The sequence below is a fragment of the Physcomitrium patens genome, chromosome 18, assembly GCF_059467195.1.
Source record: "Physcomitrium patens ecotype Gransden chromosome 18, ASM5946719v1, whole genome shotgun sequence".
NCBI classification, from domain to species: Eukaryota; Viridiplantae; Streptophyta; class Bryopsida; order Funariales; family Funariaceae; genus Physcomitrium; species Physcomitrium patens.
Window position 1 is genome coordinate 200,975 of NC_143427.1, and position 72,089 is coordinate 273,063.

General features: G+C 35.9%; 3 protein-coding genes across 4 annotated transcripts; 1 reads left to right on the plus strand and 2 right to left on the minus strand.

Moving 5' to 3' along the window:
- Positions 1–3,314: 3,314 nt before the first annotated feature.
- Positions 3,315–5,998, minus strand: LOC149987412 (uncharacterized). 2 transcript variants are annotated; one of them, XM_090244514.1, is made up of 6 exons: positions 5,576–5,998; positions 5,413–5,478; positions 4,682–5,297; positions 4,410–4,444; positions 4,161–4,188; positions 3,315–3,948 (listed from the first exon to the last, which is right to left on the minus strand). In XM_090244514.1, exons 1-6 carry the CDS (start codon positions 5,852–5,854, stop codon positions 3,851–3,853), a joined length of 1,122 nt encoding a protein of 373 aa, XP_090100640.1. In that variant the 5' UTR covers positions 5,855–5,998; the 3' UTR covers positions 3,315–3,850. The 2 variants fall into 2 exon arrangements, with proteins under 2 accessions (XP_090100640.1, XP_090100641.1); XM_090244515.1 differs by lacking the exon at positions 5,413–5,478.
- A 1,392-nt stretch (positions 5,999–7,390) lies between these two features.
- Positions 7,391–11,959, plus strand: LOC149987413 (mitochondrial import receptor subunit TOM40-1-like). Its single transcript, XM_090244516.1, has 11 exons — positions 7,391–7,651; positions 8,231–8,312; positions 8,862–8,961; positions 9,147–9,245; positions 9,577–9,627; positions 9,826–9,891; positions 10,168–10,269; positions 10,487–10,555; positions 10,746–10,829; positions 11,035–11,130; positions 11,385–11,959. The coding sequence occupies exons 1-11, from the start codon at positions 7,537–7,539 to the stop codon at positions 11,439–11,441; spliced, it is 921 nt and encodes a 306-aa protein (XP_090100642.1). The 5' UTR covers positions 7,391–7,536; the 3' UTR covers positions 11,442–11,959.
- A 191-nt stretch (positions 11,960–12,150) lies between these two features.
- On the minus strand, positions 12,151–14,856 carry LOC149987414 (uncharacterized). The gene is made up of 10 exons (XM_090244517.1): positions 14,736–14,856; positions 14,450–14,658; positions 14,275–14,332; positions 14,111–14,170; positions 13,821–13,889; positions 13,411–13,512; positions 13,109–13,186; positions 12,948–12,992; positions 12,632–12,694; positions 12,151–12,494 (listed from the first exon to the last, which is right to left on the minus strand). The coding sequence occupies exons 1-10, from the start codon at positions 14,814–14,816 to the stop codon at positions 12,366–12,368; spliced, it is 894 nt and encodes a 297-aa protein (XP_090100643.1). The 5' UTR covers positions 14,817–14,856; the 3' UTR covers positions 12,151–12,365.
- Between the last annotated feature and the right edge of the window lie 57,233 nt (positions 14,857–72,089).

Genomic DNA, 72,089 nt, shown 5'->3' on the forward strand with positions numbered 1-72,089 from the left:
AAAACTTTTTGATCAATTCAATCAAAAAATTATCTATATAACAATAGATATATAAGAAACATATAACTTAGTATATATCAAAAAAAAGAAATGAATAGAAAACTGTGTTTTGAACTAAGTATAGGCATTTTGAATATAATGTCATTCCCTTTGGAGTCACAAATGTACCAATTATTTTTCAACATCTAATAAATAATGTCTATTCTAAATTTCTTGATGATTTTGTTGTTTGATATCTAAACAACATTTTAATCTACACTAATAATACAGAAGAACATGAGCTTTATGTTTGTTGTATGTTACAAAAATTAAAAAATGTAAGATTATATGCTAAGAAAGAAACATGTATATTTCACACTACTCAAGTTGGCTTCTTAGGATATATCATTTCAAACAATGGCCTTTATGATGGATTCTAAGAAGACTTAGACTATCATGGATTAAAAATAATTCAAAAATAATCAAAGATGCATAATATTTTTTTAAAAATTTCCAATTATTATCAAATCTTTATCAAAACTTTTTTTCAAGTTATGGCGCTTGTTACATATTTGACATGTAAAGACAAACTTAAGTTGAATAAAGAAGTTGAAACACCTTTTGAAGCCTTAAAGACAACATTTATTTTTACACAAATTTTGTATTGTATTGAATTTTTTAAGGTATTTTTTATGGAAAAAAATGTATCAAATTTTGCTATAGATGTAGTGTTGTTACAAACAGAAGCAAATGACAAGCTCTACTTGGTAGTTTTTCATTCTAAGAAATTTTTAGCAACCAAGATTAGCTACAAGATCTACAATATAGAACATCTTGGGATTATAGATTCATTTTAAGAATGTCGCTATTATATAGAAGGCATTTTCATTCCAATCACCATGTGTATAGATCACAAGAATCTTGAGTATTTTAAAATAATATGTATTTTGAATTGTTGCCAAGCCCATTAGAGCATATCTTTATCAAGATTTGATTTCGAGATCACTTATTGACCTAAAAAATCCATAAGGTTTATTAAACATTCTTTTTAAGTGTTTTTATCTTGCATCCAAAAAAGAAGATGTACCTAATGATCAACAAAGAATAATTTTTTTAAAGTCAAAGCATTTTCATCTTCAAGCAATGAAATCAACATTAATCATTGATTTAATTTTGTATAGTAAGTTTAGTCAAATATGTCCTTCGATCTTCTTATTCATGATATTAAAAATAATTCTTTTAAATCTCATGATACTTCTAAATTAGAATTTAAAAATAATATATACTATTTTAAAAGACGATTATATATTCTAAAATATAAAGTAGAATTACATATTCTTTAAGTTGGTCATAATATTTTGGATATAATAAGACTTTCAAGCTAATATCTAAAGATTTTTGGTCGTTCCAAATGTAAAGGATAATCAAAGACTTTGTGCAATCATGTGACGTTTGTTACAGTCAAAAAATTCCTCATCATTGATCTTATGAATTTCTTTATCTATTTTAGAACAACTATGGTCTTTTGTTTCTATAGATTTTATGATGGATCTTCCAGTCTCAAGTTCATATGGTTCTATATTTATAATAATAGATCATTTTATTAAGATAGCATATTTTGTACTATGTAACAAATCTATCATATGTAAATAATAATAATAATAATAATAATTTTTTTTTATTAACAATATCTATTGCTATCATGGATTGTCCAAGGATATTATATTAAATAGGATGACTAAATTAATATCAAGATTTTAGAGAATTCTTTTTAAAATTCTATAGATAGACATAAAGCTATATTTGGCTTTTTAACTTCAAATTGATAAAAAAACAAAGTGTATAAACCAAGTTTTGGAGCAATATTTGAGGTGAACCATCAACAATCAACAAAATAATTAGACAACTCTTTTACCACTGGCAGAGTTTGTTGATAATAATATGATATATTTTTTTTATTCAAAAAACATCTTTTTTTATTAATTATGGTTATCCTCTATGACTTGATGCTTGATATGGTGATATTATAATAAATGATTTATTATATTACAAGTGATTTTGATTTTTGGTTTTGTGAATTTTATTCACCTTTTAAAAATATTAAAATTACAATCATAAATCTCATATTAATATAAAGAGATTCTCTTTTATTTTATTTGCACATCTAGGTTTTGTTCCATGATGATAACTAGCTTGGTATAAAAGACAAAATAACTCATAATAAAAATAAAATCTAATATCAAAAATAAAATCTTATAAATAATTCTTTAATGTATATATTTTTAATTTAAAAATATTATTCAATTTAAAAGTATCAAAAACCATAAAAAAATAAAAACGCCTTCATATAATCTTATAATTCTAAATCCTAAACTTTGATTATTATATCTATAGATTGTATTTCTTGAATATTTTAAACTTAATTTGCATATATTATATTATATTATATTACATAAAAGTTTTTACTTTTAAACCATGAATAAGAATATTTTATTTTAAAATCTAAATTTATTATCAAATTGATTTAGAAGTACTTTGATACTATAGATTTTTTTTTATTTTTTAAGTATTATGATTTGTTTTAGTAATTTTTTATTTTAGATTTTGAATAAAATCATTTTCAGAATTTGACTTATAATTTTGTACATCAATTGATATTATTAATTGTGAATGTAAAAAATAATTGTAATGAAAGAATATAATTTTATTAATATTATAAAATAGATTGAATTAATAATTTAAGTTTTAAGGCTTTTGATTAGATCATTAAAACTTTTGAAGAATTAATTTGCGAGATTAAATCTTTAAAGATTTTATGTAATAGAGAGGTCACTCTCTCTCTCTCTCTCTCTCTCTCTCTTTCTATATATATATATATATATATATACATATATAACTATTTTTTATTTTGGATTTTATATGTATATTATATGTATATATTAGATTATACATCAAGTTTTAGATTATGATAATGTGATTTTAATAAAATATTAATATGATAAATACATTTATATCTTTCTTATTGGTGTATGAACTTATTTGTAAAATATTTAGATTAGTTATTCTACCATATCATATTAAATTTACCCTTTAAAATTTTAAATTACATTTTCAATATTTGATTTCTTACAAAATAGACGACAATTTTCTTGAAACAAAGATCAAATATTTCATATTATTAAACATTTATTGCATTTTATCTATATCTTCTTTTTTCAATAGGAGCAATATTTTAGGTGCATTGTTTTTAAAACATCTTATAAACTCTGTAAAATCTCTAGTGCCCTTCTTTGAGTTGTAGAAGTGTCACTTGTTTGACAAACACTCACATCAAATTAAAAATAGTACTTGATTAATAATCATGATCACATATTTCTACATATTTGTATTACAATCATTGTAAATGTTAAAAAGCAATATTTTCTATTTCTCATTAATGCTTAGGGGTGAAGCCTTCTAATTTGAAATGAATGCCATGATCGTAAATCCGCTTCAGCTGATCCAACTGATTGGTTACATCTTTCAATTTCTTGACGCGCTTCAGCCAATGTCTGCAGCGACTGTGGAAATAGTTGGCTAAAGGATGTCATGTGGCAGATAGCTATGTATGTGAGCTTCCTAGATGTAACTAACATTGTGTCGGGCATCACGCCGAAACCTTGCGCTAATTGTTTCTGGTAATCATTCATTGCTTCCACACTTTTAGCTAGAAAATAATTCCAATGGTTCACTTACATCTAAATCGTTCAGCGAAGGCCAGTTGCCCAAGAACTTTCGAGAAAAATTGGTTTATATCTCCACAGAAACTACTGAAATATGTCGAAAGCCAGGCCGTAATTTCAACCCGTACGGCTATCTTGACAACAAATCCTCATGGACGAAGCGCCAAAAAATCAGCAACAGTTATCAAATCAATGTTTGCGGGGTTATTGATATCCCCAAGTATTCCTTCGACACTCTCCACAAGGGCTGTACCACCCAGGAACATGGATTAGTCATGTAAGACATTCCAAGCAAGAGAAATATGGAAAGAAAGCGGTGCAGGACCATGTTAAGAGTTATGTTGCTCTTTCTGAAATGAAACACGTAGTGCATACAAATTGACCTTGACTCCGAGTTTCTCATTTTTGATGAAATTAGTCTTAAAACATCGTTGAAACTTGTCACTGTCAGAAACTTACATCGGAAGGACGGATCCAGGAGACAACCCTGCATGTCACGTCACCAGGTCAATGTTTTTCGACACAATGCTGCCTAGTGCCACAATACCAGAAAATGAGAATGCTCCAATTCACAGCCATTGTTTACATTCTTCTAGCAGCCTACAAATTCTGTAATAACTCGCAGGTAAATGCGAGACAAGAAAATTTAGTAGCTCTGATTTCCAGCAGCTTCTGTTTAAAAGCAGCAACATAAAATGTAGTATGTACCAAAAGTTCATCTGGGAGGTCGCCAAATTCTGAATCTGTCGAACGACATCAGAAAACAAATTGAACTGCTTTTCAGTTATTGCAAATTTGAGTGACAGCGTATGCAATCATATGTTTCGAAAGTAGGGAACATGATAATGGAAGAAAGAACCAAGGCAAACGTGAATGTACAAAGGGTCAATTAATTTGATCAACTTTTGGTAAAATTACGACAATGATTTGGAGATTCCTTAAAGTGAAACTGGAAGGAGAAATTTGCACAAGTTGCAGACCTTCGGATGCATGCATGTTGAACATATCTGCCGTCGTCCTTATGTCCAAATCGCACTCTGACGACTTGAATGATGGATTCTGAGACCAATTCAAACCATTATTAACCGGGGAAATGGTCGGAATAGAAACCACAACTTCTTCGCTTACACGGCCATCCACAACATCTCCACAGCTAGACTGTTGTCGATCTTCGACTTGGCAAGTTCCTGGGTCTTTGTCGCGCATCTGCCACCGAAGAACGTCGTTCTGATTTTGCGAATATCTAGGTGCTGAGTATAAAGAGCTACTCATGGTTGCTGTTGGTGCGGTTGGACACCGAGTCACAGGAAAAAACTTTGAGGTGGAAGAATTGCAGATTTTGCGTCTCATTTTGAGTCTTGGCGCAACTCTCTGAGTGTTCAAATCGCAGACAGCAGCAGCATTTAGTTCGATTGTGCTTGGCGGTAGAGGTCCACTGTTCACTACAGGAGCTTGTTCAGAGTACTCCCGTAACAAGGAACAGTCATTCTGCCGCTGTTCTTGAGCCACTGTAGGTAGGAGCGCGCGAAGGCCGTGGCAATCGTGTTCAAGATCCAGGGTAGGGAAATTCCAGAGATCTCCGTATGTGGTAGCCGACTGCAGAGAGGGAGAGAGAACATGAGCAGAATTGCCTCCAAAACTTAGTAAGACTCATTAACCGGGAGGAAGATGATTATAAGAGGAATAAAAATAGCTGGTGCAGTGGACGTGCCTGAAGAACAGTGACGCAATCAGTGAGGTGTGATGCAGATTCGAACCGAATTACAAATTTGCGCTTCTGAAGTTGAGAGGGTTGAAGGTTAATACAGTGTCGATGACCAGGAGCTGAGGAAGACATGAAGGATAGGAAAGGGAACTCAGGTAAGAGAACTTACCTGATCGAAACGAATTTGAAAAAAACCGGCGGAGAGGCAGGGAGCTGTGGAAATATTTGTAGAGGAGGGCATGAAGATAGAGAGGCTGTGGAGGGGGAAGTCCAGGGGGCAGCGGAAATTTGGGGAGAGGAATCGGAGGAAAGGGTGAATAAGATGGAGAGAAAGAGGAGCACCGGAGACAAGCCAACACCCAGAGCACGGCACGAAATAAGCGAAGGTGACAATTGTCCAGCAAGGCTGACACAAAGACGACGACGGTGATGCACATGTGGGAGCCATGTCTGCTGCAACAGATGTGATAACAAGTAAAAAGATGGAGTGAAACAATCCAATCTAGCACGAGCCAGCAAGTGGAGCATATAAGTTGGACAACGCAATTTTAATACAAGAAAGAAAGTGGAGTCAAGTTGCTGTAGGATAGAACATAACCCTTCCCCCTCCCACCTTCAATCTCTGGCAGTTAAATCACATCCACTTTCACTCATTTGAAATCCCTTTTCATCACTCCCGCCACTCTGCCTGCTGCATTTCCACGTCGCGGTCCAAACACCAAAACAATCTATTTCTAATCCATTTCATCATCAACACATAACACATTAACACTAAAGTCAAAAGTCTTACAACAGGTTTCAACAGAGACGGTAAAAATCAATCCACACAACAAAAACTTCTTCTCCCAAATTACATTTCTTCTAAAGGAAAAGACAAAAGCCAATGAATTTGAGTAATTTGTTACACAATAAATAAAAAATACTCTTATCACGTGGTAAATACTAACAATATAATTAAATAGCATGATAACATTGCTACATTCACACTATAAAAATACTAATCTCCAAAATTTATTTACTCAATACAACAATCTCAATACTCCAATTTGAGACATTAAAAATAAAGTAAAATAAAAAATAAACAAAATTTAGGAAACTATTCAGGATTTCCACAAATAATTATGTAAACAAATATAAATCTATACGTATATATATATAAGTCTATATGCCTATAATAATAGAGTACACATAGTAAAAAAACAAAACATAAACATGAGTGTAAGTATACATATCAAATAATAATGAGCACTTGCAACTTATGAACATTCTATACCATCACATCTTCTTCTACCAATAAGTTCCATAAAAAGTAATGATGATCCAATTCTTTACAAAACTCTACAGGAAACAAACCTGTAAGATACCAACGCTTTCTTGCTTTGAGGACATCTGATGCAACTAGAAGTTAATTCTCTAGTTGATAAAATAAAAATAAATCTTTGACCAATGAGAGGACTGATTTACGTCCTTTGTTCGTTTCATTCCTTCATCGTGTGTTTTCTTGAATGAAGCACTTCCTTGTAAAGGCTCAAATGAATCCATGAACCCATGAACCGGAGGAACTCTGTAGACTTGCTACTGGTTAGAACATGAAGCAACAAGGTGCGTGGGGCCTAAAAGTAAGTCAGTGACAGGTATGGAGGGGGCAGTGAGTGAGAGAAGGGCGAAGCGAACAGCAGGAGCGGGGGGAGGGCAGAAACCTAGCGATGGCACGGGCACCACCGCGATGTAGAGTGGGAGTGACATGGTGACCCAGCAACAAGAACGAGAATGGGTGACTTGGCCCCCCCGCCGCATCAGGCTCCTCTGTCGCATGCTCGCTCGCTCGCTCCGTCCCTCGCTGCCTCACTGCCTCACTGCCTCACTTGTACGCCCGCTCCCCTCCCCTGCCCCGGAACCCCACACACATTGTCTTCTGTTTGGCACTGCCTTCCTTGCCCTCCTTTTCTTTGACCCTCCCACCTCCGCTGGATCATTCCCTCCTCCTCCGCCCTGCCCCTCTGGGTTTAGGGTTTATCTCTGCGGTGGTCATGTCCTCCTCGCCTCGTTCCACCTGCTGATCGCCCGCTGCGTCCCTCGCCGCTCCCCGCTTCCGACCCCTTCCACCTCCCTCTCGCCCATTCCTCCACCATGGGCGCCGTTTTCGCCAAATCGGATTCCCCCTCCCCTGATCGTTCCCCTTCTCCTGACTGGCTCAATTTGCCCTGCCCCGTCAAATATGATGAAATCCAGCGCGAGAACATTAGTAAGTCTCCTCTTCTCTTTATTCCTCGACCTCTTTCCGTGCCACCTCCGTGTTCATTGCCGCACTCCCTCATGTTAGGTCGTTACGGCCTCTCTCCGTTCCTTCCACCCCCTGGTGCACAGCATTGCTTGGTTTCGTGGTGTTTCCGTGGGGAACGCCCGTCGAAAAGCGGAAATTCACCCTTTCCGTCGCTTGCGGATTTTGTTTTTATTTTCATATTTTATAATTTTTGAGTTTTATGACGCTGTCAAACCTTGCGTGCATGTTCGAGTCCCGGCGAGATTTCGCAACTTCAAGGGGTTTGTTTTTTAATTTGGAAAGAAGAACAAAAAAAGGAAAAAAGAATCCTTAGCTCAGAACCGAATCGCTTGTACTGGCGAGGTAGCTTTAGCTGGAGCTCTAAGGCTGACCGAGGAGCTAGCTGGGCAAATTCCAATAGCCTCACCTATTATCAGATTCTCTTTCTGGGTAGTTTTGCCAGCTTCCGAAGCGTGCATTGCCATGTTTGGTGACAACTTTCGCTCTAGTTCCAAGCATGATTTGTTATATTTGCTAACAGCATCTCTTCTGGATCTCTAGTGTCCCTTAAGCCGGAGCTGTTCGAGGGCCTTCGATTCGACTTCACAAAGCCACTCAATCAACGGTTTTCACTAAGTCACAGGTGAGGAGTCCGGTATCTCTGGGTGGAAAATTTATGTGAGTACATCTTAGCCATGTTGCCGATAATTGCTTGGTAGCGGACGTATGTGTTGCCACCAGCGGCATGTTTAAAAGAAGGTTCAATCTCTCATGCCATGAATTGGTATTCCGTTGGGGTCCGCTGTCTCTGTGAGGTCGGAGTCTGTTATTTCTTGTCCTCAATTTCACAGCGAGGGTCAGCTTTATGTCGTGTCTCTAGCAGCATCGGAGTTTATGGGACCGTTCTCAACGTTGGGCAAACTCAGGAATGTCCGAGATGGGAATGACCTGCGTGTATGCACCAGACTAACCTTTCTGGAAAAAGTGACACAATGAACCTGAATTCGTAGTTGCCAGGACGGCTGATTTGGGTCAGAGCACTCGCTCTAGCTGTTTGATGACGTTGAACTCATCATCCGGATTCCGTCATTCGCTGGATAATGCCGGGGATTGTTGAGAAGCTGAAATGATTTCTGTGGGGCTTCTATTGCGTGTGCAAAGCGTACTTGATCAGCCTTGTTGATTGTTGCAGTTTGTTTATGGGCTCAGTGGAGGTGCCATCCCAAGGGGCGCAGATCATCAAAGTTCCAGCGGCTCATTATGAGTTCGGAGCAAACCTTATCGACCAACGGGTCATACTCTCGCCTTCCCTCTGTTGCTCTCCTCGATGCCTGCAACAACCGATTCACCCTTTCGCACTTGCACTTGCATCGTGGGAATTATGTTCGATGAGATCGGTGGCTTGAAACGTATCCGTCCGTTGTTGAGCACATCCGGTGGCCTGTAGTTGATGGTGTTGAGACTTGTGTGACCTCAGATGATGATGCTTATTGGGCGTATTTTGACGGACGGTCGTATGAGCGCTCGAATCAAGTATGACTTCACCGATAGATTTTCAGTAAAAGTGAACGCGCAGGTAAATGATGAGATGTCTTCGCAACTCGCTAGTTTTTTGACTATTGGCTGGTGCCGCGTTGATAGTAATCAAGTTCGCCCAAGTGTGAATTCTCTGGAATAGGCATTCTCTGGTCTCGTTGTTGGGCACAAAGTTCATGTGGACACTGAGCCAGGGAATTGTAGAAGACGTTAGGGCGGAACTTAATTTTGGATGTGATATTTTGCTGGTACGATACCGACACTGGTGCGTGCGTACAAGTGGCATTTGCGCTAGGAAATACAGTTATGGTGATTCTTCTTCTTGTCACGTGCTGACTCTAACTGCTTGCCTCTTTCCATTGGTGTTACAGCTTACAAATGAACCGCACTTTTCACAAGGAATGTTCCATTTCGACTACAGGGTTGGTTCCATTACCTTGCATCGTTTTGTGCCATGTCGTCGACCTGGTTTCTGGAACTGGAGTTGCGGGAAGCTGGATTGGAGGAGACAGTGAAGTTGCTTTTTGGTCGAGGGGGCCACTGTATCATGTACTGTCCGCATGGTTTCGGCAACTTGCCTTGAGATTAACGGCGTATTTGCGCTTGAATGATATGTGCAGGGGAAAGATTATCAGACTCAATTACAGCTAGGCAACAATGCTTTTTACGGGTTCAATTATATTCAGGTTCAGTGCCCGGAGTTTGTCTGTTGACCTTGGTTGCTTTCTGCTTGGAACACGTGAGAATCATGTTTGGGTTGAGATTTCATGGTGTTGGGAGGTACAAATGTATAGGATGTGCCGAGCAGCTCTAGGCATGATGCTCATAACGCCTCCGGGTTGGACAGTTGCACCTCATATGTGACCTATTTGATCAGTGTTTATGCCAGCGTTAGTTGCACTCTTGGCAAGGCACGAGATTTTATCCCTGTGCTCATAGAATATGGCGTGGTTGGGAAGCAGAGTGTAACGCCAACAGTGGCTCTGGGAGGTGAAGTGTTTTGGTTGGGCCATCAGCGGAAGTCGGGCATTGGATTTGCTGGCCGATACAACACAGACAAAGTGGTATGGATAACCGTCCTTAACTTCGGGTGCTGCTGTTAGGAACCGTTAGAGCTCTTTTTAACGGCAGTGGTCATTTCTGCTTGGTGCCAGCTTCAGTAGCAAATTCTGGCGAGTAGCATCCTAAGTTGTCCACTTAGAATGTCTGCTTTAAATGGTTCTGTGTGGTCATGGTCCGCTGGCCCAGGAGGTCGATCACTAAGAGTGTCTGTTTGTCCAGGTGGCAACGGGGCAATTTGCAAGCACTGGCATCGTTTCGTTGACCTATGTTCAACGAGTGTCAGACAAGGTACTTTTGATTTCTCGCTCAGTACTATGCCGGCTTTGCAAAATGACATGGTCAAGCCCACATGGAAATTGGGTTATGGTGTGAGGTGCTTGTTCTTGTCAGTTCATCCTCGTTTGGCCATTTTGCATGTTTCCATGTGTCAGAACTATCGGTGGGTAGTCCATAAAGTAACGCTGTTCTGACGCTTCAGGTATCTTTGGCATCGGATTTCTTGTATAACTGGAATTCAAAGGAGGCAACCACTAGTGTTGGATACGACTACCTCCTTCGTCAGGTGAGACGCTTTTAAACATATGCGTCCATGGTATGGGCTGTATCGTTCAGACGGTGTATGGAAAGCAGAAGCAGAGTGTGGCACCCAGTTGCTGTTGATCTTCTGTGGCCAGTTTGCGTGTGTTTTAGCGTTAGCTTATAACTAGCCGAATATGACTTGGACATTCTCGACCTTGTGCTTCATGTATTTTTGGGTGATTTTGCAGTGCCGTTTGAGGGGAAGGTTGGACACAAATGGTTGTATCGCAGCTTATCTTGAGGAGAGACTTAACCTTGGTGTCAATTTCTTGCTTTCTGCGGAGGTTAGTGTTCCAGCCTCTTTTGGGCGACCGTTGGACGATTTGTCCCGGCAGCAGTCGGGTTTTGAAGATGTTTATAGATATCCCAAAGAGCAGTTTGTGTGTTGTACTGGGTCTTGTGTTGGGTTAGTAATGAGTGGCAGCGTGTATTTGCACATGACTTGCATCGATAGTATCACGGATGAGACCTGCACAAGAAACCCTTTCTGTTTTCTGATGGAGGAGGAATACTGACTGTCCCTGGTTTGTGATGCCAGATCGATCACTGGAAAAAGGACTACAAGTTTGGGTTCGGCATGACTGTGGGCGAATAAGACTATGATGTAGGGTTAGGAAGGCACTGAGGTTATGATCATTGTTTGAACCCATATGCATCTCTTCGGGAAGTGAAGTGAAAGTATTGAACTGTCATTTCTGTCGCCTTGCTCTAATTTTCAGAGTGAGCGATGGCAATTTTATTGATTGGTCCTCCTCCTCTGGGGATGGTGCCCACTTTTACACCATCAAAGCTGATCCTAATTTGCTGTTGCAATGTCGAAAGGTGCTGGAAACACCCCTTTGGACTCTGAACTGATTGACGAGGAACAGTGAATGTTATTGTAAGGAGATTGAACTGCTTCTGCTTCTTGTTCTCGAGTATATGACTTCATCAGGGTAGAAGCGACACAATTGGGTTGCACCTCCACGGTATTTTTTCACTTGGCTAGGAGGTTTGTGCAACTTACTTGGTTGGGCATGTTAGCGGTAGGTTAATAGTGAACACTACATAGATTATCGTAGGAGTTGGGAGCTGAAGTTTTTATAATTTGAAGTTGGACGTTATAATCTGCAAGTTTCGTTTTGTTTCCGGTTGTTATGTTTTTTGTTTGTATGGACATGTACGATATAATGATTATTGTCTTGTTATTGTTCAGAGATTAGCGTGTTGTATTTTTTTGTAGTTGTAGTGGAATGTGGGGTTGGACCGCAACTTCCATTACTGTTGATTAGTTGGATGACATTTGGAACGTCTGCGTGCCTCTCTTTTACAACAGTTTGAAGCAGTTTTATTTCTCTGGGAAATTTAGAATCTACTTGTGGCACTGAACTGCACTGCTCATGGTCTGACCTTTTATGAACTGAATTTTGCCTACATTGTCCTTTCTATTAATGTTGTCTGCCTTGTCTAGTCCTCATCGGTTCAACCTGAAGTCTGGCATTAGCATCTCTAGAACGAATTGTTTAGTATTGCAGATCAATTAGGGGTTACTGTCACGTGCAAATCGCACACGATATTTGTAGACTGTCACAGGTTTGTCCATTGCCATAATGTCGGTCAAATCCATGCCCTCCTTTGGCAGTGGAAACATTGCTATTCTTTGAATTGCCTGTAGCCGGTCAACCATCAGACGAAATGAGTATCCAGTAGACGTCATGCACTGCAAAATGATTCAATACTTGCGCAATACAGTCACTTCAAGATTATCCCCTTGTTAAGAACTAACATGGTAAAGGATTCACAGACCTCGATTTCATTCGGAGGATTTTCTGTCGGATCCCAGCGATATCGTGTTAAATTCTGGCTAGCCTGCAAACCGAAGTAATAGATTCTGTTAGCATAAAGAAAACAGTGGCACGTGATTTTTCAGAACGACTGTCGGACAGGTGACACCATATTTAGGTTGAACCAAAGAAAGAAAACAAAGAATTCGATATTCATCGAGATCATCGCCAGTAGCAAGAAGAGGAAAGCAACCAAATAGGGAACGTATACAGTGCTGCAAGAGCGTTAAACTAGCTGGTGATGTGTAGTTTTAGCTAAATACACTTTATGATGATACCTTGACTGAAGGTGGTCCATCTTTCATTGCGCTATTATCAAAAACCTGTTTGCCATCACATGTCATGAGCATGCCATATAAATAAATATTAATGACAGATGTCTTAAAAAATATAGTATCCATTCCTCTCTTGTTTAAACTTTCACATCGGCGAGGTATACCTGCTTCGAGAACTCGGACGTGTCAAATTGACCTGGCCCTGTGACTTCTGCAGACCGCTTGGTGACAAGGTTCTCCACCTGCAATTTAACAGTGGAACAACTTGGTGAACTCTTTAATAGATAACTACAAGAAACAGTTGCATGTCCACAAGTCACTACGTAAAGTCAGTGAGCTTGTCCACTTCAAAGGGATTTGAAGTTTTAATGCTACAAACTGTGTGTTGAGAGCTCGGAACAAACGCATTTACAACGGTCCACTTTACACACAAATGGTTTGTAACATATCAAAATACGCATCTTACCTTCACTCCACCACGAATCATGAGGGACAACCGGTTAGGCTTTTCCGGATCCCATGAGGATCCCTTTATTACATCCTTCCCCATTGTAGACTCCACGAGAGACTGGCCGCATGAGGATAAGAGCATGCTTAGTCAGTCACCAATCTCCACAACACCAAAGTAAATTCAGTTAGATTTACATCACCAAGACAATTGGGATCAAAATTACGTAGCAATATTCGGGCATACTAGGAGGCGAAACACATTAAAACAAAGCTCTGGCATTTACATTAAAAAAAAAGTAACGAAGTGCCTTAATCCAGTGTGAATGCATGCTTCTTGATGACCGACTGAACCTCATTCGTTCCACTAAAAAGATGTTTATGACGTGTGGAAACGTCAATCCAGGAGCAAGAAGACAGAAGACTCACGGAAGTAGTAAAGTTCCTATCACCAATAACATTTCCTTGAAACACAACAAAGCGGGCCTTGTACTCCACCTGGTGATCTCCATTCCAGAACACCCCACGATCAAAAACGTTTTACATTCAGTAGTGCCCAAGTTTTACACAATACTAAGTAGGAATGTAAGTTGACAAGTTCAGAAATACCGATTTTGAAGTGGTTACAATAAGTTAACAAAAAGCACTCTAAAAACAATCATCACAATTCATAATGATGAATGCAAACATCTCGCACTTCAGAAAACAAGCCATAATACCGTGTAACCTAGTTGCTTGCGCGAGTACTCCAAGCTCTTCCGATCTGCTTTGTCTTCACCCTACACAACTCTAGTTTGCCATCTTGTCAGAGTAAAGCCGTGGAGGATACAATTCGAAATGGAACGTTGACCTCCAAATGAAAGATATGTGAGAAAGAAGGTACCTGGGGTGTTTCAACAGCAATAAGTGTAGAAAAACAATTCCAAGTTCCCTCGAAGAAACTGTAAAGCGTAGCAACCAGAGTGAAATTCAGCATAGCGCCAGCAGAGTAAGAGTTTGCAAAAGAGTTGAGAAGAGAACACACAAGGTGGGAGGGAAAGGACTTGAGGCAGGTATACCTGGGGTAGTATATATCAGCATCGCCGATACCTAGGGAGCGCAGGAAGGAATTGGGCGGAGCTGGGAAAATGGGCTGAGGGGAAGCGTGAGAAGATGGAGCAGGGAATATGATGGAAATGGCGAGCGGTGGAAATCCGAGAAGAAATTGGCGGCGTGCCACAATGGAAGCCCATGGATGAGGAGAATGACGAAGAGGAAGATCTGCAATCTACCCCACGACGATAAGCAAGAAGAACGCGATGCAGAATAGAGAAGGGAGTAGGGAACTCTGGGGCAGGGACATACCTGGGGCTGCAAGGGGAAGGCAGGTAGGAAGCAGGAGTGCAGGGCAGCAGTAGAAGCGTATGCCATAGCGGAGGCGATCATTGGGAGTGTTGGGGATGTGCGAGAAAGGTGCAGAGGGGGGGCTGCAATTGGGATTCACTCCAACAACAGTATGTTAGCGGTAGGTTAATAGAGAACACTATGTAGATTTCAGATTTTTAATTTAAACCATCTTGTGATTTATATATATATATATATATATATATATATAGTTAACTTTACTATAGTATTTAAAAGCATCCAATTAATCTATAAACCTTGCAAGGTCTTTAAGTATTGCTTCATTTTTACATAATAGCTTCCAAAGTAGTAAAATTTTATTTTATTAAAGTTTTAAAATTTTCCCTAAAACATCCTAAAAACTTCTAAATTATTTTAAAATAATTTCTTAATAAATTCTGAAAATTTTAATAATTTTTCTAAAATGCTAATATCAATTTGAACCTATATTTTTATATCTTAGTAAATTCTTATAGTAATAAAATAAATTTCAATCAAATATTTTTTTAAATTTTTGATATAAATAAGTAAAAGAACATGAATTTCTTTCTCATGCTTCTTTTAACTATTAAGTATCATTTATAAGATTTATTTATTATAAGTAAAATAAGTAGCTAAAATGCCATTATAGATATTTATCTTAATAATTAAATATTGTTAATTAATAATAAGTAAAATTACTAAATTAATTGAAATAATTACTTTTAAGAATTACTAAGATTCTATTCTTATAACTCTTCTTTTAATAAGACTTATAAATTTTAAATACTTATAAATACTAATAAATTATCAAATAATGAAAAATTACTAATTTTAATATTTTTATAAATAAATGATTTAAAATTATGTTTTCAATTAATCCTCTAATTAAAATTTACTATTCGGATTCACATAACTTAATCTTAACAATAAAATTGAACTCAAATTTTGATACTCACATAAAAGCCACAACTACTAAAAGACAAAAGATAATTATAAAAGAGCTATAGTGATTAAACAAATAATCCTTATGTAAAAAAATAAAAGAAATATCATACAATTCTTAAGATGTGAGAATTTAGATGTTCATGTACTTGTATGCTATCTTGCCTCAACTCTTCTTTGAATCTTTGATTCTCTTCTTTGCTCTTTCAAAGTTAATCTCAAGCATTTTCAAATTCTCTTTGAATTTGCCTAGTTTCTATCTTTTATTTTTTTAATGTAGCCTTTAATGTTGTTATCTTAACTTATATATTGTGGAGATTGTGGCTTGTAAATCATCAAATTGATCCCCTTGTAGTTTTAAAATAAAAATTATACTTATAATGTAAAAAATTATAATTTTTAGGTGAAGTTTGTAAGAATTGTTTTAGATAAATAGATAAGTAGTATTAATTGTAAGAATATAAATCCTTGTAGGAATTCTTTTACAAATTCTAGAACAATTATATTTTTGTAGTGTATTTTATAATTTTATAGTTTATTATTTCATTCCTATAAATATAGCTAAATAAAAATTAAAACTTTTAAGTAGTGGTATTATTTATTTAGTGAGATTCTTAATAAAAAGTAGAATAATTAGAAAGGAGATTAAAATAAAAAAATAATAAAAGATTATAACCAAACTAAGGATATCTACCAATTGCACCATTTAGATAGTTCAAAATACCACTTTTGCATCAAGTTATCAAGGAATGTGATCCTCATATGTAGATGTAAGTATATTTGGGCGGGAAAGCTTCATTTATATCTAACAACCACAAGAAGATATTCTTGAAGACATGATAATATTAAAAGAGTAGTAACAAAGAACATAAAAATCCACTAGAATGAAGTTAAGCTCATGTATAGCTAAACAGGAGAATGAAAGATAAAGGTTGTTGGATAATATTCCTAAATTTTTTAGGTTCCAAGCGGCCATTGGATGTAGTTTAAATGTGTTGCGGCTTGACTATTTTTTATCAATCTTGCTTGCTTGTGTTTGGTATGGCCATGACAAATTACAATGTCACAGTCCATAGTTGATGCTCTTTGTGGTGCAATTGTTATTATAGTATTGGTTTATTTCTTCTATCCTTGCAATTTTGCAGTTGGACAACAATCTATGGTTTAGGATCTTGAGCTGGATTTATAGTTGGTGTCATAGACATACTCATGTAAGCTAGTAATTACAAATATAAGTAGGTAAAAGAAAGTTAATTCTATAGTATTTAATATAGAAGCTTCCTAAAAGCTTCATAGACGCTGCTTTAACTTCATAGGTGTCTTTAATTGACTTTTTGGATTAGAAACGTGGTCAACAAGTTGGCCATGTACCACACATGTTGTTAGCTTGAAGATCAAGCTAAATATGTGGCCCACACATAGAAAAACTTGCCTTGTAAGTCAAGGTATGTGTCCTACAAAGTCAACACATATTGGAGGCCCTATAGAACGTCGCCACGTTGTCGTATTAGGTGCTTTCCTACTCAAGAATGCATCAAGCGTCTGGCTGTAGGAGTTAGTATGAAGATTCACTAATATTCGAGCAATCTATTGATTTTTGACTATTGGAATATAAACGATTACAAGAATATACTGTAAATCTATACGGATGTCCTTCGACTGCTTGCCGAAATTTTTTTTGTTCCAGCCGGTAGATCTCTAGACATTACAGAGAACCCCGAATAATCCAATCTGCTAATCTCCGATACCGCTTTATACTCATGACCTTGTATCCACTGACTCTCTTGTTAGATTAATCCAAAAATTTTCATTCACTCCGCATACTCAATCCTATAAACACCCTTTTAATTCTTCAAGCACAGACGTAACTTCGATTTCACAAAACAATCAAGAATAATCACATCCACTTCATTAAAACCCCGATTCACTAGTACAACACATCGACCTTTCAGCATTGATCACCATAAGTCCCTTTTCTGACCCCTATCCAAAAATCTTCAATCCTCCCTTTTTCTTAACCTCCTTAAATCCCAAATCTCTGAACCCTCTCCTCTCTCCTCTTGCTCGAGATAGCATGTCTGCTACTAAATTGTTCTTCCTAGTAACATACTTAATTTCTGGATTTAGTGACTTAATATAAGCAATCTATCTCAACAATGCAATATCTGGCATTGAACAGTTAGTAATCATTCCGAGCAATGGTAAGCAATCTGTTTCAATTACTACTACTGCCCCAATCAAATAGTCCTTTTCAGCTTTCATAGCCGAAACAACTTCCCAAAGTTCTCTTTTGACTTGCGAATATGCACGCTGATGAATACTTAAAACTTTAGCTCCAAATCGAACTGCAAATCTATTCCCATTTGAGTCATCTTGACCCACAGTCCATCCAATGGCAATTGGACTAGCATCCACAGTAAGAATCACTGGTGTATTGCATTTATAATCAACCTTCCTGAATATTGGAGGTGACATCAATAATTTCTTCAATCTTTGCATTGCCTGAATATGCCTTTCTTCCCATTTAAATCGATAGCCGTTGCGTAACAGTTCATATAATGGATCTGCTATGTGAGCATAATGAGAGATCCAGATTCGATAAAATACACATGCACCCAAAAACCTGCAAACCTTTGTTAAAGAATCACAATTCTCTTTCATTCTTCCAATTGCATCAACTTTAGTCGGATCTGGTTTTCTTCTGTAAGATCCACATAAATGTCCAACAATCACAACCTCTTGTACTCCAAATACGGACTTCATACCCGATAATATAAGATGAACTTCTCTAAGCTGAGTTAAAATCTTTTCACAATCTTGTATATGATCAACAACATATTTGCGACACCCCCTCTTATCTAAAGTTTCATCCTTGTCTCCTTCTCTACACCCTTTTCTAGGAACATCATCCAGAAAAGGCATAGTCTTCTCCGGAATAAAATCTCTCAATACCTTATTCATCCCATTCATCATATACGCAATTGAGTTGGTCGCGCCTTGAGGAAGAGTGCACATTCTAACCAATCCAAGTGGTATCTTTATCATCATCATATCTCTACTTCCGTCGATAAGTTGAAATTGATCATAACCTGAATACAAGTCATCCATTGAATAGATCGCCCTTCCTACAAACGCCTCAGCGAATTCATCCACAATAAGTCCAATTCCTACATTCCTAACAGTTACTACATTCACTGGTTGCATATCTTGAATAAAACGTAGTGACCCATTCTTCTTAGGTACCGTAAACCATCGACTAGAATATAGCACAAATGAGGGTTCCAACATTTTCATCTTCATCTTTTCTTTTAATACTTCCACCAATTTAGGTAAATGTACCCTCGGTACTCGAATCGGTCTTAGATTCCAAGGTACATGCGATACAGTGAAGATAACTATAGGTGTTATAATATTTGGATCCACACACTCAATTTCATAAGATTCGAAGGCAAACGATCTACCTTGTTTAGCCAACATCTTTTTGAAGCAAGTAATTTCCTCCGACAATAAAGAACCATCAGAACCAATCTTCAATTCTTCAAAAGTCTCTTCAGTAAACTGATGTCCAATACTCATTGGATCTCTTAAACTTACTTCTTTTGATGCTTCTCCCATTTGTTCCTTAGAATCTTCTCGTAATGGTCCGGCAATAGGCTTTACCTTCTTATCTGCCGTTTTATATCTCGTCTCTACTATGACTTCTGGTGCTTGAAAAGATTCAAGTATGGTATAAACCTCTCTTGAATGAATCTCAACAATCTTATCATTATCTCCTAACCCAATACATGTAATCAATTCCAATGAATCTTCCAGTCCGTTTTTTTCATAAACACCTAAAATCCTCTCATCATCTTACAATGTACCTAACTTGCGTAATTCTCTTTCAATATTATATAATCTTTTTCTTTCTTTTCTTTTAAAATCATCAATTTTCTTATATATAATATTTCCATTCTCCAAAATACCAATAAAACTCGCATCAAAGGCACCTTCATCTCACGAGAGTACCTCCTCTTTTATACCTCCATAACCTCGCTTTATAATCGCACGTTCCTAAAATCCTTAAATCCTTCAACAATCTTTGGCAATGGTTTCTCCCTCAATCTATCTCGATTCCGTTCATGGTTAGGAGGTACTGTTAGAAATTGTACAACTTTCCTCCCATCTTCGCTCCGTACCCTTGCATAAGCAGAACCATCGTCAAGTACTTTTGTTTCCATCCGTGTTGCCATGATATAAGGTTGTCCTAAAATCAACGGATAAGACGTTGTATCTTGAACGAAGAAATGTTGCTCCGTCGCAACATCCCCAATCCGAATTTTGACATCTGGACAAGCTCCATATAATTTGCCCCGTGTGTTATTAGCTGCTCGTATTGCCCATCCATGTTCCATATCAATTGGCCATTTTTGCTTCTTATAAAGATCTTTAGACATGAGATTTATTTCAGAACCATGGTCGACCAAAGCAACTATTGGTTCATCTATATCTTCTACCTTCACCAATACCTCAATAGTTGCCCTTGCCCAATGCTTTCGAGTATAATGGCTCAAAGTTTCCATTTCCTTGTCACTAGAATCTTCGAAACGTACTCGCTGATTATACCCATTCTTTTCATTTGTTGGTTGCTTGTAACCAATATCAACCTCTTCTTCATCTCTACATATTCTTGCATCAATAGCATGACTCATTCCAGTTTCACCTATTAATTGCCTCTTTCACTTAATGCTGTCAATGATAACATCATGAAACTCCTTCTTTGCAATTCCCAAGACTTCTTTTAATGTGAATTCCACCTTAGCATTTAATATACGTTCTTCCAACACCCCTTTCAAATTTGTTGCCGCTTCAATGTCAAAAAGTAGCTTATAGGCAATTGATTTGCCCTTATCTTTTGTCTCCTTTGTTTTTTCTCCCAATGATACTGAGGTATCCTTTACAGGCAATTCTTGTGAAGCTGCCTCCCGAGCCTTGTCTCCTCGAGTTTGCCTCTTAAAAGAATTTCCATCTCTAGTATCATCAAAATTTCCTCGTCTTTTTTCTTCCATCAAAGCTTCATGTTGGCTCTTAGCAATATATGCATGAACTGAAAGAGACTCAATAGGATCCTCCCAACCTGTTCTACCTCGTATTGTAGCTGCAGTTCTCAATAACGCTTCTCGAGGTAATTTCCCTTCTTGCATTGTAGAAACGGCAGAAGCCCAAAACTCACTAGTTTTCGTACTTCCACCAATTTCATCATCTACTCTAGCACCATAACTTGCACTTTCTCGTGCTACTGTTTCATGCTCTTTTAAGTAATCTTGAACCAATGCTCTCATTCTTCCCTTGCTAAAATTGGTTTGAAGAAGATCCTCTCTATTTTTCAATGCTATCTTCCCATCTTTCTAGCAAATAATTCCCTGCCGTATCATATTATTAAATTTATTGCAATCTTTCCTAGTGTGTGAAGCATCATCACACCAAATGCATCTTTGTACATATCCTTGTTTTGAAACATTCTTCGAATTATTTATAGAAGTATTCTCTTCAAGTCTTGCCAATTTGATTTGAAGATCTCGCATTCCTCGTATAATTTCTTCCATACCCATATCTGCTTTCTTTGACAAGGATGTCGAAGGTTGAACTATAGGCATTGTTGGTGGTGTTGTACGTACTGGAGCTTTGGGTGCTTGTACTGTTTTCGGAATATTGCTCCTATCCTTACTCCTTTCTCTTTTTGTAAGCAACCCCACCGCATTTTCAACGTTCTTCCACTTTGTTGTCAATCCTTCATCTTCTTCTTTGTCTTCAAGAAGGAGTTCTAATTTCCCTTGCAATTCTCCATCAGCAGCTTGAAGAAATAGATCAACTTTGTTCGGCTCCAATGTCAATTTTTCTACCTTCGATAATTGAGAGTACTGCCTCTCAAATTCCCTTAGTAGCTCTGTTGCTTGCAAATTCTTATTAGGCCGTTCAATCCATCCCAGAAACAGCTTCTTAGTAATGCGATCAACATCTTCTAAGAAATATTCGTCTTTCAATGCATGTGAAGAATCCTCCCATGAATTTCCATAACGATCCGTAATCGATGTAATGTTGTCTCTTATCTCTGGTATCGTGGCAAGTCCAAATAGTGCAACCATTTTCTTCTCAGAAACCCGATTTAATTCCATTTCACGAACATAACATCTTAAATACCTTGAAATATTCCTCCCATCAAATTGATCAATTTTATTGACCACTGCTTGCAATGCTTTGGTTGCCAAAGCTTCCTTTCGATCATTGCTTTGCTATTGCTGCATTGACAATGAGAAGGCTTGAAACAAACTAGCGATAGACAGATCCATGTTCATACCTTGTCCTTTAGAAGATTCCCCACCAGAAACTCCTCCCAAAAATCCTTCAAAATTTTTATTTTCATTTTCCATAAAAATAAAGATAAAATCAACCGAAATCCAATACCTTCCACCTCAAGCTTTCACGTCGGCTTCACCACTTTTTGTCGTATTACATGCTTTCCAGCTCGAGAACGCACCGGACATCTGGCTGTAGAAGGTAGTATGGAGATTCACCGATAGTCAAGCAGTCTATCAGTTTTGACTGCTGGAGTATAATCGATTGCAACAATGTATTGTAAATCTATATGGGTGCTCTTCAACTGCTTGTCGAAGTCCTTTTTGCCCCAACCGGTAGGTCTCTAGATGTTACAGAGAACCCCGAACAACCCAAACTGTTAATCTTCAATACTGCTTTGTACTTACGATCTTGTATCCACTGACTGTCTTGTTAGATTAATCCAATAAATTTCATTCACTCCGCATACTCAATCCTATAGACACCCTTTTAATCCTTCAATCACAGACGTAACTCGATTTCACAAAACAGTCAAGAGTATTCAAACCCACTTCATTGAAAATCCCGATTCACCATTACAATACTGACTTCTGCAGCGATTGCCTTAGTCTTCCCAAAACTCTACGAAGAAGAAAAATCCAAATTCTATGTCTTTCCTTCCTCGACCCGAAGCATGAAGCTCCTCTCTCTAATCCCCCCTGATCTTCAAAAACCTCCAATGAAACCGAACTAATAACCTTGTAAAAACTTGAAAATCCCCCTGATCTTCAAAAACCTCTAATAAAACCAAACTAGTAACCTTGCAAAAACTTGAAAACCCCCCTGATCTTCAAAAACCTCCAATGAAACCGAACTAGTAACCTTGTAAAAACTTGAAAACCCCGCTGATCTTCAAAAACCTCCAATGAAACTGAACTAGTAACCTTGCAAAAACTTGAAAATCCCCCCTCTTCCCAATTCCCCTTCAAACGTATTCTTCCCCTAACCTTATTTTCTTGAATTCCTTCAATCTTCCGTCTTGGATCTGAAATTGGCTCACGTCATCAAGGCCTTCTCCTCCATTTTTACCTTTAAGAGGTCCATTTGCCGCAAACAACGTTCCCTGGATGTTCCCGTAATTAGGTCTGCATTGGGTTGCCCAACCAATTTAGGTCTCATATTGGATAAGAGGACCCAGATTGGATTCTCGAAATTGGATCCAATTGGCTCTTCGAACCCATCGTGTGAATTGGTCCTTCTCTTCCTGCTGACTCCTATTATTGGAATTGAATGGAGTATTTCAGTATGCCCCAGCTGACTGTAACGGACTGACTGAACCTGGCCACTCAGTATTTGTACAGGAGTTGGTCGTTGCTCCCAATATTCGAGGTAACTGAATATTAATAAAATTCCCCTTTCTTTTTATTTTCACTGTATACTCGTGTTACAACATGACAACGGTTCCTACTGTGGCTGAGCATCCTCGTTTTCTTGAACAAATACTCCGCTAGTCTTGACTATGCCTCGATTTTGCTTTTTGGGGCAGTTTCTAACTTTGTGGCCTTCTCCACTGCAATACAAGCATAAATTATCCTCCATACATCACTTTTTTTCTTCTATAGTAAGAGATTTGATACGTACCGCATCAATTTGCATGTCTTCCACCTCTGAATACAAATTCATACCGCTTGTCCACATAGTTGGAGCATGACGAATTGTATGTTATCTTGAGCGTTGGTCTTGGCGATGTTGGAATAGGCGATTATCACACTTCACAGCTTGATTAATGGTTTCATTGAGCGTTCATGGATCAGAAAGAGTTAACTGCAAATCCTTAACATCATCTCTTAAATCCCAATAGAATTGACTCATCAACGCTTCTTCATCCCAATTGATGTTGCATACTAATTGCCTGAAATCCGAAGCATAGACTGATGTAGAATGCATCCCTTGTCGTAGCGACCGGATCTTTGTTGTAGCCCATCGAACCTTATCGTGTTCACCAAATGCTTCTGCAAATGCTTCCAAAAAGGTTTCAAAGTTGTTTAATATGGATGATTGTTTCTCAAACAAAGGAGCAAACCATGATAGAGCTTGTCCCGTAAGTAAGGTTCCAACAAGCCCAACACGTGACTCCTCCGTTGGATATCGTTCGGGCTGTAAAACTGTTATCAACCTGATTTGATTGACGAATCCTCGAAACTTGGAACGTGTTCCATCAAACTTATCTGGAAGGCTAACTCGAGGCTCCTTATGTTGTAGAACTAGTGGTTTTTGTCGAACCTGAGATAAAGTTGTTTCTCCAAGTGCCAAAATTTGAGGCTGGTGTAGTTTAGATTGTGCTATCCCAGATACTCCATCATTATGAAGCCTTGCCACCACTCCTTCAATCTCTGCAGTTCTTTGTGATAACGTAGCGAGGGCATTCATAATAGCATCTAACTTAGACTCCGAACTTTCTATCATACTAATGTCTTGACCTCTGGCCATTCTAAAAGAAGGACAAAAATGACCCTATAAGAGGCAATATTGGTTTATAGGAGGGTAATCCATAACCTATAAAACGCCTTAAGAATTTCAAGAAGAGGGGTAATCCACTCTCTCCAAGAAGAATAAGACTCCAATATTGTAACAGAAGAAGTATCAGTTTAGAGGAGGGTAATCCGCAACCTCTAAAAAATGCTAGTATACCTTCAAGTAGAGGGGTAATCCACACTCTACTTAAAAAGAATTAGCTCTGATATTTCAAGTTAGTGTAGTCTTGACAAACTGTCACGGACACAAAATACAGACTTGAAATCTAACAAGAAGTTCAAGAAGAAGTGGCACAACTAGATTAAACAGATGAGTATAAGAACAACACCAGAAAGATGAGCTAGAACTCCAAGAGATGTGTTGTCGAGACTGAAGAACTCTTCAGCCTCGATCCCTATATATACTCCTACTTAGGAAGCTTCTCGAGCTACTTCTATTAACTAGGAAGCTTCTAGAAGGTTCCAGAGGCTTCCTTTCTAGAAGGTTCTAGAAACTTCTCGAGCTACTTCTATTAATTAGGAAGCTTCTAGAAAGTTCCAGGGGATTCCTTTCTAGAAGCTTCTAGAAACTTCTTTTCTAGAAGGTTCTAGAGACTTCCTTTCTAGAAGTTTCTAGAAACTTCTCTCTAAAAGGTTCCAGAGGCTTCTCTTCTAGATGGTTCCAGAGGCTTGTTTTCTAGAAGGTTCTAGAAACTTCTCTCTAGAAAGTTCTAAGGAATATGTCCCTAATAGCATGTGAAAAAACCTCCCATGAATTCCCATAACAATCCATAATCAATGTAATATAGTCTCTTATCTTCGGTATTGTCGCAAGTCCAAATAATTCAACTATTTTCTTCTCAAAAACTCGATTTAATTCCATTTCACGAACATAATATCTTAAATACCTTGAAATATTCCTTCCATCAAATTGATCAATTTTATTGACCAGTGCTTACAATGCTTTGGTTGCCAAAGCTTCCTTTCGATCATTGCTTTGTTGTTGCTGCATTGATAATGAGAAGGCTTGAAACATACTAGCAATAGACGGATCCATGTACATATCTTGTCGTTTAGAAGAACCCCCACCAGAAACTCCTTTCAAAGATTCGTCAAAATTTTTATTTTTGTTCTTCATAAAAATAAAAATAAAATCAAACAAAATCCAATACCTTCCACCTCAAGCTTTCACATCGAGTTCACCACTTATGTTGTATTACGTGCTTTCCTGCTCGAGAATGTACTGGGCATTTGGCTGTAGGAGGTAATATGGAGATTCGCTAATATTCAAGCAGTCTATCAGTTTTTGACTATTGGAATATAAATGATTACAAGAATATATCATAAATCTATACGAATGTCCTTCGATTGCTTACCGAAATCCTTTTTGCCCCAGTCGGTAGGTCTCTAGACGTTACAAAGAACCTCGAACAATCCAACCTGCTAATCTCCGATACCGCTTTATATTCACGACCTTGTATCCATTGACTGTCTTGTTAGATTAACCCAAAAATTTTCATTCACTCCGCATACTCAATCCTATAGACACCCTTTTAATTCTTCAATCACAAACGTAACTTTGATTTCACAAAACAGTCAAGAGTAATCACATCTACTTCATTAAAACCCCAATTCACGTGTACAACACATCGACCTTTGAGCATTGATTGCTAGAAGTTCCTTTTCTGATCCCTACTCAAAAACCTTGTATCCACCCTTTTTCTTAACCTCCCTAATTCCCGAAACTCTAAATCCTCTCCTCCACCCTAACCATTTCTGAATGTTTTTTTTTTTTTTTTTTCTTCTTTCAAACCCTAGCCTTTGAATTTCTTCAATCTTTCGTCTTGGATCCGGAATTGGCTCAGCTGTCAGAGCTTCCTCTTCCATTTTTTGCCTTTTAAAAGGTTCTTTTTTCAGAAACAACGTTCCTTGAAACAGCACAGAGAACAGGACAGCCTGAAACGGAATCGAAACCCCTGTAATCGGGACCACATTGAGTCGCCTGACCAAATCAGGTCTCATATTGGCTAAGAGGCCCGTAATAAGACCTAGATGTTCCCGTAATTGGATCAAATTGGTCCTTCGCGTCAGGCTCGCTCAGTCATCGATTTAGTCCTTTTGATTCTGTTGACTCCCACTATTGGACTCGAACGGAGCATTTCGTTACTGATAAGTATGCCCTGACCGACTGTGACGGGATGTCTGAATTGGCCCCTGAATATTGGTACGGAAATCGGTCGTTGCTCCCAATATTCGAGGTAACTGAACATTAATAAAAGTCCCTTTTCTTTATATTTTCACGGTATACTCATGTTACAATACGACAACGTAGCCCCTAGTTAGATAGTATATATAGAAATAAGAGTGAAGCCTTCTTCATTCTTGTCAACTCCTTTCTTGCTTCCAGTTTAGTTTTCTAGGGTCTCTAGTTTTCTTGTCTTTTGGCAATAGCCATTCCAATTTCTCTTTCAATATACATACTTATTTATTTATATTTTGTTACCTTTCTTTGACTGAAGGCTCACTTGTCTGAATTATTTTTTCATCGAGTTCTTGTCTTTGACAGATTGACAAGAGTACACCTACAATATTAGAGCTTTGTCTAATCTTGATTAAGAATGGATTACCCCTTTTTTTTTATAAGATATAAGCATATTAGAAGTTACGGATTACCCTCTTCTAAACTGATATTGTCCTTAGTATTTTCTTTGTTCTCAAGTCCTCTCTTCTATTTGTCTTGAGCGATATTAGACACCTTCTCTTTTCTAAGTGTTATCATGGTAGAACTTGTTGAAATAAAGAATGCAATGGCACAAATACAAGAGCAATTGAGGGAATTAATGCTTGCAATGCATCAACTCAATTTATCACCACAAGGAGCAACAAGATTGGCAAGAAGTGAAGATATAGAAATGGTTGGAGCTGCTTCAACATCTGTACCAAATCATATCTTTTTTCCAAGGGTAGAACGCCCTTTCAGTGTTAGAGAACCAAGAATTGCCCTACCCGAGAAGTTTCATGGCACTAGATCTAAGTTTTGAGGATTTATCAATCAAGTGCAACTTGTGCATGAACTTCAATCTCAAAGCTATCCAACTCCAGGATTGCAAGTTAGATTCATTGATACGCTTCTTTCAAGTTTAGCACTATCGTGGTTTTCATCTTTTCTTGAACAACGAGATCCAATATTGAATAATCTAGAGGCTTTTCTGGCAGAGTTTCGATCCATATATGGAAAACATGATGCAATTCGTGTTGCAACCAATAAGATCCATATTTTACGTTAAGGCAATCGATCAGTAACATTGTATGCTTCACAATTTTGACAACTTGCAACTAATATCAAGTGGGATGATGTTGCACTTATTAGCCAATTTTTCTATGGATTACAATATGAGGTAAAAAAATTAATGCTCAACTTACCTGATCCTCAAACATTGAGTCAAGCAATTGACTTTGCTGTGAAGTGCGACAATCGTCTTTTTGAATTCCGATCTGAGAATCGTACAAGTGGACCTCAACATTACTATAATTCAATGGCAATACCAACATCTCTTCAATACATACATTCGGAAGTAGAAGATATGCAAATTGATGTAGTACGTTTCAAACCTCTTACTGAGTAAGAAAAAACTCGTCGTCGTCAAGAAGGATTATGTTTATATTGTGGAGAACCAAAGCACACTGCTCAACATTGCCCAAAGAAATGACGCAATCACAAAATGAAGAGTATGGCTGTGAAAGAAGATAATATATCGAAAAACAAATTTATCTAGCTACAATAGGAACCGTGCGGCTAGAACCTTGCACAACATCTAGTAAAGGTCCTATTCTCTCTTTAGATCCCTCTCCTTGTTTTACATTAAATGTTATTTTAGGACCTAAACATTACAAAGTCTCTGCCTTGTTAGATTTAGGAGCCTCAGCGTGTTTTTTAGATGAAGAATTTACTAAAAGACATAGCATATCTTTAGTAAAGAAAACTAAACCTGTTCATGTAGAAATCATAGATGGTCGTCTATTGTCTTCTGGAGATATCACTCACAAAACCCTTCCTATAGAATTAATAATCAATGGTCATAATAGTTTTGTAGTATTTAATATCATTAGATCTCCTTCTAATCCAGTCATTTTAGGTTTATTGTGGTTAGAAAAATACAACCTTCAAATAGATTGGATTTCCCGAACTCTTACTTTCTCTAAAAATATAACTAATAGTGTAGTTAATCAAGTAGAGAGTCATAATTCCAGTTCAATTAAATCCATATTTATAGGTGCAAAAGCTTTCTTGCATACTGCTATGAAAGAATCACCATATATTATTTATGCCACACCTGTTCCTATTGATGAAAAGACTTCAAGTGGCATTCCAAGCCAATATCAAGAATTTTAAGATATATTTGAAAAAAAGAATGCGGATACACTCCCAAAACATTGTCCCTATGATTGTTCAATTGACCTTCAAAAAGGAGCACAACTGCCATTCAGACGAATCTACAGTTTATCACAAAATGAGTTGACAGAACTCAAGGAGTATATCGAAGAAAATCTAGCCAAGAATTTTATACGCTATTCTAAATCTCCGACAAGAGCTCCAATTCTATTTGTGAAGAAAAAAGATGGATCATTACGGATGTGTGTTGTTTATCAAGGACTCAACAAGATCACCAACAAGAACAGGTATCCACTACCTTTAATATCTGGACTTCTTCATCAGCTGAATCAAGCTAAGATCTATACAAAAATAGAGCTTCAGGGAGCATACAATCTAGTATGCATCAAAGAAGGAGATGAATGGAAGACTGCATTTCGAACTAGGTATGGATATTTTGAATACAACATCATACCTTTTAGACTTACAAATGCACCAATAGCTTTTCAACATCTAATGAATGATGTTTTTCAAGAGTTTTTGGACGATTTTATGGTCTGTTATCTAGACGATATCTTGATCTATTCTAAGAATCCAGAAGAACATGAACTTCATGTTCATTGTGTATTATAAAAATTAAGAGATGCAGGACTCTATACCAAGATAGAAAAGTGTGTATTCCATACTACTCAAGTCGATTACTTAGGTTACATCATTTCAAATGATGGATTTATGATGGATCCTAAGAAAGTTCAAACTATTATAGATTGGAAGATTCTAAAAACGGTAAGAGATGTCCAATGTTTTTTAAGATTTGTCAACTACTATCGAAACTTCATGAAAGACTTCTCTCAAGTTGCAGCTCCACTTACACGTTTGACTTGTAAAGACAAATTCGAATGGAATCGAGAAGTGGAAGTTGCTTTTGAATCTTTGAAGACAGCGTTTGTTTTTGCACCAATCTTGTATCGTGTTGATTTTTCCAAAGCATTCTTTATGGAAACAGATGCATCAGATTTTGCTCTGGGTGCAGTTTTATCACAAATGGGAATAAATGACAAACTTCATCCAGTAGCCTTTTATTCAAGAAAATTCTCAGCAAAAAAAATCAATTATGAGATCCACGACAAAGAACTTCTTGCAATTGTGGATTCTTTTTAAGAATGGCATCATTATCTAGAAGACGCTTCCACTCCAGTCACCGTGTATATGGATCACAAGAACCTTGAATATTATATGCCAACACGCGTATTAAATCGTCGTCAAGCTTGTTGGAGCATGTCTTTATCAAGATTCGAGTTCATCATCACTTATCAGCCAGGAAAATAATAAGGTTTGTCCAATGCCTTGTCTAGACATTCTTATCTTGTACCAAAAGAAGGAGATGCAGCTTTTGAGCAACAAAGAATGGTTCTCTTGAAGCCACAGTAATTTTATCTTCGAGCAATAAAATCAACATTGACTGTTGATTTAACTTTTCTTAAGCAAGTCCAATTAAGTATGTCTTCAGACCTTCTTGTTCATGATATCAAGAATAATTCTTCTAAATCTCATGGCCCTTCTAAATTTGAATTCAAGAACAACCTATTCTATTTCGAAGAATGCCTATATGTTCCAGAAGGAGAAGCATGTTTACATGTTCTTCAAGCTCGTCACAACTTCCCAACAGCAGAACATTTTGGATATAATAAGACTTTCGAGCTGATATCTAGGAATTCTTGGTGGCCTCAAATATGGAAGACAATCAAAGATTTTGTACAATCATGTGATGTTTGCTCAAGATCAAAAACTATTCGTCATCGATCTTTTGGACTTCTTCAGCCATTACCCATTCCAAAACAATCATGGTCTTCTGTTTCTATGGACTTCATTATGGATCTTCCAATCCCAGGTTCTTATGATTCTATATTTGTGATAGTAGATCATTTTATCAAGATGGCACATTTTGTACCATGTACAAAATCTATCACAGGTGAAGAAACAGCTAAGCTCTTTCTTGACAATATCTATCGCTATCATAGATTACTCAAGGATATTATATCAGATAGGGGAACTCAATTTGTATCAAGATTTTGGCGGACTCTTTTCAAGATTCTAAAAGTAGATATAAAACTATCTTTGACATTCCATCCTCAAACTGATGGACAAACAAAGCGTGTTAAACAAGTTTTGGAGTAATATTTAAGATGTACCATTAACTACCAACAAGATGATTGGACAACTCTTTTGCCATTGGCAGAGTTTGCTTGCAATAACATGGTACATTCTTCTACAAAATAAACACCTTTCTTTGCTAATTATGGTTATCATCCACGACTTGATACTTTTGACTTTTCAAAAGTTGATAATCCTGCTGCAAAAGATTTGGCAATTCATTTATCAGAGCTACATGCAACGATGAAGGCGCAGTTAAAAGAGGCTCAAGAACAACAAAAGGTCAATGCGGATGTCTATCGAAAGGAATAACCACCATTCCTCTTGTGTGATAAGATATGGCTATTTCGTCGCAATATCTGTCACGGACACAAAATATAGACTTGAAATCTAACAAGAAGTTCAAGAAGAAGTGGCAGAACTAGATTAAACAGATGAGTACAAGAACAACACCAGAAAGGTGAGCTAGAACTCCAAGAGATGTGTTGTCGAGACTGAAGAACTCTTCAGCCTCGATCCCTATATATACTCCTACTTAAGAAGCTTTTCGAGCTACTTCTATTAACTAGGAAGCTTCTAGAAGGTTCCAGAGGCTTCCTTTCTAGAAGGTTCTAGAAACTTCTCGAGCTACTTCTATTAACTAGGAAGCTTCTAGAAAGTTCTAGGGGATTCCTTTCTAGAAGCTTCTAAAAACTTCTTTTCTAGAAGGTTCCAGAGACTTCCTTTCTAGAAGCTTCTAGAAACTTCTCTCTAAAAGGTTCCAGCGGCTTCTCTTCTAGAAGGTTCCAGAGGCTTGTTTTCTAGAAGGTTCTAGAAACTTCTCTCTAAAAAGTTCTAAGGAATATGTCCCTAACATCACCTCCTCTTTTAGCTTCGAGGTCTCTGAGAAGCAATGTTGTTGATCAGTACCAACGCAAGAAAATGAAGATCTGTTGCATAACTTTTGCTATGAACTCCAACTGTTGTTCACGAGGCAAGTGGTTCATCGACCCTTGAAGCCAACGGTAGTAGCCCACTCCTTCGACTTCTGACCAAGCATGAACTTCCGTGTCCTCATTGTGAAATTGTCCTACAAACACGCCTTCTAGTTGACCGTCGTAAGCAGGCTCGATCTCAAATATGATCACAAGTGATCGGTTACTCGGTATCCTCCGTCGTCGTCGTAGTACATGTAGTTCTTCATCTCGGGGTTGCCTTCCTGAGCTACTCGGTTGCGATACTCTGACTGGCATAGTATCTATCTCTTGGCTATCCATATCAAAAGACCAAACTACGATCTATCTTGGAGAAAATAACTACATCAACTATGAATTTTGCTGGTGCTCTCCCCTTTTCTTATATTGTTGGGAGAACAAGCTTCAGAAAAAAGCTATCATCGAATTGATTTAGGTTTATCGGGATGTCGTTGATGAAACTCCTGTACCTTTTGTGGCGCATTGGCAAGATTTTCAGCTGGCTCTCACGTTTGCTCATTAATGTCATAGCCGCACCAATGAACAAGATATTCTAACTTTCCCCACCTTCGTCGTGAATCCAATACCTTTTCAACCTCGTATTCTTCGTGGTTCTCGATTTCAATACTAGGTGGCGGACATTGCACTCTTCCAGGAAAAGATGACTCTCGATAAGATTCCAACAGAGAAAAATAAAAGATTGGATGTACCTTCATAGAAGCCGGTAACTCCAGCCGGTATGCCACTGGATTAATTTGCTTCTGGATGATAAATGGTCCCAATCTTCGATAGTCCAACTTATCACATGGTCGCTTGGTCTTGATATTTCGTCGAAGAAGCCAAGCTTTGTCTCCAACTTTGAAAGTAGGTGCTGGATTCCAAAATCTATCTGTAGACGTCTTATAGGATTCTTGAGCGGATTGTTATTGAAGCTTCAACATAGTTTGAAGCTCTGATAGTTGCTTCGCAAATCCTTCAGCTGCTGGATTGTTATTTGTTGACGGACTCAATAAATCAAGCTTCGGATGATACCCATAGTTGGAAAAGAATGGTGTTTGTTGAGTCGACGCATGGAGGGTGTTATTATATGCAAACTCGGCTAGCGGTAGATATGCAGTCTAATCGTCTTGCTGATAGTTGATGCTGCATCGTAAGTACTGCTCCAAGACTTGGTTCACCCGTTCCATTTGGCCATCAGTTTGAGGATGAAAAGCTGAAGAAAGCTTGATATCCACCTTCAATATTCCAAAGAGAGATCTCCAAAACTTTGACACGAACTGGGTACCTCGATCTGATATGATATCATCTGATAGTCCATGATATCGATACACATTATCGAGAAAGAGTCTTGCTGTGACTTCACTGGACGATGTCTTCTTACAAGGAACAAAGTGTGCCATCTTCGTAAGCCGATCTACCACGACAAAGATGCTGTCAAATGAGTTTGATGATGGCAAGTCTGTGATGAAGTCCATAGAAATTGAAGACCATGGTCGACGTGGAATTGGCAATGGCTGTAGAAGTCCATAAGGGCGATGCCGAGGATTCTTAGATCTTGAACAGATGTCACAAGAGAGGACAAAATCTTTCACATCCTTCTACATTTGGGGCCACCAAAAATCTCGGGAAATAAGCTCCAAGGTCTTGTTGAATCCAAAATGTCCCGCAGTTGGAAAATCATGGCGAGATTGAAGAACTCGGAGTCGTGCTAGTCCTTTTGGAATGTACAATCGCTCTTCAAAGTATAAAAGATCTCTCTCCACCTTGAACTTGTCATCATTGGTACGTTGCTTGATATCAATGGCTACTGAATCTTTAATGGTCATAGCACGTACCTGGTTTAGGAAGTCAGCATCAAATGATACAATAGTACCACAAAGTTGAAATCTCTCTGGCTTCAATAAAGTTGTACATTGTTGATCAAACGTTGCTTCTCCAGCCTTTGGTACAAGATACGATCTCCTTGATAAAGCATCGGATAGTCCTTGCTGCCTTCCAGGTCGATAAGTGATAACAAAATCGAATCTAGATAGCGACATATTCCACCGAGCTTGACACCGATTTAAAACTCGAGCCATCATGAAATACTCCAAATTCTTGTGATTCGTATATACGGTTACTGGATGTACAGCTCCTTCAAGAAAGTGATGCCATTCTTCGAAAGAATCCACTATAGCAAAAAGTTCATTATCGTGGATCTCATAATTGATTTCAGCAGCAGAGAACTTCCGAGAATAGAATGCAATTGGATGGAGCTTCTTATCTTCACTCATTTGTGAAAGCACAGCTCCCAAAGCAAAATCTGAAGCATCAGTTTCTAAATAGAAGGCCTTTGTAAAGTCTGGATGTACCAAAATTGGAGCTGTAGTAAATGCTGTCTTCAAATCTTGAAACGCCTTCTCTGCCAAAGGTCCCCATTCCAACTTATCCTTGCATGTTAATCGAGTGAGAGGAGCAGCAACTTGAGAATAATTCTTGATGAAGATCCGATAGAAGTTAGCAAAACCAAGAAAGCATTGTATGTCTCTAACCGTCTTCGGAACCTCCCAAGACATGATTGCTTTTACTTTCTTGGGGTCCATCTTCAAACCTTCTGTAGTCGCAGTGAACCCCAAAAATTCCATCTCCGTCTGGTGAAATAAATACTTTTCTAATTTGGCATGTAGTCCTCGCTTGCGTAGTTTCTCCAAGACCAAACGAACATGCTCCTCATGCTCTTCCTCATTTTTAGAGAATATTAGAATATCGTCCAAGTAGATGACAACAAAATCGTCGAGGTGTTCTCGAAAGATGTCATTCATCATATGTTGGAAAACCGCTGGAGCATTGGTAAGACCAAAAGGCATGACATTATATTCGAAATGACCATACCTTGTACGGAATGCTGTCTTCCACTCATCTCCTTTCTTGATTCATACGAGATTATAAGCTCTCCTTAGATCAATTTTTGTAAAGATCTTCGCACGTCCAAGTTGTTCTAAGAGACTAGAAATCAAGGGTAATGGGTAACGATTTTTCTTTGTTACCTTGTTGAGGCCTCGATAGTCCACACACATCCGTAATGATCCATCTTTCTTCTTCACAAATAAGATGGGTGCTCCAGCTGATGATTTTGAATGACGAATGAAGTTCTTGGCTAGATTTTCGTCGATGTACTTTCGTAACTCTGCCATTTCCGTTTGCGATAGATTGTAGATTGGACCAAAAGGTGGTTGTGCTCTTTCTTGCAAGTCTAAGGCACAATCATATGGTCGGTGTTCCGGTAGTATGTCAGCGTTCTTCTTTTGAAACACGTCTTCAAAATCTTTATATTGCTCCGATATACTTGCTGTTGAGATCTTCTCCTCGGTAGTTGGAGCCGCATAAATGACAAATGGAGTGCCTTCCTTAGATGATCTTATAAACGCTCTTGCTCCAATAAATAAGGATTTCTTTTTTCGAGGTTTTTTACTAGGTTTTTTCTTGGGTGATTTTGTGGGAAAAGTCATCTTCCGCAACCTCCAATCTATCAATGGATTATGTTTTTTCAACCAAGAAAGACCAAGAATAATAGGATTTGATGGGGTTCTAATAATATTAAAAATAATATGACTATTATGGTCTTTAAACGTTACTTCAATAGATTTTTATTCATGGGTGATGCTACTAGACAATAAAGGTCGCCCATCTATGACCTCAACATGAACAGGTTTTGATTTTTGTACTAAAGGGATCTTATGACGCTTTACAAATTCTTCGTCTAAAAAACAATTAGATGCTCCTGAGTCTAGTAGTGCTAAGGTTCTCAGTTTTTGAGGGCCGATAAACAGAGGGATTGTAAAACAAAGTGCAGGTTGGGCAGAAAGAAAGGAACCTGATTGTTGTTGGGATATTTCATTGTCCAGCCGCACGGTTCCTACTGTGGCTGGGCATCCTCGTTTTCCTGAACAAATACTCCCCTAGTCTTGACTATGCCTCGATTTTACTTTTTGGGATAGTTTCCGACTTTGTGGCCTTCTCCACCGCAATACAAGCATAAATTATCCTCCATACGTCACTTTTTTTCTTCTATAGTAAGAGATTTGATACGTACCGCATCAATTTGCATGTCTTCCACCTCTGAATGCGAATTCACACCGCTTGTCGACATAGTTGGAGCATGACGAATTGTATGTTGTCTTGAGCATTGGTCTTGGCGACGTTGGAATAAGCGATTATCACACTTCACAACTTGGCTAATGGCTTCATTGAGCGTTCATGGATCAGGAAGAATTAACAGCAAATCCTTCACATCATCTCTTAAACCCCAATAGAATTGACTCATCAATGCTTCTTCATCCCAATTGATGTCACATACTAATTGCCTGAAATCCGAAGCATAGACTGATGTAGAACGCATCCCTTGTCGTAGCGACCGGATCTTTGTTGTAGCCCATCGAACCTTATCGTGTTCACCAAATGCTTCCACAAATGCTTCCAAAAAGGTTTCAAAGTTGTTTAATATGGATGATCGTTTCTCAAACAAAGGAGCAAACCATGATAGAGCTTGTCTCGTAAGTAAGGTTCCAACAAGCCCAACACGTGACTCCTCCATTGGATATCGTTCAGGCTATAAAACTATTATCAATCTGATTTGATTGACGAATCCTCAAAATTTGGAACGTGTTCCATCAAACTTATCTGGAAGGCTAACTCGAGGCTCCTTATGTTGTAGAACTAGTGGTTTTTGTCGAACCTGAGGTAAAGTTGTTTCTCCAAGTGCCAAAATTTGAGGCTGGTGTAGTTTAGATTGTGCTATCCCAGATACTCCATCATTATGAAGCCTTGCCACCACTCCTTCAATCTCTGCAGTTCTTTGTGATAACGTAGCGAGGGCATTCATAATAGCATCTAACTTAGACTCCGAACTTTCTATCATACTAATGTCTTGACCTCTGGCCATTCTAAAAGAAGGACAAAAATGACCCTATAAGAGGCAATATTGGTTTATAGGAGGGTAATCCATAACCTATAAAACGCCTTAAGAATTTCAAGAAGAGGGGTAATCCACTCTCTCCAAGAAGAATAAGACTCCAATATTGTAACAGAAGAAGTATCAGTTTAGAGGAGGGTAATCCGCAACCTCTAAAAAATGCTAGTATACCTTCAAGTAGAGGGGTAATCCACACTCTACTTAAAAAGAATTAGCTCTGATATTTCAAGTTAGTGTAGTCTTGACAAACTGTCACGGACACAAAATACAGACTTGAAATCTAACAAGAAGTTCAAGAAGAAGTGGCAAAACTAGATTAAACAGATGAGTATAAGAACAACACCAGAAAGATGAGCTAGAACTCCAAGAGATGTGTTGTCGAGACTGAAGAACTCTTCAGCCTCGATCCCTATATATACTCCTACTTAGGAAGCTTCTCGAGCTACTTCTATTAACTAGGAAGCTTCTAGAAGGTTCCAGAGGCTTCCTTTCTAGAAGGTTCTAGAAACTTCTCGAGCTACTTCTATTAATTAGGAAGCTTCTAGAAAGTTCCAGGGGATTCCTTTCTAGAAGCTTCTAGAAACTTCTTTTCTAGAAGGTTCTAGAGACTTCCTTTCTAGAAGTTTCTAGAAACTTCTCTCTAAAAGGTTCCAGAGGCTTCTCTTCTAAAAGGTTCCAGAGGCTTGTTTTCTAGAAGGTTCTAGAAACTTCTCTCTAGAAAGTTCTAAGGAATATGTCCCTAACAATATCAAGACCACTCGTCCTTGTGACAAGTTGGACTATCGAAGGCTTAGACCATTTTATATTTCTACACAAATCAATTCAGTTGCATATTGTTTACATCTATCGGAGTCAATAAAAATCCATCTTGTATTCCACGTGTCTCTTCTTGAACCATACAAGATAGTGGGTATACCAAGAAGACGACAAGCTCCACCTCCTCCTATAGAAGTGGACAATAATAAAGAGTTTGAAGTAGAAGAAGTCTTAGATTCAAGGTGGCGCCGAAATAAATTGGAATATCTTGTCCATTGGCGTGGATATGGTATTAGTGAATGCACATGGGAGTGGATAAAAAATCTTGTAAATAAAGCGAAGGCGGTGGAGGCTTTTCATTGACGACATCTATCAAAATCAAGTTGAAAACCTTCTTTATAAAAGAAACAACATCTAGGCAAGATAACATTCTACTTTCAATTCTTGTTCGTAGCTTCTTTGTAGGTGTGATGTTCAGGAGATGGAGAACCAACAACCAGTGGATTTGACTCAAGAGCCTTCATTTGCTGACCTACCGGATGAGACATTATAATTGTCACAACCTTCAAGATGATGCAATCGAGATGAAGATCTTCAAGAACGACATGTTCTTCCTCGAATAGATGGCGAGATACAACGCGTTTGGTATCACGATTTGGGAAGGGACTCCTGATGTTTGGTAATTTTGCTAGAGGTAGGAACAACTTCTGATGGTGTTCCAAATATTTTATTCGAAGGAAGTTATGAAAGCCTTAACAATGATCAAATAACTAGGTGGTCTTCTCGCCCTTGTATGGGATACTACCGATGGTTGAGAGGCCCTATCAATCATCTTCGAAGAGAATAAAGATTAGAGTATGTGGTGAACACAATTTGTCGCATCATAGATTTTCTCAACATATGATGACTGCTCTTCGTGGAACTCGTCCCTAAAAAGGGAGGTAATATCACGGATATACTCATGTAAGCTAGTAATTACATATATAAGTAGGTAAAAGTAAGTTAATTCTATAGTATTTAATATGGAAGCTTTTTAGAAGCTTCATAGACGGTGCTTTGACTTCATAGGTGTCTTTAATTGACTTTTTGGATTAGAAACGTGGTCAACAAGTTGGCCATGTGCCACACATGTTGTTAGCTTGAAGATCAAGCTAACTATGTGGTCCATACGTAGAAAAACTTGCCTTGTAAGTCAAGGTATATTTCCTACAAAGTCAACACATATTAGAGGCCCTATAGAACGTCGCCACATAGCCCCTAATTAGATAGTATATATAGAGACAAGAGTGAAGCCTTCTTCATTCTTGTCAACTCCTTTCTTGCTTCCAGTTTAGTTTCAAGGATCTCTAGTTTTCTTGTCTTTTGGCAATAGCCATTCCAGTTTCTCTTTCAATATACATACTTATTTATTTATATTTTGTTACCTTTCCTTGAGTGAAGGCTCACTTGTCTGAATTGTTTTTTCATCGAGTTCTTGTCCTTGACAGTTGGAGAGCTAAGAAATTCTTGTGTTTGTACTAAAAAGCTGCAATCATTTAGTTTTTTGTTGATTTCATGGCATTTTTATATTTATTTGGATATATTTTTTTATTATAGTTCTTTTAATGCTCTATTGTTATTGATGGAATTTTGGCAAGGTTATTGTTGTGCTTTTTGTTATGTCAATCTTATAAGAACTCAATGTTTGATCCTTATTGGTATTTATAATTTTGTTCATTAAATTTATATCTTGACTTAGTACTCTTAAAATAATCCTTATAGTTTAGTAGTTAATCTTTTGCTCTTGGCTTTTTATTTTAAAAAATTATGTTCCATATAATGGATTTTTTATATATAATTTATCTTTTAATATATTTTTTTATGTAATTTTTTATATTGTATTAAATCACTTTTTTTTGGATTGTGAAAATTCATAGGAAGAAAGTACCTCTACAAATGACTAGCATTGAAATCATATTTTTTGAATTAATTTTATTCATTATTTTTTAATTGAAGTCATATATATTATAAATAATAATATAGAATATAAAAGTATAATATGTTAGACATCTAAGAAAGAGCCCAATTTGATACATGAGTCTTGATAGTAATTAGTATCAAGTATTTAGAATCTAAAGATTACCAAAAAAATACTTCCTCATGTAGCATACTTTGATAATCAAATATCACATATAAATGCTTTATCTTCAAACCATATCTTTTAGAGAGAGCTCACAACTACACTGTATAAGCATATTGCATAAAATATATGCTATAATACAATTAACTTTTCATCTATTGTATTATGCCACCATCACCACATGTACTAGAGATTGAGCACTTAGGAAGAAAAAGTGCCTTCTCTACGATAAACAACAACATCAAAAATACAACTCTTAGTCTTTTGAAAAGATACATTGAACATCACAAATATTAGATAAAATTAAAAAAATTACTATGAGGTATATAATAGTTTGTAAAAAATTATATTAATAGAAAAAAATTTAATATAAAAAAATTAGAACCTTTGTCTATTAATTTATTTTTGACAAAAGTCAAGAAAGTCGTAGATTTACTTAAAGAACTTAATTTCGAACTTCTTGAATCCATTTATCATATACTAGATTGTCCAAAATCTACCAAATCAGTATGACATTTTTAAAAGAATGACTTTGGATAGAAATTAGTTGCTAGGCTATAAAGATCTTAAATTCAAACTCATTATAATAGAAATGTCATAGGGATTTAATAGTTTAAAGAAAAATGATGAAGCTTTATTCATATAAAGAGATAAATTTAGACCCTCTGGCTTACTTCAATCTTTGGGACAAAGTTACAAAAACTAAAATAAAATTCAATAATATGAAGCTACGGCCAACAATCCACCTATAATTCCTAGCATTATTCTGAACCATGACTAAATCATTATGCTAGCTATTTAGCAAGACCAATATACCAATAATAATCTCTAACATCAAAATTTCAAAGTTCCAATTGAAAAAAAAAAAAAAATGAAGCATCATCATATCAACCACCTTTTAGAACTTGCAAATCAATAAATGTAAGATCAAAGGTGTATAATTTTTGTCGAAAAGAAAGCCACTTCTAACTTGAATGTAAAATAAAAGCACACATTGACAAAGCAAAAGATTGGAAGCATTCTCTTGTTAAAAAATAATCTCTTCAATTTGATGGTCATGTAGACTAGATTGAGATATAGCAACAAACCATACTAGAATCCAAACAACTAAATGAAGGAGATATAGATGTATATCATGTGGTAGATGCATGCTTCAATAAGCTAGAGGTAAATTTGATTAATCAAAAGAGCCTTTAAGTCTCATGGTATCTTGATTTGGATATCTTAGATCATCTTACATGAAACAAAGCAATATTTTTTAAACTCAAATTATCCAATAGACTCAAAACTTTTTCAATTGGAGGACAAGAACACCTAGTGATTGGTGTGGATAATATATTGATGAAAATGAATTCAAATGAAATAAAAATTATTAAAGATAATTTATTTTTATCTAAAATTATTAAAAATCTCAATTCTATTGATTATATTATCAAAAATAATCTTAATTTAGAATTTTTGAGTGAAAGATGCTTCATTAAAATTTTTAAAAATTATAGATTAATAGCTCATGCCTCACAAGATAAACATAGTGGCATGTATAGATTAAACTCTGAAATCCTTCTATCCAAGGTATCTTATGAGCTCCACACTTGCTCTTACAAAAGAAACATTATGGAGGTATAATTTATACTATTGAATTGGAACACAAATTGCAACTTTGACTTGCTAAGTTAAGTTTCTTTAATAGACAAGGCATGTAGAGAATGATAGTATACAAAGTGCTTTTAGGATTACCATCCTTTAGAAATATCTTAGCTCCATGCAAAACATGTTTGCATAATAAATATAGTGGAAAAAAGCTCTTAAAAGCATTGCAAAGAAGAGCAACTCAAATTCCCCAACTAGTACACTTGTGCAAGCCATTTAAAGTAAAATCATTAAGTGGCATGCTTCATTACATAACATTTATTGATGATTTCTTGCTACGTCTCACAAAAGTGAGATTCTTGCCAAGTTCAAAATCTTCAAGACTGAAGCAGAAAAATATAATTAGCAATAAAATTCAAAAACTGCCCTGCAACAACGGCGTCGATTATGTTTCAAAAGCATTAAAGACATTTTGCAAAGAGCTGGCATTCACCGTCAATTTACACAAACTTACAGCCCGTACCAAAACAACATTGCTGAACAACAAAATTGTTTGATCCAAGATATTCTACAATGCTTGTTATACGGAAAGAATCTTCCAAAAAAAATAGGGACCGAACTTGTGAGAGCGGCCGCTATTATTCTCAACTTGAGATCAATGAAAACTCACCCAGCCAGAACTCCTGACGAACTGTTCTTTGGGAAGAAACCTAACGTTTTTCACCTTTATGTTTTTGTCTCTATTGTATATGTTCACATCCCTCCCCTAAAAAGACCCAAATTTGATTCTTGCACGCAAAAATGTATATTGCTGAGTTATGACAACCACGTGAAGGGCTACCCCTTTTTTTTACATAAAAAAACAACCAGTAATCATCTCCAGTGACGTAAAAATCTTGGAAGCAAAACAAGCTAAAGTCAACTTAACTCATGATTTAGTTTCTATCATCCTTGGCAGCCCGTCGATGCAAAATAATACATTCTCATCTCCACTTGTCATTCTTTGCAAATAGACTGACCCACCCAATCCAGATTCAGACTCACAAGTCATGGCCATGCCGAGCCCACAATCGAATCAACATCATCCTCAAAACCAAACATCTGACTAACTGTGATAACACATCAACACAGACAAGCTATTACAGTTGCGCCAAACGACGACCAGCCACAGCCACGTTGCTAGCATACAAATCAAAAATTTCCAAGTTGCCCTCACGACTTTGTCGATCAACTCAAATCTTTGCGAGCTAAATGGAGGGAGGCAAAAATTTAATGTTTGGTGAAGCGGTTTGATCAAACTTGCAACAAACAATGAAGTCAGAATATGAATCCATTATCCAAAATCATATATGGTCCTTGGTGGAACTTCCGCCTAGCAAATAACCAATCACCGCCTGGTGGATTTACAAACTAAAACTTGGAGTTTATGGAAATTTTGTCCGCTACGAGGCTAGGCTTGTTGCCCGTAGCTTCCAAGAACGTATCAAGATTGGTTATGAAGAAACGTTTGCACCCGTAGCTTGATGGAAGTCAATTCAAACTGTTGCAACCATTGCCACAGACAACAATTGGCCAATCCATTAGATAGACGTACAAATTGTCTTAAATGGATATTCACAAGAGGAGATGTATTTAGAGCAACCCAAAGGATTTGTAGTACCCGGCCAAAATCAAAAGTATGTCGATTGCAGAGTCCTCTACAAACGCAAACAGAGTCTACGTGCCTAATATTCCCATGTTAATCATCATCTTTGCAACCAAGGTGTGCTCAAATCTAACGTAGATCCCAATGTTTATTACTGTCATGATACACACGGGACCATCATTATCTTGTATGTTGATGATCTAAAGCTAACCATGAGTAACTTAAGCCTCATTCACAGGCTCAAGCACCTCCTACATCATGAATTTAGGTGTCAAATATCTTCGCACACCCAAAGGCATGTATTTGCACAAAATCTCCTATGCTCTTCAAATCCTTGCTCCATTTTGCACAGAAGAAGCCAACCCCAGCTATGTTCCCATGGACAAAGGCTTAAAGCTCCGTAAGGAAATTGGTACGCCCTTATGCAATCCACTATTGTATTGAGCCATGGTTGGCCAACTGCACTGGTTAACAAAAACTCGCCTTCACATTGCCTTGGCAGTTGGTATATGTAGCCGCTTCACAATCAATCCGTAACTTGCACATCTTCAAGCAGTCTGCGATATCTTATACTACATCTGTTGTCACCCGTCACTTGGCATCTTTTACAAAGTTGGGGAGAAGAATCAGCTCTCAGGCTACTCGGATGCGGACTACGCTCAAGATCCAGATGACAAAATATCTGCATCAGCCTATGTGTTTTTGCTAGGAAACTCTCCGATATCATAGTGCTCTAGAAAAAAAAACAACTGCAAGGTCGTCTTACAAATTGGAATGCCAAGCATTGGACAGTTGCACCTGTGAAGCAATATGGTTGCGGAGGCTTCTCCGCGAGCTTCATACAAGAGGTACACTTCCGACCACAATACAAGTTGTTAATCAAAGTGCTATAAAGTTATCCCACAATTCAGTGTTTCACAACAAAACTAACCACTTTGAGACCAACTGGCACTTCACCAGGCAGAAAATAGACTCATGAGAAATTAAGGTAGATTACATCAACACAAAAGAACAACCCGAAGACATGCTCACAAAGCTTCTACGAAGAACGAACTTTAAAATTGGTAGAAATAGATTAAACCTTTCAAGCTTAGAAAGTATCACATTGGAAGCATAGCTCTGGGCCTAAATTAAACTTCTCTACTTAAACCTACAAAAACGCTTTGCTTCCTCTTTAGTTCTGAAATCTCTATGCACTGCTCCCTTGAAACCAATAACATTTCTTGCACACTCTTCCCACAAAGAGTTGACCCCCAACTGAACCCCTACTCTAACTGCATTATACTTCATTACCAGCCAACCCTGTCGATCCTTCCTCTTGAGTTCATCCTCTGTTTTTACTTGAGGCTGCATCACCAAATCTCTTAGCTGCGAAGACACAGCATTTCCCAGACAACGCCGACCCTGCCCCAATTCTTCCTCACATTGCAGAGCTGCAGAGGATACACATTCTACCCGATCACTCCCTCTTTCCACTGCAGCCAAAATGTAACATTTGAATACTCTAACCACCCAACTGATTGATTGTTTCAAGAAAACCAAGAAAGCCCAGACCATCAGCAACACAGCTTGACCTGGAGAGATCTCAATGAGGTATCAAGGGCCATCCATTGCAAAAAGTACCAAGCATCGAACAAAAGGGGGTGTTGTAGCCCAATGTTCGATCCATGTTGGCATTTACTATTCTGTTCGTTAGGTTTACATCTTAGCTTAGTACTCTTAAACTAATGTTTGCAGATTAGTACTTAATCCTTTGCTCCTGACTTTTCTCTTTGAACAGTTAGGTTCCACACAGCGGGTTTTGTGAATACAATTTTCATTTTAATAGATTTTGTTCTGCAAGTTTTTACAAATCCTTGTTCCCTTAGTGCTCCATGGCTCGGCTATCGATTACTTCTTGCCGTCTTTTTTCGTATCGCGGAGAGAAGAGCCAATGACACTTCCTAGTTTTTTCTATCTCTCCCTTTTTCTTTTTCTTTTTTTTTTTTTTTTTCTCTCTCTCTCTCTCTCTCTCTCTTACTTCTAGTTCCTGCGGCGTGCAGTGGTGTTGTTTTTGCGGCATTCTTTGTTTTTTTGTCTCTTTGTATTACTGCTCCTGATCGGGATTGTTGGCTGAGACGGTAGATTAACGATTTTGTTTGGTTTTTTCCCCTAGTTATTGTGGTGGATCCGTGGTGGTGCCAACGACTTCCGGTTTCTTCTTTTTCTTGCTACTCTTTGATTGGAGCAACGGCCAGTTTTTGTTCTGGAGTTGGACCAGCTAGTGTCAATTGCTCCTTGTGTCTTCCCCTCAAGCGGATTCTAATTGAGTCGTCGTCAAGTGGAGCTGCTGTCGACAACATCGGTTATTGATTTCTTCTTGCCGTCTTTGTTTCCTCCCTAGTTCTTTGTGCTGCCGATCATCCTTAAAAGAGAAGCTGGAACTCCAAACTCCAGCCGTGGATTCATTCGGGTTTAAAGGGCAGTTGTTGTCGTATTAGCACTGTACCAAGGTGTAGTATTGTCGAGGATAGCCGTCACAAGAGAGCCTCAGTTGGATCACATTCATGAAGCTCAGTTGGACAGAGTGCTGAAAAAAGAAATTACATGGAAGATCCAGGCTCAGCATTGACAAGCTAGCAAGCCACTGTATTGTTAGAGCGACCATCAAATTGAACTACACCTTACTTACATACGAGGGGGACTAGTGAACTTTGTTCCTGTCCAAGAAGAGCTAAACCACTATTCGTTTCAATATATCGCATGTTGCATATATCGCATATTCCAATCACTTCAGTTCTAGTCTTATTGCTGTAAACTTAGGAATCACCAACATAAGGTTGTGACTTTGTGCTGAATTAGACCATTTAATACTCAAATTTGCAAGCTTGTGGGTTTGGAGAATGAGACAACAAGATAAGTGCTAAAGTTTTCAAATTGCATCAAAGAAGCCCTATTAACTACACCAACCAAATGAATGAGTGGTTGCAAGGAAAGCTAACTCTAAATTTCCGTAAACACTTTTGGATATAAGTGTCAAAATCATAATCTAGCAACTAAAAATCCTATAGGGGTAACATTGACAATAAATTAGTGAAATGTATTTCTATATTGAATGAATTCTTTAGTTGAATGAATAATTTTGAATTAGATGAATTGTTGTAGTAGATGATTAATTGAATTTGGATGAAGTTAAGTTGTAAATTAGATGAATTTGAGGTGGATTAATCAAATTGGATGAATATTCATGTGTTAATGAATTTTTATTCATAGATAAATTCTTATTTATGGATGAATTCTTATTAAGAGACGGATTTTGTCAATAAAAGAAAAAGACTTCTAAGACTTGAGTGATGTTATACAAGGGATTTTTTTTCTTACTTTGTTTAATTATTTTTAATAATTAGACTAAATTAAGAAAATTGGTAGAGTATTAATATGGATTTAAGTAACAATTGTAATTAATTGAAATATTTAAAGTAGAATTATTACTTGTGAAGAATAATAAGCTACTATTAAGTTGGTGTTATTAACCTCATATGGCCCAATTTTTAAGAGCTCTTGTAAGCATACCTACGCTAATCAATATATTACAAATCTTGTTGTAATTAGAGAGTAAATTATCTAAAGCCATCTGAGAATCAACACCCATCATAATATGTGGTTCTATAGTCGAGTTTCCCAAATCCTTCCATTTGTCTTTTCATAATTTAAGTGGTGGCTCTTCATGCCTAGCCTTCTTTAATTTAGATAGAAGAGTAGCTTCCTCTATGGCTTATTTTTGAGACCTTATGGCTTTAGAAGTTTGTGCTATCTTTATCCCAATGTCATCTTTGATTGAGAACTTTCATTTCTTTCTTTTAGTAGTATCATATCCTAAAGTTGCAACATCATTTTTCCTTTGATTCACTCTTCTTTGTAGGCTTTAGTGAGGAGTCCCTTCACTTGGTGTTGTATTATATGAAGTCTTCATTGACAATACACCAGGCATTTGGCTATGGAAGATAAATTAGAAATTGCAACAATAATATTCTAAAAACTCTAATAGAACCCTAAATAAATCCTAATTAAAGCTTAAAATTCTTATCAATTCTTAATAAAATCCAAAAGAATTCTTAAAAAAATCTTAAAAGAAATATAAAGAAATCCTAAAGAATTTCTTAAGAAATCATAATTCTTTTATAAAAACCTTAAAAAAAAACAACAAAAATGAGAGTCTTAAAAATATTAAAAATTAAAATCTTAAGTGAACCTTAAATAAATCCTAAATAATTTCTAATAAAGTTTTAAAAAAATCTTAATCAAATTCTAATATAACCTTAAATAAATTCTAATAAAATCTTAAACAAAAAATAATGAAATCTTAAAAAAAATTCTAATAAAATCCTAACTAAATCCTAATGAAATCCTAAATCCTAAATCAAATTCTAATAAAATCTTTAATTAATCTTGTAATAGGTTGGAATTTAATAGCTAATAATTTAATTATAGATTTGAACTCAAAATTTTTACTCTTCTAAATTATTTAATTGATAAAAAATATAAATAATTTGATAAAGATTAAACTTACTTAATAGAAGATAAATTCCATAGTTTTCTCGAGTATTGGCTAATATTCTTCTCCAACCTTGATGTCAATCTCTCAAAGTCAATATCTCTTGATTTGAGTTTAAAATGATATTCTAAAGGTTTTATAAAATTAGGGTTGTTTTGGAGTGACCTTAGGTTTTAAGAAATGCAAAAAAAATTGTATTTTAAAAAATTATATGAAATTGATAGATGATCTATAAATACAATTTTGTCATTAAGTGACTATTATTGTACTCATGGCCTATGCCTTGATTACCCTCTTTGGATTATTTTAATGGTAAATAGAGATAAAAAACTTAAACACATTCTTGCGGCATGTATTTCCACTCCATTGATTTAGAAGCCTTCTTTTTAATTACAGGAATCAAGTAAAAAGAGTACATTCATTTCTAGTATTATCTTCTTATTTCTTGATGGTAATTTAATCTTTTTTTTTAGCTTGTAGATCTCCATTATCAATAAGATGTCTTATTTATTTTAGTCAACTTGGAATTTTATAATCTTTTGTAATACTTCTCTCAAAACTTATTTATCAACCATAATCGCATGTTGAAAACTTCAAAGCATCTCAAATAGATATCTACACTCTAAGGCAATCAAATCTTTATGAAGCACTACCTTTTTTGCTTTATTAAAAAGATTTCTGAGATTAAGCTTCTTTAGCCTTATTAATGACAAAGTCACCTACTTCATAATATCCTTTATGTTGTTACTTTATTTTTCTACTATGCTATTATATTAATCCTATCTATCTTGCTAAGTAATAAGTTTATTTTTCTCTATAAAGTGTTAGTTTCTACCCATCTCTCAACTGACTTTAAATCTTGACTTAAGTATGATAGGCTCTTATATTGTGGCATTATTGTAAAAAAAAGCGTAGAATCAAGTAGGACCTCTTTTCTTCTATCATATATTCAATAGCCTATAGTTCCATTCAAGTCTTCATTTACTTATATTCTTAATTGAATCTACATTGGAATTTAGGTTGGTCATATCATTAAAATCAACTTTAGGTACAATCATAGCTTTGATTTTATCTATTCTCTTAGCCTCATATATTATCATCTTTAGAATTTTTATGAAACTTTTTTTTTATATATTTCTCTATTTTATCTATTTATTAGTACTAAACTATTTGGCTTCTTTTATTCCTATATTGATAATTAAGTGGCTACTTTTAAATACTTCAAATTCCTTTTTATTATTAATTTTATTTTAAGATTTTTATATTATTATTATTTTTTATTTTTCCACTTCTTCTAATAGAATATTGTATCAAATTTTATAACTTCTATTATTTGTTTTATAATTTGTATTAAAGACAAGGCTATGGTTCTTTTTTTAAAAAATAGTCTTATATAGTTGCCATATGTGAATTCCATGAATAGATTCTAATTGATAGAACTATTAATTTATTTAAAATATTTTAAAAAATTATAATAATTTCAAGATTTAAATAAAATTATTTTTTAATATTTTGGAAGGCCATTATGAAGAAATAGAACAAGATTTAAAAGCCTTGCAAGATTTCCAGGCTAATTAAATATTTTTAAATACCATAATAAATTTAAAAATAAAAATATACTATTTTTGTTAATAGAAAATAGAAAAATCATCAACTATTGTAGTTCTTGTAAGAAGGGACGCATAAAAATTCTATATGGATTATAGCATCTTACATATAGGTACGAAGATAAGACTAAGGCCTTGTGGCCACTCTAAAACACCCTTGTATACTACATGTGGCTCAAATCCTTGATTTCTTAAGCAAATTATCTTTAAAATAAAACTTATTTACTCAAATTTTTCTATTTTTTAAATTTATATTAAATTTTTTATAACTTACTAATTTCAAGTTTGATTATTATTTTTTTATATCATTAAAAAAATAGTAAAATTACATATTTATAAAATATTTTTTATCTTTTATTTTTATTTTTATTTTTATTTTTATTAAATAAATATTTGAAAAATAATTTGTGATTACTTTTAAAGTATGTAATTGGTTTATTGCAATTATTTCACTTACATTGTATTAATTATCTTTTTTTATTATTTTTTTTCTTCTACTTCATACCACCAATTATAAATAATACTTAATTCATGCCATTTTGTAATTTAGATTGAAGGGTGAATTTTATCCTTATTTACTAACTTCAAAATAAAAATATCTATTTTTGATTTATCTATTATTAATTTTTTTATCTAAATTAAGATTAAAATAAAGTTTTAGAGGATTATAAAGAATATGAATATATAATTAAATTACCAAAATATCAATCTTATAATTATCTAATCAACCTTCAAGAAAAAGTCAAATACCTTTGAATAATTTTATAAATTATCATAAGAAAAAAAATTGCTATTTTAATATATATATATATATATATATATATATTAAAAAGAATGCATACTATCATAGAATAAATAATTTTTTAAATTATTTCATGAAGAAAAATCTTTTTAATGAATAATAAATTAATACTTTTAGTGTAATTTTAAAAAATAAATATGCATAATTTCTTCAAATTATAAGACGTTTTTTTATTTTAGAAATTCTTTTTTATTAAAAAAATCATAAGAAATCTTAGATTTTTTTATGCTACTCTTTTTAATTAATTTATTTTATATACAATAAATATTATTTTCTTCAATTAGTAGTTCTTTTATAATTCTATTCTTTTTATAATATCTATTATTAATTCATAAGTACAAACCTTAATCAATTATATGTAAATCAAAAAGTCTTCTTGAACATAAATTAAGCTTAAAGGAATAATTATAAATCTCTTCTTAAAAAAAAAGTAAAATAAAATTTCTCTTCTAATATGATTTTAATTGAAGATATTAAAAAATATTATAGCTACCTCATTTATAACCTTAAAATTTATATTTTTTGCAATCTTAATTTTTTAATTTTTAATTCAATATATGCAACAATTTACAACAATCTTTGTAGCTTTCTTTGCAACTTATTTTTCAATCAAATAAGTTGGTCCTAATCCTTGTATTTACTAATATAATTAATTTAGTAGTAGATATAAATTAATAGAATATAGATAGTAAAAAAAATCCTAACCAACTAGTATAATGCAAGTTGGAAATACACAATCCACTTAAGAATCAAACATCTTAGTTAAATTATGATTAGGTTTGTAGAATATTAGAATTTAAGGCAAGTCAAAAATACCAAATTCACCTAAGAACTAAAAACCTACATTAAATCATATTAAGATAAGATAATATATAGTGGTTTAAGCAAAGATGGCTAGCCACCATATTTAAATAGAAGTAACATAAGAATACAACAAGATCCAATTGAAGTAGCTTATTTTTTTATTATCACTATTATTTTATTTAATCAATATCAAATTCCAATAGCTTTGGTAATCTTTAGTCTTTCTATTGATTTTACTTCAATTTTTCTTTTATGTTTAGATTGAAAATAAGATGTATCTAATCATGCATGCTATTGAGGTCAATATCAAATTCTATGTAGTAAAAGTTCTAACTTCAATTCATTTACTTTGGAAAAATTAATAGCATTAAATTAATATTATAAATACCATAAATATTCATATTTATTTTAATATTTATGATATATAATAATAAGACTAGCTAGATATAAATAAAAGTAGATAAATTTAATAATATCTTATATTGAAGCTTCTTAATAAACATGGTTACACCTTTATACGTATTTATATGTGATTATTAGGTTGAAAATTTGGCCAACAAGTTGGCTATATAACATATATATTGATGACTTGTAGTACAAGTTGAACATATGGCATACATATACAAAGCTTGTCTTGCCAAGTACACACATGTCATGTAAGTTGGACACTTATTGGAGGTCCTATTAAATATTGTTAGATAGTTCTTAGTTAGATAGTATATTTAGAAGTAAGAGTGAGGTCTTTCTTATTGTTGTCAATTTTTTTTTTGCTTCTAATCTAGTTTCAAGGATCTCTAATTTTTTTATTTTTTGGCAATAGCCATTTTAGTTTCTTTATTAATATATATATATATATATATATATATATTATTTATTTATTTATATCTTTTATCTTTGAAATATATTTTACTTATTTATTAACATTCTTTGAGTTCTTGTCCTTGACAATAAATTGGCATATGATTCAAAATAACATATTTTAACAATAATTAAAATTAATTACTAAATCAAACAAAATTTGTAATAGAATTTGGATAAGCTTTAAATTATTGTAACACAAATAAATTTACATACAAAATACTAAAATTTAGACCAAAGATTCAATAAAAAATATGTTGAAATTCTAAACTAAAAATAATTTTAATTTTTTTCTTCTTTCTTTCCATATTTTCTTAATATAGATGATTTTTTTAAAAAAATATTTTAAATATTTGACAATTTTATTTTAAGTTTAACTATAACAACAAAGACTTATACTTCAACATCCAAAACTGTCAAGGACATGAATCTTGAAGAAAGAAAATCCTCAATACACTCTTGTATCACTAAAAAGAACCAAAAAATAACCCAAAGATGATATAATATTGAATTAGAATGGCTATTGCCAAAAACAAGAAGACTAGAAAGTCTTGAAACAAGACTAAGGACTAGAAAGGCATTGACAAAAGTGAAGAAGGCTTCACTCTTGCCTCCATATATATTCTCTAACTAAAAGCTACATGGCGATATTCTATAGGACCTCTAACATGTGTTGACTTTGCAAGCCACATCTTTTAACTTGCAAGGCAATTTACCTATATATGTGCTACATAATTAGCCTGTTCTATAAGCTACTATACAAAGTTAACTTGTTCCACAAGCTACCAACATGTGATTAACTTGTTGACTAAGTTTTTAACCTACAAACACATCTAAAATCAAAACCACATCTATGAAGCTTATAGGAAGTTTTTCTAGAAGACTTTATAAAATCTAAACCATAAACTCTAAATCCTAAATTCAAAACCACATCTATGAAGCTTTTAGAGACGAGTTCTACAAGAAGTAGTGTCGTAATACGTGAAGACTTGCTTGAGAATGCTCTGGTTACTTGGCTATGGAAGATAGAATGGAAATTACAACAACAACATCCTAAATCTAATAAAATACCCACTAAACTCTAATTAGATCATAACAATACTAAACAAGTTTTAATCAAATTCAAAGAAACCTCAAAGGAATTATAAAGAAATAATAAAAAATCTTAAAAAAATATTAGAATGATCACAAAAATATCTCAAATATATCTCAATTCAATCTTAATTTAATCCTAGTTAAAATCTTATTAGACTTTATGTGATTGTCGTTTTACTTATTCTACAATTCCTTCCAGAATAAATATGTATAGGGAAATTTGAACACAGGAAAAGACTAAATGTATGAATTTCACTTATTAGGATCACACAATTAACTGTATTCTGAACCACTAAAATACTAAGAAACACTACAATGCTTCCTCCCAGTAACAATACTATTGAACATCAGCAAGTACTTGCTTAGTTACAATCACATAGAGATTGAGCATAGTATGTTGCTAATAGTAAAAAAGTAGTAAGTAGTTAAAATAAGTTATTGTATTGACATCAAGGGTTTAGTTGGATGAGGTAGAAATGGATGTAATATCAAAATAATGGAAGTTGCCTCGTTGGTGAAGAAACTACCACCTATAAGTAAAGAGTGTTGGAAGTAAGAATTATGTTTCTTCACACTTTTCTTAGACTACAATCCTTGCTGATGCTAAGTGTTTGTAGCTTTTAGACTTCTTTTTTTCAATACGTTATGGATCCACTCACATTTGCTTGAGTAATTTTTGAAGTTCTTTAAAGTTGTTTTGTAAGTGTGGCATAGATTAAGTTATTATTGCTGATGTTAGGCTTTGGAAGAACCTAACTTTCAGATTCAGATCTATATCTAGATCATGATTTATTCTTAGTTGTGGTTAAGAGCATTTTGGTGTTAGTGTCTTATTTTTCACCTATAGACAAAGTTTGCAAAGTATTTTTGCTGAGATAGATCCTTGATAATCTAACTTTACGATTTCATGTCTTAAAATTGCTGATTGTCCTTAAAAGGCCTCTTATGGTATAAAGAGGTGATTTGTGAGCATAAAAAAGATATTAGATTGGCAAATCAGATTTGAGACACTTAGATAAGTGTTTAGACTTGTGACAAGTTTGAAAAGTGGAGTTGAGAGAGTTTTTGAGAGTTAAAACACTAGTTTGTTCACAAAGAAGGATTCTGTGATTCTAAGGCAACAAAACCTTCTTGCTGATTTTTGAGAGCATTAGGACTTCTTCTTACAATCTTTTTTGATACAACTCTTCTTTAGACATGGCTTCAAATGAAGGTGAAGTATTGAGAATTATTGAGAAGTTTAGGGGTGACAATTTCTACCATTGGAAGGCAAAAATGAAGCTTTTGTTGGCATCTTTGGATCTTTGAGATATTGTAGATGAAAGTGAAGAGGCTTCAAGCAAAGTTGCTGATATGAAGGAAAAGAACGAGTTCAAATGTCGTGAAAAGAAGGCTTTTGGATTGATTGTAATCAATGTGGATGAAGCCAACTTCTCCCACATTATCTCTTGCAAAGGACCAGCGGAAGCATGGAAGACTCTTTATAACATCTATGAAAGTAAAAACTTATCCAACATCATATATACAAGAAAGAAGTTCTTTACTTGCAAGAAGGAAGAAGGTGAAGACCTCATGGCTCATGTCAATAAAGTAAAGGCTCTTGCAAACCAACTAATAATTGTTGACAAGCCTTTAGAAGAAAGTGATATTTATTAGGAAAACAAGTACTTAGAAGACACAACACTTAGCATCAGCAAGGTTGCACACAAAGAAAGTATGGAGTAAGATATCTCTTATTTCCAACACCCATTACTTATAGATGGTAGTTGTTGCCCTAAAAGACAATGTCCACTCTTTGACTTTTACACACATGGCCCTAGGATCCTTTTGGCATCTCACGAGTCCCAAGTGTATCCTATGTCCAATACTAATTACTCTTACGTTGTCGTGTTGTAACATGAGTATATTGTAAAAATATAAAGAAAGGGGACTTTTATTAATGTTCAGTTACCTCAAATATTGGGAGCAACGACCAATTGCAGTACAAATACTGAGAGGCTAGGTTCAGTCACCCCGTTACAATCAGTCGGGGCATACTGAAATGCTCCATTTGATTCCAATAACGAGAGTTAGCAGAAAAGGAAAGGACCAATTCAACGACGGGTGAGCCTGGTTCGAAGAGCCAATTGGATCCAATTTCAAGACATCCAATCCAGGTCCTATTATGAGCCTCTTACCTAATATGAGACCTGACTTGGTCGGGCAACCCAATGCGGTCCAATTATGGGGCTCCAATTCCGTTTTAGGCTATTCTGTTCTTTGTGTCGTTCTGAGAACGTCCTTTCGGTAAAAAGATCTCTTAAAGGCAAAAATGGGGGAGAAAACTCAGTCGGCTGATCCGGTTTGGGGAATCCAAGGTGGAAGAATAGGATCTTCTTAGGGTTAAAAGGAGAGGATAGGTTAAGAAATGGAAAGGAAAGAATTAGGATTTTAAGGGTCGGAGAGCTAGCTTCATGCTTTGGAAAAAAGACAAAGAATTGGGGTTTTTTTTTCTTCATAGGGTTTTGGGAAGACTGAGGCAATCATTGCTGAAAGTCAGTATTATATTGGTGAACTAGATTTTTTTTTCCGAAAGAGAGAAAAAAAAACATTTGAAAATGGTTAGAGTGGAGGAGAGGATTTAGAGATTCGGAAATTAGGGAGATTAAGAAAAAGGGAGGATACAAGGTTTTTGAGTAGGGGTCAGAAAAGGGACTTCTGGCAATCAATGCTAAAAGGTCGATGTGTTGTATTGGTGAATCGAGATTTTAATGAAGTGGATGTGATTACTCTTGACTGTTTTGTGAAATCAAAGTTACGTCTTTGATTGAAGAATTAAAAGGGTGTCTATAGGATTGAGTATGCAGAGTGAATGAAAATTTTTGGGTTAATGTAATAAGACAATCAGTGGATACAAGGTCGTGAGTATAAAGCAGTATCAGAGATTAGCAGATTGGGTTGTTCGGAGTTCTCTGTAACGTATAGAGACCTACCGGTATCGTGTTGTAACATGAGTATATCGTAAAAATATAAAAAGGGGACTTTTATTAATATTCAGTTACCTCGAATATTGGGAGCAACGACCAATTCCAGTGCAAATACTGAGAGGCCAGATTCAGTCACCCCGTTATAGTCAGCCGGGGCATACTGAAATGCTCCGTTCGATTCCAATAACAAGAGTCAGCAAGAAAGAAAAGAACCAATTCAACGACGGGTGAGCGTGGTTTGAAGAGCCAATTGGATCCAATTTCAAGACATCCAATCCAGGTCTTACTATGGGCCCCTTAGCCAATCTGACGTGAAGGACCAATTTGACCTAATTGCGGGAACATCTAGGTCTTACTACGGGCCTCTTAGCCAATATGAGACTTGAATTGGTTGGGCGACTCAATGTAGTCCCGATTACGAGGATTCCGATTCCGTTTCAGGCTGTTCTGTCCTTTGTGCCGTTTCGGGAACATCCTTTCAATAAAAGGATCTCCTAAAGGTAAAAACAGAGGAGAAAGCTCTGACGGTGGAGCCAATTCTGGATCCAAGACGGAAGATTGAAAAAGAGGAGAGAATTAGGATTAAAGGGGAGGATAGGTTAAGAAATGAAGGAGAGAATAAGTTTTTTGAAGGATCGGAGAGCTAGCTTCATGCTTCGGGAGGAGAAAAAAAGATAGAAAATTGGGTTTTTTTTCTTCATAGGATTTTGGGAAGACTGAGGCAATCGTTGCTGAAGTCAGTGTTATAATGGTGAATCGGGATTTTTAATTAAGTGGGTGTGATTACTCTTGACTATTTTGTGAAATCGAAGTTACGTCTGTGATTGAAGAATTAAAAGGTTGTCTATAGGATTGAGTATGCGGAGTGAATGAAAATTTTTGGATTAATCTAACAAGACAGTCAATGGATACAAGGTCGTTAGTATAAAGCGGTATCGGAGATTAGCAGATTGGATTGTTCGGGGTTCTCTGTAATGTCTAGAGACCTACGGACTAGGACAAAAAGGACTTCGGTGAGCAGTCAAAGGACATTCGTATAGATTTATGGTATATTCTTGCAGTTGTTTATATTCCAATAGTCAAAAACCGATAGACTGCTTGAATATTGACGAATCTCTATACTACCTTCTACAGCCAGACATCCGGCACGTTCTCGAGTAGGAAAGCACGTAATATGACATAAAGTGGTGAACTCGACATGAAAGCTAGAGGTAGAAGGTATTTGATTTCGTTTGATTTTATTTTTATTTTTATGGAAAATAAAAATAAAAATTTTGAAGGATTTTTGAGAGGTGTTTCTGGTGGGGGTTCTTCTAAAGGACAAGGTATGCACATGGATCTATCTTTTGCTAGTATGTTTCAAGCCTTCTCATTATCGATACAGCAACAACAAAGCAATGATCGAAAGAAAGCTTTGGCAACCAAAGCATTACAAGTAGTGGTCAATAAAATTGATCAATTTGATGGAAGGAATATTTTAAGGTATTTAAGATGTTATGTTCGTGAAATGGAATTAAATCGGGTTTCTAAGAAGAAAATGGTTGAATTATTTGGACTTGCCATGATATCGGAGATAAGAGACTATATTACATTGATTACGGATCGTTATGGAAATTCATGTGAGGTTTTTTCACATGCATTGAAAGATGAATATTTCTTGGAAGATGTTGATTGCGTTACTAAGAAGTTGTTTCTGGAATGGATTGAACGGCCCAATAAGAATTTACAAGCAATAGAGCTACTAAGGAAATTTGAGAGGCAGTACTCTCAATTATCGAAGGTAGAAAAATTGAAATTTGGGGCCGAACAAAGTTGATCTATTTTTTCAAGCTGTTGATGGAAAATTGCAAGGAAAATTAGAACTTTTTCTTGAAGACAAAGAAGAAGATGAAGGATTGACAACAAAGTGGAAGAATGTTGAAGATGCGATGGGATTGCTTACAAAAAGAGAAAGGAAGAAAGATAGGAGCAATATTTCAAAAACAGTACAAGCACCCAAAGCTCCAGTACGTACAACACTACCAACAATGCCTACAGTTCAACCTTCGACATCCTTATCAAAGAAAGCAGATATGAGGATGGAAGAAATTATATGAGGAATGTGAGATCTTCAAATCAAATTGACAAGACTTAAAGAGAATACTTCTACAAAAAATTCGAAGAATGTTTCGAAGCAAGGATACGTACAAAGATGTATTTGGTGTGATGAAGCTTCACACACTAGGAAAGATTGCAATGAATTTAATAATATGATATGGCAAGGAATTATTTACTGAAAAGATGGAAAGATAGCATTAAAAGATAGGGAGGATCTTCTTCAAACCAATTTTGGCAAGGCAAGAATGAGAGCATTGGTTCAAGATTACTTAAAAGAGCATGAAACAGTAGCACAAGAAAGTGCAAGTTATGGTTCTAGAGTAGATGATGACCTTGGTGGAAGTACAAAAACTAGTGAGTTTTGGGCTTCTGCCATTTCTACAATGCAAGAAGGGAAATTACCTCGAGAAGCGTTATTGAGGACTGCAGCTACAATACGAGGTGCAACAGGTTGGGAGGATCCTATTGAGTCTCTTTCAGTTCATACATATATTGCTAAGAGCCAACATGAAGCTTTGATGGAAGAAAAGAGATGAGGAAATTTTGATGATGCGAGAGAAGGAAATTCTTCTAAGAGGCAAACTCGAGGAGACAAGGCTCAGGAGGTAGCTTCACAAGAATTTTCTATAAAGGATACCTGAGCATCATTGGAAGAAAAAACAAGGGAGACAAAAGATAAGGGCAAATCAATTACTTATAAGCTACTTTCTGACATTGAAGCGGTAACAAATTTGAAAGGGGTGTTGGAAGAACGTATATTAAACGCTAAGGTGGAATTCACATTGAAAGAAGTTTTGGGAATTGCAAAGAAGGAGTTTCATGATGTTATCATTGACAGCATTAAGTAAAAGAGACAATTAATGGATAAAACTGGAATGAGTCATGCTATTGATGTAAGAATATATAAAGATGAAGAAGAGATTGATATTGGTTACAAGTAACCAACAAATGAAAAGAATGGATATAATCAACGAATATGTTTCGAAGATTATAGTGATAAAGAAATGGAAACTTTGAGTCATTTTACTCGAAAGCATTGGGCAAGGGCAACTACTGAGGTATTGGTGAAAGTAGGAGATATAGAAGAATCAATTGTTGCTTTGATCTACCATGGTTCTGAAATAAATCTTATGTCTAAAGATCTTTATAAGAAGCAAAAATGGCTAATTGATATGGAACATGGATGGGAAATATGAGCAGCTAATAACACACGGGGCGAATTATATGGAGCTTGTCCAAATGTCAAAATTCGGATTGGGGATGTTGCGACGGAGCAACATTTCTTTGTTCAAGATTCAACGTCTTATCCATTGATTTTAGGACAATCTTATATTACGGCAACACGGATGGAAACAAAAGTACTTGATGATGGTTTTGCTTATGCAAGTGTACGGAGCGAAGATGGGAGGAAAGTTGTATAATTTCTAACAGTACCTCCTAACCATGAACGGAATCGAGATAGGTTGAAGGAGAAACCTTTGCTAAAGATTGTTGAAGGATTTAAGGATTTTCGGGAGGTACCACTATAAAGCAAGATTATGGAGGTACAAAAGAGGAGGTACTCTCGGGAGATGAAGGTGCCTTTGATGCGAGTTTTATTGGTATATTGGAGAATGGAAATATTATGTATAAGAAAATTGATGATTTTAAAAGAAAAGTAAGAAAGAAGATTATATAATATTGAAGGAGAATTACACAAGTTAGGTACATTGCAAAAAGATGAAAGTGATTTGGATAATGAAGGTGACGAAGATGAACTAGACAAAGACGTAGAGAATATATTATAAATCAAATAGCAATTGGATAAATTGGTGCATACCAAAGGATGCACAGGTTCAGAGGGGGTGGATGTCGTGTTGTAACACGAGTATACCATGAAAATATAAAGAAAAGAGACTTTTATTAATGTTCAGTTACCTCAAATATTGGGAGCAACGACCAATTGCAGTGCAAATACTGAGAGGCTAGGTTCAGTCACCCCGTTACAATCAGTCGAGGCATACTGAAATGCTCCGTTCGATTCTAATAACGAGAGTTAGCAGAAAAAGAAAGGACCAATTCAATGACGGGTGAGCCTGGTTCGAAGAGCCAATTGGATCCAATTTCAAGACATCCAATCTAGGTCCTATTATGAGCCTCTTACCTAATATGAGACCTGACTTGGTCAGGCAACCCAATGCAGTCCAATTATGGGGCTCCAATTCCGTTTTAGGCTATTCTGTTCTTTGTGTCGTTCTGAGAACGTCCTTTCGGTAAAAAGATCTCTTAAAGGCAAAAATGGGGGAGAAAACTCAGTCGGCTGATCCGGTTTGGGGAATCCAAGGTGGAAGAATAGGATCTTCTTAGGGTTAAAAGGAGAGGATAGGTTAAGAAATGGAAAGGAAAGAATTAGGATTTTAAGGGTCGGAGAGCTAGCTTCATGCTTTGGAAAAAAGACAAAGAATTGGGGTTTTTTTTTCTTCATAGGGTTTTGGAAAGACTGAGGCAATCGTTGCTGAAAGTCAATGTTATATTGGTGAACTGGATTTTTTTTCTGAAAGAGAGAAAAAAAAACATTTGAAAATGGTTAGAGTGGAGGAGAGGATTTAGAGATTCGGAAATTAGGGAGATTAAGAAAAAGGGAGGATACAAGGTTTTTGAGTAGGGGTCAGAAAAGGGACTTCTCGCGATCAATGCTAAAAGGTCGATGTGTTGTATTAGTGAATCGGGATTTTAATGAAGTGGATGTGATTACTCTTGACTGTTTTGTGAAATCAAAGTTACATCTCTGATTGAAGAATTAAAAGGGTGTCTATAGGATTGAGTATGCAGAGTGAATGAAAATTTTTGGGTTAATCTAACAAGACAGTCAGTAGATACAAGGTCGTGAGTATAAAGCGGTATCGGAGATTAGCAGATTGGGTTGTTCGGGGTTCTCTGTAACGTCTAGAGACCTATCGGCTGGGGCAAAAAGGATTTTGACGAGTAGTCAAAGGACATCCGTATAGATTTACGGTATATTCTTACAATTGCTTATATTCCAATAGTCAAAAACTGATAAAGTGCTTGAATATTAGCTAATCTCCATACTACCTTCTATAGCCAGACGCCCTCAAGATTCTCGAGCAAGAAAGCACGTAATACGACAACGTCTTACAGACATGCTCTTAGGATCGTTCGACATCTCACAAACTACGAGGGTATCCTATGACACACACTAATGACTCATACTTAGTCTTCAGATATTCTCTTATTTATACTTTATGCTTTTGACCTTGATTCTTGGTCCATGACTTTGTCTTATATCCATTCGATGTCCTTACCATATACCAAGAGTCAAACCTTTGACTACTAGCAACTTATCTAAGGTAATAAATATCCTATACAAGATAATATTTTTTACTTTTATTTTAACACTCCCACTTTGCTATTGGTCAAATGCCTTTTAAGCCTACTGCCTTTGTCAACATGTGGTGTCTATCCTTTACTAATGCTTTTGTCAACAAATTAGCAAGCATGTCCTCTGTTGCACAATACTTCATATCAATCACTCCCATTTCAATCTTCTCTCTTATAAAGTGATGTTGAATGTCAATGTGTTTGGTCCTTGAATGATGCTTTGGATTCTTTATAAATGCAAGACATCCTTGATTGTCACACTTCATTGGAGTTGCTTCCATTTGCACATCTCCAATGTCCTCCAAAAGTTGTTTTAATCATATTGCCTTCATTGCACCATGGCTTGCTGCCATATATTCCGCCTCCATTGTTGACTTTGCAATTATTGGTTGTCTCTTACCATTCCATGAAATTACTCCCACTCCAACAAAGAATATATACCCCATTGTTGACCTTCTATCATTTGCATCTCTAACCCAATCCGCATCACAATAACCATGCAAACTAATGTTATCACCTCCAAGGCATAATTTGAAGTTCAAAGTATCTTTTAAGTACCTGATGATCTTTTTGATGGTTGTCTAATGGATTGGTTGAGCCTTTGACATGTGTTCACTCACAACACTCACCGTATATGCAAGATCCATCTTTGTGCCAACCATTGCATATATAAGTGAGTCTACTGTTGCCTTGTATGGAACGCCTTGTATTTGACTTTCAACTTCAGCAAACTCTTCATCCGTGAGCTTCATCAACTTCTAGTTTACCTCCAATGGTGTTCCAATAGGCTTATACTCGTCCATGTTGAATCGTTTCAATACTTCTTCAATGTACTTGCTTTGGTTCATTGTAATGGTCTTCTTAGAACGATCTCTTATAAACTCTACTCCTAAACAATAGTGAAGCTCTTCCAAATCACTCATTTCATACTCTTTTTCTAACTTTGCCTTCAATCAATCCATCATCTTCAATATATTGGTTAAGATGATCAAATCATCAACATAGAGGATGACAATCAATATGAACTTATTTGATTGCATCACATATAAGGAATGATCAACCTCACTCGTTACAAATCCTTCACTCACAAAGAATATATAAATGCATTGGTACTATGCCCTTGGTGATTGCTTTAGCCCATACAAAGATTTTTTCAACTTACAAACAAGGTGTTGTTTGCCTTCTTCAACAAATCCTTGAGGTTGATCCATGTAGATGTCTTCTTTCAAACTTCCATTCAAAAAAGCCGTCTTCACATCCATTTGATGCATCTCCAAATCCATTGTTGCCCCAATTGCCACAATGGTTCTAATAGTGGTGAATTTGGCCACAGGAGCAAATGTCTCATTGAAATCTATACCAGCAACTTGTAAGTAGCCTTTGGCAACCAATCTAGACTTATATCTCACAATATTGCATATTGCATCCCTTTTGGTTCTAAACACCCACTTACAACTTATTGAAGATCGATTTGGTAGAAGTTGAGTCAATTCCCATGTTCCATTGTCCATGAGTGATTTGTATTCTTCTTCCATAGCATTCTCCCACTTCAATGCATCCGTGGACTTCATTGCATCACATAAATTCAACAGATCAGTAAGAAGTGCAATATTAGCATGTTCTTCACTTACTTGAGGAAAGATGTGGTCCTTCCACCATTCACCACGTGGTTTTCGTTCTCTCAAAGGATATTTCCTATCATTTGAAGAAGACCCTTCTTCTTGCATTCCATCCTTCTTCTTCTTCAATGCTTGTCTTTTCTCACTCAAAGGTTCATATTCTTCATCATCATCATCACCTTCAATATCTTCATTGTCTTCATTGTTGGTTCTTGCAATTGAAGGCACACTATCATTTACCTTCTTTGGCTCTTGATCTTGACTTCTATTTCCTCCATCCTCATTGTCATCATCATCTTCTTCTTCTTCTTTCTTTATTGAACTTGAAGATGTATCCACAAACACACCTTTACTCTCACTTGGACACTCTTCTAAGTGCACAAAAGCACTCTTATACTCCAAAAACTCTATATCACGACTTTTGATGATCTTCTTGGTTTCTAAGTACATTAGCCTATATCCTTTGGTACCTTCACAATATCCAACAAATACACATTTTGTACTTTTTGCATCAAGTTTGGACCTCATACAATCTGGTACCTTTGCATAAGCAATGCATCCAAAAATCCTCATGTGTGAAACACAAGGTTTCTTCCCACTCCAAGCTTCTTGAGGAGTCATTGATGTAAGTGCACTTGTAGGGCACCTATTCCTTGTGTACGCCGCATTTACCACAACTTCTGTCGAATATTCATGCCCAAGGTTTTGTGTATGAAGCATACTCCTTGCCATCTCGACAATGGTACAATTTGCTCTTTCAATGACTCCATTTTGTTGTGGAGTGTAAAGAGTAGAGGTTTGTCTTGCAATACCTTTGATCTTCATGAAGTCATCAAAATGCTTTGACATGTATTCACCTCCATTATTCATTCTCAACACTTTGATCTTGCACTCACATTGTTTCTCTACAAGAGCCTTAAATTCTTTAAACTTTGAGAAACATTCACTCTTAGCTTTAATGATGTAAATCCACACCTTTCTTGAGAAATCATCAATGAATGTAATAAAGTACCTTGTTCCTCCAATTGATGGTATCTTCATTGGTCCACAAACATCTGAGTGTACAATCTCCAATAATTTTGTTGCACGTGTTGCAACTCTACTTGGAAATGAAGCCCTTTGTTGTTTGCCTTGTATACATCCTTCACAAGCAAGTGTCATGGCATTGTGGCTGAATTGTCCAAGATCCAAGCCACTTACCATGGATTGGAGCTCCTTCATGCATTTGGCATTCAAATGACCAAGTCGTTGATGCCAAATTCCAAACTTATCTTGAACTTGTGGAAAATCAGCAAATACCGCCACTTCAACTCCATTCACCTTTTTGCAATTGATGAAGTAGAGATTTCCATTTCTAAGGCCTTTGGCAACATGTTGGCCATCTAATGTCTTGACAAAACATCCATTCATATCAAATTGAATCTTATTATCATGTAATACAAGTTTGTTCACCGAAAGGAGGTTCTTCTTCATTTTTGGCACATGTAGGACTTCTTTCAATCTGATCCTCTTCATTTGGTCCTTCACAACAATCTCTACTACAATGGAGCCAATTCCAATGGCTTGTACCATGCCATTGTCTTCCAACCACACTTTTATTGCTGGAATTTCTTTATAAGTGTCAAATGAACACTTGTATGGTGTCATGTGCTTAGTAGCACCTGAATCTATAATCCACTTTGACATGGCAGCCATAGAGGCTCCTTCCTTTGCCATGAAAGCATACTCATCTCCACCAAAACTATCACTAGTATTGTTTGCATTCTCCCTCTCTCATTTCTTGGCCTTGTAGCAATTTCTAGCAAAATGACCTGGTTTTCTATAAATATAGCAATTTCTTACATTGCTTTTTGAATTATCACGTTGGTGAGAATAGCATCCTTTGCCTTGTCTTGAAAATAGAGCCAAATCATCACTTGTAAGCTCCTTTTTTTTCCTCTTGGTCACTTCATAGGCAAGTCTTGACATGACATAGTTCATGGTAAGCTCCTTCGTGTTGATGGACTCCAATGCCACAATGAAGAAGTTGTAGGATTCGGGAAGGCTCATGAGCAATGTCAATACAATGTCCTTATCATCAACTGGTTTGTCAACAACTGCTAGTTGATTAGCAAGTGCTTTTACCTTGTTAACATGAGTTATGAGGTCATCTCCTTCTTCTATCTTTACCGTCAAGAACTTCCTTCTTGTCCAAAGGATGTTGGCAAGGTTTATACTCTCATAGATGTTGCAAAGAGTCTTTCATGCTTCCGCTGGTCCATTGCAAGCTATAACATGTGAAAAGTTGGCATCATCAAGGTTTATTGCAATCATCCCAAAAGCCTTCCTTTCATGACGTTTGTACTCTTTCTTCACTTTGATATCAGCATTGTCACTTGGAGGGTCTTCACTTTCATCAACAATGTCCCAAAGGTCCAATGAAGCCAACAAAAGCTCCATTTTCTTCTTCCAATGGTAAAAGTTGTCACCCCTAAACTTCTCAATGATTGTCAAGCTTTCACCCTCACTTGAAGCCATGTCTAAGGAAGGGATGTATGAAAGAAAATCAAAAAAAGAAGATATAGAATTCTCAAAATCAACAAGAAGGTGTTACTGCCTTAGAAATCCAGAATGCCCTCTTTGTAAGTAAACAAGTGATTTCATTCTTGTATCACTCTCAACTTCACATATAAGACTTTTCACAAGTCTTACACTCTATCTGAATCTCTTGTATAAGCTTTGCCACTCTTTAATCATCCCTCTTTTTTCACAAAATACTTCTAACTTCACAAAAAATACTTCTTGTGAAAATAGAACAATCTCCTAAGAAGTTAAGTACATGAAATCACAAAGTTAGAACATCAATGATAAATTTCAGCAAAAAAATATAATACTAGAGTTCTAAAAACATCATTATATGGAGTCTAACATCAACAAAGACTATGAGTACACTTAACAATAAATAAGAGCAAAATTACATCAACAACTAGATGCATAAGAAGGATTAGAAGATAACAAACTCAAACTTCAGCAATAATCATAAGATCTACTCCTTACAACAAGAAAGTCTTCAAAAGTACTTCAAAACTCACAAATGAAGGTGAGTGGGCCCATAACCTATTAAGAAAACAAGTACTTAGAAGACACAATACTTAGCATCAGCAAGGTTGCACACAAAGAGAGTATGGAATAAGATATCTCTCATTTCCAACACCCGTTACTTATAGGTGGTAGTTGTTGCCCTAAGAGGCAATGTCCACTCTTTGACTTTTACACACATGGCCCTAAGATCCTTTTGGCATCTCACAAGTCCCAAGAGTATGCTATGTCCAATACTAATTACTCTTACGTCTTATACACATGCTTTAAGGATCCTTCGGTATCTCACAAACTATGAGGGTATCCTATAATACACACTAATGATTCATACTTAGTCTTCGGATATTCTCTTGTTAATACTTTATCCTTTTGACTTTGACTCTTGGTCCATGACTTCGTCTTATATCCATTGGATGCCCTTACCATATACCAAGAGTCAAACCTTTGACCACTAGCAACTTACCTAAGGTAATAAATATCCTATACAAGATAATATTTTCTACTTTTACTTTAATAATATTATCATGACCTTACTAATGAGCCTTTTTGAATCCTACAACTACCTTATTGTGGCATTGGAGTCCATCAAGCTAAAAGAGCTTACAATGGATTATGTAACGACAAGATTTGTCCATGAAGTAACCAAGAAGAAAGAAAAGGAGCCTCAAAGTAAAGATTCAGCACTCTATTCACTTCAAGGTAAGGGCAACTATTCAAATCAACGAGGTGATGTCAAATCTTGCTTCATTTGCTGCAAAGTAGGCCATTTTGCTCGAAATTGCTACAAAGGTAATAAGATGAAGAAAGAGAATGCAAATAGTGTGCAAGATGAGTTTGGAGGATAAGATTATGCATTCACGGCAACAAATGAGACTTCTATGGCTGCCATGTCAAGATGGATTGTGGATTCAGGTTGTTCCAAGCATATGACACCTTATAAGTATTCATTTGATACTTATGAGGCTATTCCAACATCAAACGTGGTATTGGCAAATAGTGGTACATGTGAAGCCATTGGAATTGGCTCTATTATGGTAGAGGTGGTTGTGAATGGATAAACTAATAGGATCAGACTCAAAAACGTCCTTCATGTGCCTAAGATGAAGCAAAACCTACTTTTGGTGAGTAAACTTGTAATAGAAGGTTTTAAAGTTTAATTTGACAAGAATGGATGTTTTGTAAGAACATTGAATGGAGATAAGGTCTTCAAAGGCTTGAAAGTAGGAAATTTATACTACCTCATGTGTAAGAAGGTGAATGGAGTGGAAGTAGCCGCATTTGCTGAGTTTACATCAAACCAAGATAAGTTGAATATATGGCATCGTTGCCTTGGCCATTTGAATGTGAAGAGCATGAGAGAGCTCAAGACCATGGTAATTGGCTTAGATCTTGGGTATACAAGCCATAATATAAAACAACTTACATGTGAAGGATGCATACAAGCCAAACAACAAAGGGCCTCATTTCCAAAGAGTGTAGCAACACATACTACCAAGTTGCTGGAGATTGTCCATTTTGATGTATGTGGACCTATGAAGAACACAAGTATTGGATGATCAAGGTATTTTCTTACTTTCATTGATGATTATTAAAGAAAGATTTGGATCTACATTCTTAAAGTAAAGAGTGAATGCTTTTGGAGGTTGAAGGAGTTTAAACCACTTATTGAGGACGAAAGTGAATGTAAGATCAAGGTGCTCCGTACGGACAATGGAAGTGAGTACATGTCTAAGCAATTTGATGTTTATTTGAAGAATGAAGGAATTGCTAGACAAACCACAACTCCATACATTCCACAACAAAATGGTGTTGCTGAAAGGGCAAATCGAACCATTGTAGAGATGGTAAGGAACATACTTCATGCTCAAAACCTTGGCTATGAATTTTGGGCGGAAGCTATGGTGAATGTAGTGTATACAAGAAATAGGTGTCCAGCAAGTGCACTTGCCTCAATGACACCACAAGAAGCTTGGAGTAGGAGACAACCTTGCATTTCTCATATGAAGACCTTTAATTGCATTGCATATGCAAAAACACCAAATTATAAGAGGTCCAAACTTGATGCAAAAGGTACAAAGTGTGTGTTTCTTGGTTATTGTGAAGGTATTAAGGCATATAGACTAATGTGCTTGGAAACCAAGAAGATCATCAAAAGACGTAATATTGAGTTTTTAGAGCACAAGAGTGTTTGTGAGCACTTGGAGATGTGTCTAAGTAGGAGTAATGGTGTGTTTGAGGACACATCTTTGAATTTAGTAAAGAAACAAGAAGATGAAGACAATGAAGATGATGAAGATGAAAAGCCAAAGAAGGTTGAAAAGATGAAGGCTCTTACAATTGCTAGGACCAGCAATGAAAGAAATGAAGATGTTGAAGATTGGGATGATGATAATGATGAAGAGTACCAACCATTGAGTAAAAAACGACAAGATTTAAGAGTTGGAAAAGAACAAAGAGTGTAAGAAGGCAAATGTTCTTCTACAAGTGAAAAGAAATATCCTTTAAGAGAAAGAAGACAACGTGAGGAATAGTGGAAGGATCACATCCTTCTACAAATTAAAGAACATGCAAATGTTGATCTTCTTGCTGATCCATTATCTTTGTGTAATGGTATGAAGTGTGAAGATACAATCAAGTGGAAGAAGGCTATAGAAGAAGAGTACCAATTTTTTATAAACAGTGGTATATGGAAATTGCCAAGAATCCAAAACATCACTCAAAGACCAAACACATTGATGTTCAACATCATTTCATACGAGAGAAGACTGAAGATGGTTAATAAGTATGAAGTATTGTGCTACAAATGACATGCTTACTGATTTGCTTACAAAGGCATTACTGAAGGATAGACATCATGACTTGATTAAGAGATTAGGATTAAAAGCCTTTTGACCATTAGTAAAGTGAGAGTATGGAAGCTCAGCAAGTACTTGCTTAGTTATAACCACATAGAGATTAAGCATAGTATGTTGCTAATAATAAAAAAATAGCAAGTAGTTAAAGTAAGTTATTGTAGTAGCATCAAGGGTTTAGTTGATTGAGGTAGAAATAGATGTAATATCAAAAGAATGGAAGTTGTCTTGTTGGTGAAGAAACCACCACCTATAAGTAAAGAGTGTTGGAAGTAAGAATTATGTTTCTCCACACTTTTTTTAAACTACAATCCTTGCTGATGCTAAGTATTTGTAGCTTTTAGACTTTTTTCTTCAACAAATACTCCTTCATCAACTGATAACTACAATGTACAACCTTGTACTCTCAAAATACTGCTCAAAACTCAATAAATTCTATCTAATATTAGGAATAACAGGCTTCACTCCAATGAATCTGAATTCACAGAATTCTTGTAATCACAAACTTCCTCTATCGAAATACACACATACAACTCTCAATAAACAACAATCATAATCGTCCAATAACTTCTCATATAATTCAATTACTTAGTACTCTAATTACATAATCAATAACTCATAAATCAAACTCTGATTTATTCTATAGACTCACTTCTCGGTATTTAGAAACTATCAATTATTCTTCAACAAGAAAAAAAACAAAAGAAACTAAGAGGAAGCACCAAGCTTAACCTCGACTCATTAGTATCATAGTCTGGCCCTCCAACAAACTATATAATCCTACAACTCCTATATAATTGTTACTGATTTCTAGATTCTAATCGTAATCCTATAATAATCGCTTTTAATAATTGAATCAATCATTCGTCCTCCTAAACTGACTATTCTATGGACTATTAATCTATTTTATTAATATCTTACAAAAACGAACTAATATCTATTCTACATAGCTCCACTCCTATCTGTATAGCATCCTCGCAAACACACAATTAATTCCTATCTAAAAACTACTTAACAAAACTCTAAAAAATTATTAATTCCTTTGGCCCACCTAATTAATCATTTGATGTATTATCAAATGTAGGTTCTACCAATTCTGGTTCTAAATTCAAATTTTCTTCCCTCTCCAATCCGTCCATTGGCTCTTTCTTCAACTGGTTTGATAGATCTTCATTATACTCATCTAATTTATAAACTTGAGCCTCCAATTTTAAGATGTGGGCATCATGGAGTTCCAACTAATGCTACTGCTGACTCATCTATTCTAGAACATCTTCAATTAACACTTGAAATTAGCTTCTCACTGTTAACTCTTCTGTCAATTTTGTCACCTCAGCTTGTAAAACTTTGATTTCGGACCTCAACTTTTTTGTTTTGTATTTGGATTGGTCACTCAATGCTTCTTTCTCTTTTGTCAAAAACTCTGCCTTGTTTTCTTCTGCCTGTAACTGGCATTTGAGTTTCTCCCGTTCCAAATCCTATGTCTTGCGATTCTGGATCAATTCGTCCTGTTGTCCTTTCACAATCCATAAGATGTGTTCTTTTTCTTTCATCTTAGACTCATATTGGTGAACCCATTTTTGCTCCAATACTAGCTTGGATTCCCCAATTTCGTTTATTGTCCGTTCTTACTCTTCAATTCTTCAGTTTTGCTTTGATATTACCTTCTTACTGTCCTCTAAATCTCGTTTGCTACTACCTTCTATATCCAATGCTTGCATCATACAATGTATTTGTGAAATGTGCTTCAATAAAGCATTCTTAAGAGATATTCTTTCGGACAATCGACCTTGTGGAAACGCCAGCTGATTAATATCCATCAAAATTGGGATTTCATTCTGTTCTTCTACCGCTAAACAAATTGGAACCCGTTTTGATTCAATAATTGGAATGACCCCTTATGCCACTATATGACTTGACTCCCCAATTTTGTATATTACATCTGTGGCATTGACATTTTGTGCCAATAAATTTCATTTTTTCTACGGAAGCACTGGCACTAATACAAGACTTTCTTCTATCGTCATTGTTTGACGCAATGTATGTGCAATCACAACATACACATAATTTAAAAAAGTAAATTTTTCCAATTTCTACTTGGCTCTTATCTCCACATGAATACGAGTGGCTATGTATGCTGCCTTATTGAACATCATTCCTTTTAGGGCCCCTATCGCTGCATACAATAACCGTTTGGACATATATGTAGGGGTGTCGGTACAATCCTAACCGCCTCACCTCAAAACGGAACCATTCCACAAGTTCTGGTGAAATTGCCTCAGCAGTCTGCCAACCTTGGCTCCTCTCAAAGGCCGAAAAACCTCCTTTGAAATATCTTCCTGGACTGAAGTTACTTGAGTCATCAACTCCTACCACAATTTTTTCAATGGTAAGACACAGTACCTTTTCCAGGATTGTTCCATCAATCCTGATAATTCGCCCTTGTACCACACTTGATCCATCCTCCGGGTCGTAGTTTGCAATATATCCCTCCATTAATGACATATTAATTGATGGTAAGCGATCTGACAGGTACAAAAACTGGAACAATTGTACATTCCAAAAGTCTTTTATTCTTTTTGGCATCTAGCAGATATCCAATTTCATCGGCTCCATATTAGTAACGATTATTACAAAAGGTGGTTTTGATGCATGTCTAGCTCTCATATTTCGGCTACTATCTTCTTTATTTGTAGCTTGCTTTGCACTTTCAATTCCTATATAGCTTTTTCTCTCAAATTCTTAACTGAAACTACTACACTCAAAAACTTAAAAAACAACCAAGAATGATAACACAGAATGACCTCTAAATGGTGCCCCACTCCTGTTTTTTTACTACCAGTGATCATGACAATATGTTACCGATATTGTCCGTTTTTCACCTCCGTTCCATCTGACATATTAATAATTACTAACCATCTTTTCAGCCGCCTCTACACCTTAATGCACTTATACCATACTTAGGTCTACCTTGTATCCATTCAAAGTCATCCTTCCAAAAAAAATAAAAATCCGTCCCGGATTTTATGTATTATATAATCGTAATCGATTCCCGTTAATGCGGGTACTGAAGCGATGGCCCATGAAATCCTCCAATTGAACAGATCCATTGGAAAAACCTTCAAACACTTGATACGGCCTATGCCAACAAACTTGAAATTTTTCTGGAAAATGATTAAATCGGCTATCATATAGTAATATCAAATCATTGGGCATAAAAATCTTCGATCGCAGTTTACTATCATAGTAATTCTTCTTTTGTTTTTGAGTTGCTTCTATGTAGAAAAGAGCTGTAGTCCGTATTTCGTCCAATTCTTCTAATTTCGCCAACTG

Coding starts and splice junctions, on each gene's coding strand:
- LOC149987413 (XM_090244516.1), top strand. CDS start 7,537: ATGGGCGCCGTTTTCGCCAAATCGGATTCCCCCTCCCCTGATCGTTCC. Junction 10,270..10,486: donor GATACAACACAGACAAAGTG/GTATGGATAACC, acceptor CTGTTTGTCCAG/GTGGCAACGGGGCAATTTGC. Junction 10,556..10,745: donor TTCAACGAGTGTCAGACAAG/GTACTTTTGATT, acceptor CTGACGCTTCAG/GTATCTTTGGCATCGGATTT.
- LOC149987412 (XM_090244514.1), bottom strand. CDS start 5,854: ATGGCTCCCACATGTGCATCACCGTCGTCGTCTTTGTGTCAGCCTTGC. Junction 4,189..4,409: donor ACCTCCCAGATGAACTTTTG/GTACATACTACA, acceptor CGTGACATGCAG/GGTTGTCTCCTGGATCCGTC. Junction 3,949..4,160: donor CCTGGATCCGTCCTTCCGAT/GTAAGTTTCTGA, acceptor TGGGTGGTACAG/CCCTTGTGGAGAGTGTCGAA.
- LOC149987414 (XM_090244517.1), bottom strand. CDS start 14,816: ATGATCGCCTCCGCTATGGCATACGCTTCTACTGCTGCCCTGCACTCC. Junction 14,659..14,735: donor CCTTCCCCTTGCAGCCCCAG/GTATGTCCCTGC, acceptor GTCGTGGGGTAG/ATTGCAGATCTTCCTCTTCG. Junction 12,695..12,947: donor ATGGACCACCTTCAGTCAAG/GTATCATCATAA, acceptor TTCGGTTTGCAG/GCTAGCCAGAATTTAACACG.